Genomic DNA, 72,089 nt, shown 5'->3' with positions numbered 1-72,089 from the left:
TAGAGTTGAACCAGTGCTTTGACCTTGAGGAGCTAAAATTGGAAGTGACCAAATAAAGACTACGGAAGGCCTCACTGGTTGTGGTCCCCATAACGACCCGTGGTGGTGATCGTTAAGATGATCTAGTGAACAGATTCAAAAAAATGAAAATGGAAGCGGCCAAGTGAAGACCACAGGCACCTATACGGACCGTGGTAACTGTTACCTGTCGTGGTGGTGTCCGTGATTATGATCCAGTGTGCAGGCCTTGAAGAACCTATTTTTGATGAGTTCAAGTGAAGACCACGAAGGGCTTCACGGACCGTGAAGCCCTTGACGAACCGTGAAGCCCTTGACGGACCGTGGTAGAGGTCGTGAAGTTGCACAACAGATTTGTCCTACTTCGAGTATGACTCTTTTTAAACATTCTATTTGAATTAATTAGGTCAATTTTAGTGTTTATCTTGGAATATCTAGAACGAGCGACTTTGTTTCAAATATTATTAGCTTTTGTTTTGGACGAATAACATTGAATCAAGTTTCGAAGTTGGGTTTTTCAGTTTTGAATTATCATTCGTCCTATGAATTTGTGGATATACATAAGTACTTTTTCTTAATGTTTTTATCGTTACTTACGTGAAATCATGAGTGGCTAAATATTACAACTGGGATTGTGGGATCTATTGCGTAAATCTAAGTGTAATTTTGTAAAACGAGTAAAAGGGAAATTTATATTTGCAAATCATAGTTCAGTTTTTGTTATTCATATAGTCTAATGAGTGCACGCATTAGACCTAGCCTATATCTGTCATTTGTTCAAGAGAAAAGTGATGGTTGGGAAAAAGATGAATTAACTTGATGAAATAGAGTCAAAGTTCGAGTTTGAGAGAAAAGAACTTTAACACTATTGTAAGCGAGTGTAAAACTTGTTAACACTCTAGGACCGAGAGGGCTTGAGTGAAAGTTATCTAATTAGACTGAGAAGTGTTAGATATATCTAACTTGCCTGTATTTTGCAGATATGAATTACCTAAAACTCAATTACAGAAGAACATTAGATGCAACGTTATAGGGAACACAATCCTAGTTTCATTCAATTATAAATACAACTTTAAAATCAAGACTCCAGAATTGGCTTAACAGCTTTAGTTACTAGAATTTTACAACTAAACCCACTTTACTTTCCACAATCTTTCTCTTCAGGAAATAATAACAACATTTGGGTAAACGCAACAGTGAAATAATTTTTGTAAAGAAATTCTCTGTGGGATCGACCTCAACTCACGTTGAGTTCTATAAATTGACTTCGACCGTTTATACTTCTTAACTGAAGTGTAAGTTTGGACGTATCAAATTTTGGCTCCGCTGCCGGGGAATTTCAATTCAGAAGTGTTTTACTATCTTTTATTCAAAGCGTAGTTATATTTCCTAATTTTACGTCTTGTTCTTCGTCTGTGTTTCTTACAGGTGAGTTTGATTGTGTATGCCAAACACTAGAAGTAAGGGAGCCCATTGATTCCATACGACCCAGAACTTCAGAAAACAATCCGCAAAATGGTGAATGCATAAGAATTTGAGGCGCAGAGGCAAAGACTGGGACCTGAGGCTGAGATCGCTACAAGAGGTTCTCAGCAAAATGTTGTGAACAACCAGCCTAGAGTGGTGGAGGAAAATGTAAGAGTGGATAAGATAGTCCCTCCCCACTGCCAACCACTAGCTCCAACGGGTAGAGCACAATATCCAGCTCACATGATGTACGAAGACAATGACTTGGACTTGGATGGAGCTGGAGCCACATGAGGGATAGTGTTACCTGCACTATCTCCAGGTGTGAAATTCACAATCACCAGCACTATGATTCAATTGCTAAATTTGAAAGGTATGTTCAGAGGTGCATCTAGTGATGACACAAATCAACATTTGATGTACTTTGTGGCGATATGCAAATCGCAAGAAACTCCTGGAGTGAGCCAAACAACAATGAGATTGAGGCTGTTTCCATTGTCTCTTACTGGGGAGGCAACCAATTGGTTGAATGAGATGCTAGATGACTCAATCAGAACTTGGACTGAGTTGAAAAAGGCTTTCCTGAAACGATTCTTTCCTGACTCAAAAGAGTTGCAGATGAAGGATGAGATAAGTGCCCATAAGCAGTTACCAGGAGAAGCGATGCATGACACATGGTGGAGATTCAACCCAAAGCTGAAGAAGTGTCCAAACCATGGTTTCACTGAGAGACATCTGAAACATGCTTTCTACAGATCTTTAAATTATGTTACTAAACATGTTGTTGATACAGTGTGTGGAGGATCATTCATGAGGAAGCCATACGCAGAAAGCATGCATCGGCTGGATGAAGTGTCTAAGAACAACAGAGCATGGTATACCAGGGATGCTTATGTAGGAGATCTTGGATTTACCTTCGAACTTTCAGCTGAACAAAAGAAAAGAGAAGAAGAAAGGGATCCAGGACATGACACACATGAGGACCCACAAAACATATTGTTTCAAGCTCAGAAAAAGTATGAAGATCAGGACTTTGATCTAGATGATGAGGCTAAATACTTGGGAAACCAAGGAGGTTTTCGGAATTATAACTCGGGAAACCAAGGTTACAATTATGGAAACGCAGGTCGGAACTACCCTAGAGAAGGACAGTATGATAGGCCAACAAATAGAGAGCAGGGAAACTGGAAAAATAGAGTTAGGTATAGAAATGATTAAAGTGGTGTGTATATGCCCCCAGGTAATAGAGACCGTGATAATGGTGGTTCCAACGGGTCTAAGCTAGAAGACATGTTGGCTAAGGTAATCCAAAAGGTTGAGTCAACTGATGTAGGGGTGAAGGATATGAAAGGTGACTTCTCCAGTATGAGTCAACTGGTAGACTCTCACACTACCTCTATTAAGCAAATAGAGCAATAGTTGGGGAAACTTTCAGCATCATTGAACCAAATGAAGAATGGGTCACTAACAAGGGATACTATTCAGAATCCCAAGAAGGACGGGCATTGCATGGGTATCGCTACCAGGAGTGGTAAAATTCTTAATGACCCAATTTCTGTAGATACTGAGCATGAACAAGTGTTGGAGCGAACTGGAAGAGAGGAGGCCGAAGCTGAACAGGTAGATAACTTGGAGGACGCTCAACCAATAGCGAAACCAGCAGGAGCAAAGGAAAATAAGGTTGAGGGGACTATGCCTCTATAGCAGATACCAAGACCACTTCCTTTGTTCCCTCAAGGGCTTAAAAAGAAAGTAGAAGATGGGAAATTTTCTAAGTTCATCACCATGCTGAGACAACTATCAGTGAACATACCATTGGTGGAAGCCCTACAACAGATGCCAGGATATGCTAAGTTCATGAAGGACTTAATCACAAAGAAAAGAGATGTAAGTATTGATTTTACTGAGAATGTTCATCACTTGTAACACCCCGTAATTTAGTGAGTTGAACTAGTGAGTTCTAGAGCTTTTCGTAGGAGTTTGAAGTGTTGTTTGAGGGTTAAAACTGGTAAAAATAGTTCCCGTACTTAGAATAGGGGTTTTAGGGGTTAAAGGTCCAGGTACAACTCCCCAAGGACCACCCAAGGGGTCCTTGAGGAGGATCCCAAAACAGTCCCCAAAAGCTGTCAAAAATGGTGAACCATGGTTGACCATTCACGGCCAGTAGATCAACCTACGCCCCGTAGGTCATGGGCGTAGGTCATGCCTGAGTTGGCCTGCAACATATGAGCCTCAAGTCCAAACCACAGACCCAAACCCAGTCAACCCATCCACGGTCAGTGGATGGGGATTCGTGAATGCTGCCAATTTTTGGTAATTTAGTTTTAAGTGAGGAGTTGAGGGTTAGTTTAGTAATTAGTATAGGGGTTAGGAGGGGCGATTAGTTAGTTAATTAACCTCCTATAAATAGTTAATAGATCTAAACTAATAACTTTAACTCATTCTTCTAAAGACCCCAAAACTCTCTCAAAAAATCATCTCTCTAGAATATAAGAAGAAGAAGAAGAAGAAGAAGAGAAGAAGAAGAACAACAACAAGAAGAAGAAGAACAAGAAGAAGAAGAAGAAGAAGAAGAAGAAGAACAAGAACAAGAAGAAGAAGAAGAGAAGAGAAGAGAAGAGGGCAACAACTTAGGGCGATTTTCCCCATTGATTCAAGCTTTGTTTAGGGCTTTTATCGAAGGTATGTGAAGCTTATTCATCCATGGGTTATTCCACCCATGGATCCTCCATAGTTCCATGGACTTCTATGGACACGCCGGATTAGGCGATGTGTTTCAGAAGCCGACATGTTGCACATTTTGGAGGCCTATCACTCATCTCCAGTTGGTGGTCATCATGGTGGTGCTCGAACAACCCACAAGATACTTCAGTGTGGGTACTACTGGCCCATAATTCATCAAGATGCAGTGGACATAGTAAGGAGTTGTGATGTGTGCCAGCGGCAAGGAGCCATCTCTCGGCGCCATGAGTTACTCATGACACATATTCTGGAGGTGGAATTGTTTGATGTGTGGGGTATTGACTTCATGGGACCCTTTGTGAGTTCATATAGGAAGAAATATATACTGGTGGCTGTGGACTATGTGTCCAAATGGGTTGAAGCTGTTACGTTACCTGAGAATGATGGAAAGAGTGTTGCTGGATTCTTGAAAAAGAACATCTTCTCAAGGTTTGGAACACCCAGAGCCATTATCAATGATGGTGGTTCTCACTTCTGCAACAAGGTTTTTAGTGCACTTCTGACCAAGTATGGGGTAAAACAGCACAAGGTGGCAACACCATATCACCCACAGACTAGTGGTCAAGTGGAGGTCTCTAACAGGGAAATTAAAGCAATCTTGGCCAAGACAGTGAATGCCAACAAGATAGATTGGGCACAGAAGCTAGATGATGCTCTATGGGAATATCAGACAGCTTTCAAGACACCTATTGGTATGTCTCCATATCAATTGGTGTTTGGAAAGGCATGTCATTTGCCAGTTGAGCTTGAGCATAGAGCACTCTGGGAGTTGAAGAAGCTGAACCTAAATTGGAGCGAAACCGCAAACTTAAGGCTAGATCAAATCAATGAGATGGATAAGTTCCGTCTGAGGACCTATGAGAGGGCTATACTATATAAGGAGAGGATGAAGCTATATCATGACAAGCATTTTGAGAAAAGACGCTTCATTCTTGGTGACTTGGTGTTACTCTTGAACTCCAGACTGTGTCTGTTTCCAGGAAAACTGAGGTCTATAAATCCGGATCACCCAAAGATCCATTACTATAGCACATGAAAATTGGCAAAACGGGGGGTTTACCCGCTCCAGGGCCTGTTTGAACTTGAAAATAGGCCGGTTTTCCCATCGAGACCAATCGGCTCTATAGCTAAGGTCTTGACGGACGTCCACAAAAATATTTGGCAAAAATGACATCAGAAATATGGATCACCAAAAGATCCATTGACTATAACACACGAAAATCGACAAATTGGGGGGTTTACCCGATCTGTGTATCGTTTGCCATTGAAAATGGATGGTTTTCCCATCGGGACCAACTGGCTCCATAGCTAAGGTCTTGACGGACAACCATGAAAAATTTTGACAAAAAAGAAATCGGAAATCTGGATCACCAAAAGATCCATATACTATATAGCACATGAAAATCAACAAAATGGGGGGCTTACCCTCTTCGGGGTTCATTTGACCATGAAAATGGGAGGGTTTGCCTGTCTTGACCAACCGGCTCCATAGATAACTTCTTGACGAACGTGCATGAAATTTTTTGGCAAAAATGACGTCAGAAATCTGGATCATCAAAAGATCCATGGACTATAGCACACGAAAATCGGTAAAACGGGGTGTTAATCCGCTCCGGGGATCGTTTGACCTTGAAAATAGGTCGGCTTTCCCATCGGGACCAACCAGCTCCATCGCTAAGGTCTGATGGATGTCTACGAAAATCTTCGACAAAAATGACGTCAAAAATCTGGATGACCAAAAGATCCATGGACTAGCACACGAAAATTGACAAAATGGGGGGTTTTCCCGTCCGGGATTCGTATGACCTTGAAAATGGGCCGGTGTACCCGTTGGGACCAACTGTCTCAATATATAAGGATTTGGCTGATGTCCACGAAAAATTTCAGAAAAAATGAAGTCAAAAATCTGGATTACCAAAATATGCATGGACTATAGCACACGAAAATCGGCAAAACAGGTGGTTTACCCACTCCGTAACTCGTTTGACCTTGACAATGTGCCGGTTTTGTCGTCCGGACCAACCGGCTCCATAGCTAAGGTCTTGACGGACGTCCACAATTTTTTTTAGCAAAATGGACGTTAGAAATCCAGATCACCCAAAGATCCATGGACTATAACAAATGAAAATCGGCAAAATGGGGGGTCTACCCGCTTCGACACTTTTTTGAACTTGAAAATGGGACGGTTTTCCTGTTGGGACCAACCGGCTCTATAGCTAAGGTCTTGACAGACGTCCACAAAAATATTTGGCTAAAATGACGACAGAAATCCAGATCATCAAAAGATCCATACACTATAGCACACAAAAATCGGCAAAACGGGAGGTTTACCCGACCTGGAGATCGTTTGACATTGAAAATAGATGGTTTCCCCGTCGGGACAAACCGACTCCATAGCTAAGATCTTGACGGATGACCATGAAAATTTCCCGCAAAAAAGACGTTAGAAATCTGGATCACCAAAAGATCCATGTACTATAGCACATGAAAATCAACAAAACGGGGGGTTTACGCTCTCCGGGGTTCATTTGACATGAAAATGGGTTTGCCTATCTGGACCAACCGACTCCATTGCTAAATTCTTGACGGACGACCAAGAAAATCTTTGGCAAAAATGACGTCAGAAATCTGGATCACCAAGAGATCCATAGACTATAGCTCACGAAAATCGGTAAAATGGGGTGTTCATCCACTCCGGGGATCGTTTGACCTTGAAAATTGGTCGGTTTTCCCATCGGGACCAACTAGATCCATACATAAGGTCTTGACGGACGTCCACGAAATTTTTTGATAAAAATGACGTCGAAAATTTGGATCACCAAAAGATCCATGGAAACGAAAATCGGCAAAACGGCAGGTTTACCCGCTCCGGGGATTGTTTGACCTTAAAAATGGGGCAGTTTTCCCATTTGGACCAACCTACTCCATAGCTAAGGTCAGGATGGACGTGCACGAAAATATTTGGCAAAAATGACGTTGGAAATTCGAATCACTAAAAGATCCATGGACTTATAGCAAAAGAAAATGGGCAAAACGGCAGGTTTACCCGATTCGAGGACGGTTTAACATTGAAAATGGCTGGTTTACCAGTCGGGACCAACCGGGTCCATAGCTATGGACCTGTCGGACGTTCCTGAACAATTTTGGCAAAAAATACGTTGGAAATCCAGATCACCAAAAGATCCATGTTCGCACATGAAAATTAACAAAATGGGGGGTTTACGCTCTCCGGGGTTCATTTGACATGAAAATGGGAGGGTTTGCCTATCTGGACCAACCGACTCCATTGCTAAAGTCTTGACGGATGACCATGAAATTTTTTGGCAAAAATGACATCAGAAATCTGGATCACCAAAAGATCCAGGGACTATAGCACACGAAAATCGGTAAAACGGGTGGTATACCCTCTCCGAGTGACCTTGAAAATGGGACGGTTTGCCCATTGAGATCAATCTGCTCCATAGCTAAGGTCTTGACAGACGTCCGCAAAAACTTTTGGCAAAAATGACATCGAAAATCAAGACTACCAAAAGATCCATGGACTATAGCACACGAAAATCAGTAAAATGGGGGGGTTTACCCACTCCGGGGTATATTTGACTTTGAAAATGGGACGGTTTTCTCGTCGGGACCAACCGGCTCCATAGCTTAGGCCTTGAAGGATGTCCATGAAATTTTTTGGCAAAAATGACATGGGCAATATGGATCACCAAAAGATCCATGGACTATAGCACACGAAAATCAGTAAAATGGGGGGGTTTACCCACTCCGGGGTTCCTTTGACCTTGCCAATGGGACGGTTTGCCTATCGTGACATCTCGACTCAATAGCTAAGGTCGTGATGGATGTCCATGAAAAACTTCGGCAAAAATGACGTCGAAAATCTGGATGACCAAATGATCCGTGGAATAGCACACAAAAATTGGCAAAACGGGGGGTTTACCCTCTTCGGGGATCGTTTGACCTTGAAAATGGGCCGGTTTACCCGTCGGGACCAACCGTCTCCAAAGCTAAGGTCTTGACGAATGTCCATGAAACATTTCAGCAAAAATAACTTCTGAAATCTGGATCACCAAAAGATCCATTGACTAAAGAACACGAAAATCGACAAAATGAGGGGTTTACCAGCTCCGGGGATCGTTTGACCTTGAAAATGGACCGATTTGTCCGTCGGGACCAACCAGCTTCAAAGCTAAGGTCTTGACGGATGTCCACGAAAAACTTCGCCAAAAATGACATCGGAAATGTGGATGACCAAATGATCCATTGACTATACCAAACAAAAATCAGTAAAACAGGTTGTTTACCTGCTCCGGGGTTTGTTTGACCTTGAAAATGGTCTGGTTTGCCTATCGGGACCAACCGTCTCTATAGATAAGGTCTTGATGGACGTCCACAAAAAAATTCATCAAAAATGACGTCGAAAATCCAGATCACTATAGTACACGAAAATCGGTAAAATGGGGGGTTTACCTACTCCGTTAATCTTTTTACCTTTAAAATGGGCTGGTATGCCCATCGAGACCAACCGGCTCCATAGCTAAGGTCTTGATGGACGTCCACAAAAAAATTCATCAAAAATGACGTCGAAAATCCAGATCACTATAGTACACGAAAATCGGTAAAATGCGGGGTTTACCTGCTCCAGGGGTCTTTTGACCTTCAAAATGGGTTGGTTTGTCTGTCGGGACCAACCGGCTTTATAGATAAGATCTTGAAGGATGTCCACGAAAAATTTCAGCCAAAATGACGTCTGAAATCCGGATCACCAAAAGATCCATAGACTATATAGCTCACGAAAATTGGCAAAATTAGTGGTTTACCCGCTCTGGGATTAGTTTGACCTTGAAAATGGGCCAATTTTCCCATCAGGACCAACCAGATCCATTGCTAAGATCTTGACGGACGTCCACGAAAAAGTTTAACAAAAATGAAGTAAAAATTCTGGATCACCAAAAGATCCATGGACTATAGCACACGAAAATCGGTAAAATGGGGGCTTTACCCGCTTCGTGACTCGTTTGACTTTGACAATAGGCCGGTTTGACCCTCCGGACCAACCTGCTTCAAAGCTAAGGTCTTAACGGACGTCCACAAATTTCTTTAGAAAAACTGACGTTGGAAATACGGATCACCAACAGATCCATTGACTATAGCACACGAAAATTGGTAAAACAGGGTTTTACCAGCTCCGGGGTTTGTTTGGACATTAAAATGGGCCGGTTTTCCCATTGGGACCAGCTAGCTCCATTGCAAAGGTCTTGACGGACGTCCACAATTTTTTTTGGCAAAAACAACATCAAAAATCCGGATCACCAAAAGATCCAAGGACAATAACACACGAAGATTGGAAAAACGGGGGGTTTACCCGATCCGGGGATCGTTTGACATTGAAAATAGCTAGTTTTCCCGTCGGGACCAACCCGCTCCATAGCTAAGGTCTTGATGGATGTCCATTAAAAATTTCGGCAAATAAGACGTCGAAAATCTGGATCACCTAAAGATCCATTGACTATAGAACATGAAATTCAGCAAAATAGTGGGTTTACTCGCTCCGAGGTTCATTTGACATTGAAAATATGCCGGTTTTCCCGTCAGGACCAATCTGCTCCAAAGCTAAGGTCTTAACGGATGACCATGAAATTTTTTGGCAAAAATGACGTCGGAAATCCAGATCACTAAAAGATCCATGGACTACACAGCACACGAAAAATGGAAAAACGGGGGTTCACCCGCTCCGGGGATCGTTTGACTTTGAAAATGGGCCGGTTTGCCCGTCGGGACCAACCAGCTCCATAGCTAAGGTCTTGATGGACGGCCATGAATTTCTTTTGAAAAAATGACATCGGAATTTTGGATCTGCAAATGATCAATGGACTGTAGCACACAAAAATCAGCAAAACGGGGGGTTTACGCGCTCTGGATCCCATTTGACCAGGAAAATGGGATGGTTTTCCCGTTTGGACCAATCGGCACCATAGCTAAGGTCTTGACGGACGTCCACAATTTTTTTTGGCAAATATGACGTTAGAAATTTGGATCACTAAAAGATCCATGGACTATATAGCACACGAAAATTGGCAAAACGCGGGGTTTACCCGCTTAGGGATTTGTTTGAACTTGAAAATGGCTAGTTCACCTGTCGGAATCAATCGGCTCCATAACTGACGTCTTGATAGACGTTCACAAAAGTTTTAGGCATAAATGACGTTGAAAATCTGGATCACCAAAAGATCCATGGACTATAGCACGCGAAAATCGGCAAAAAGGGAGTTTACCCGCTCCGGGGCTCATTTGACCATAAAAATGGGCCGGTTTTCCCATCTGGACCAATTGGCTCCATAGCTAATGTCTTGACGGACGTTCAGGAAAATTTTTGTCAAAAATGACATCGAAAATCTGAATCACTAAAATATCCATGGATTATAGCACAGAAAATCACAAACACGGTGGGTTTACCTGCTTTGTTGGTCGTTTGACCATGACAATGGGCCGATTTGCTCGTCGGGACCATCCGACTCCATATCTAAGGTTTTGACGGACTTCCACGAAAATATTTGGCAAAAATGACGTCGGAAATCCGGATCACCAAAATATTCGTGGAATATAGCACACCAAAATTGGCAAATAGGGGATTTTCCCCGATCCGGATTTCATTTGACATTGAAAATGTCTAGTTTACCTGTCGGGACCAATCGGCTCTATAGGTAAGGGTATAACGGACGTCCTAAAAAATATTCAGCAAAAAAGAAGTTGAAAATCCAGATCACCAAAAGATCCATGGACTATAGCATACGAAAATCGGCAAAACAGGGTGTTTACCTGATACGGGGAACATTTGACTTTGAAAATGGGCTGGTTTTCCCGTCGTGACCAACCGGCTCAGTATCTAAGGTCTTGACGGACGTCCATGAAAAATTTCAGCAAAAATGACATCGGGAATCCGGTTCACCAAAATATCCATGAACCATAGCACCAAAAATTGGCAAAACGGGGGGTTTACCCACTCTGGGCTCCTTTGACCTTTAAATTGGGCTGGTTTTCTTTTCGAGACTAACCGGCTCCCTAGCTAAGGTATTGACGGACGCCCATGAAAATCTTCGGCAAAAATGACGTTGAAAATCTGGATGACAAAAGATCCATGGTAGCACACAAAAATTGGTAAAATGGGGGGTTTACCCGCTCCAGGGATCGATTGACCTTGAAAATGGGATGGTTTCCCAATCGAGACAAATCGGTTCCAACTCTAAGGTCTTGACGGACGTCTAAGAAATTTTTTGGCAAACTGACGTCGAAAATCTTGATCACCAAAAGATGCAAGGACTATAGCAAACGAAAATCAACAAAACGGGGGGTTTATCTGCTCCGTAGCTTATTTGACCACGAAAATGAACGGGTTTGCCCATCTGGACTTACCAGCTCCATAGCTAAGGTCATGACGAACGTCCATGAAATTTTTTGGCAAAAATGACGTCAGATATCCTGATCACCAAAAGATCCATGGACTATAGTACACGAAAATCGGCAAAACGGGTGGTTTACCTGCTCCGTGACTCGTTTGAACTTGATGATAGGCCGGTTTGCTCGTCCGGACCAACCGGCTCCATATCTAAGTTCTTCTCGGACGTCCATGAATTTTTTTACCAAAACTAACGTCAGAAATCCGGATCACCAAAAGATCCATGAACTAGAGCACACAAATATTGGCAAAATTGGGGGAGGGGGTTTACCGACTCCGGGGGTATTTTGACCATGACAATGGGCCAGTTTGCTTGTCGAGACCAACCAGCTCCATATATATGGTCTTGATGGACGTCCACCAAAATCTTCAACAAAAATGATGTCGAATATCAGGATGACCAAAAGATCCATGGACTAGCACACAAAAATCAGCAAAACGGAGGGTTTTCCCTCTGCGGGATTCGTATGACCTTGAAAATGGGCCGATTTACCCGTTGGGACCAACTGGCTCAATAGCTAAGGACTTAACTGACGTCCACGAAAATTTTCGGCACAAATGAAGTCAAAAATCTGGATTACCAAAAGATCCATGGACTATAGCACACGAAATTAGGCAAAAAAGGTGATTTATCCGCTCCGTGACTCGTTTCACCGTGACATTGGGACGGTTTGCACATCCGGACCAACCGGCTCCATAGCTAAGGTCTTGACAGACGTCCATGAAATTTTTTAGCAAAACTGACGTCGGAAATCCGGATCACCCAAAGATCCATGTACTATAGCACATGAAAATTGGCAAAACGGGGGGTTTACCCGCTCCAGGGCCTGTTTGAACTTGAAAATGGGCCGGTTTTCCCATCCGGGGCTCTATAGCTAAGATCTTGACGGACGTTCACAAATATATTTGGCAAAAATGACGTCAGAAATATGGATCACCAAAAGATCCATGGACTAACACACAAAAATCGACAAATTGGGGGGTTTACCCGATCTGGGGATCGTTTGCCATTGAAAATGGATGGTTTTCCCATCGGTACCAACTGGCTCCATAGCTATGGTCTTGACGGACGACCATGAAAAATTCGACAAAAAAGAAATCGGAAATCTGGATCACCAAAAGATCCATGTATTATATAGCACACGAAAATCAACAAAATGGGGGGTTTACCCTCTCCGGGGTTTATTTGACCATGAAAATGGGAGGGTTTGCCTGTCTTGACCAACCGGCTCCATAGCTAACGTCTTGACGAACGTGCATGAAAATTTTTGGCAAAAATGACGTTAGAAATCTGGATCACCAAAAGATCCATGGACTATAGCACACGGAAATCGGTAAAACGAGGTGTTAATCCGCTTCGGGGATCGTTTGACCTTGAAAATAGGTCGGTTTTCCCATCGGGACCAACCAGCTCCATAGCTAAGGTATTGATGGACGTCCACGAAGATCTTCGAGAAAAATGACGTCAAAAATTTGGATGACCAAAAGATCTATGTACTAGCACACGAAAATCGGCAAACTAGAGGGTTTTCCCGTCCGGGATTCGTATGACCTTGAAAATGGGCCGGTGTACCTGTTGGGACCAACTATCTCAATAGCTAAAGACTTGGCTGACGTCATCGAAAAATTTAGGCAAAAATGAAGTCAAAAATCTAGATTACCAAAAGATACATGGACTATAGCACACGAAAATCGGTAAAACTGGTGGTTTACCCGCTCCGTAACTCGTTTGACCTTGACTATGTGCCGGTTTGGTCATCTGGACCAACCGACTCCATAGCTAAGGCCTTGACGGACGTCCACAATTTTTTTTAGCAAAATTGACGTTGGAAATTCAGATCATCCAAAGATCCATGGACTATAACAAATGAAAATCGGCAAAACGGGGGGTTTACCCGCTTCGGGACTTTTTTGAACTTGAAAATAGGATGGTTTTCCTGTTGGGACTGACCGGCTCTATAGCTAATGTCTTGACGGACGTCCATAAAAATATTTGGCAAAAATGACGTCAAAAATCAAGATCATCAAAAGATCCATAGACTATAGCACACGAAAATTGGCAAAACGGGAGGTTTACCCGATCTAGAGATCGTTTGACATTGAAAATGGATGATTTCCCTGTCGGGACCAACCGACTCCATAGCTAAGATCTTGACGGACGTGCATGAAAATTTTCCGCAAAAAAGACGTCAGAAATCTGGATCACCAAAAGATCCATGTACTATAGCACATGAAAATCAACAAAATGGGGGTTTTACGCTCTCCGGGGTTCATTTGACATTAAAATGGGAGGGTTTGCCTATCTGGACCAACCGACTCCATTACTAAATTCTTGACGGATGACCAAGAAAATTTTTGCCAAAAATGACGTCAGAAATCTGGATCATCAAAAGATCCATGGACTATAGCACACGAAAATCGGTAAAACGGGATGTTCATCCGCTCCGGGGATCGTTTGAGCTTGAAAATTGGTCGGTTTGCCCATGGGGACCAACCAGATCCATACATAAGGTCTTGAAGGACATCCACGAAATTTTTTGGCAAAAATGATGTCGAAAATCCGGATCACCAAAAGATTCATGGACACGAAAATCGGCAAAACGAGGGGTTTACCTGCTCTGGGGATTGTTTGACCTTAAAAATGGGCCAGTTTTCCCATTTGGACCAACCTACTCCATAGCTAAGGTCAGGATGGACGTCCACGAAAATATTTGGCAAAAATGACGTTGAAAATTCGGATCACTAAAAGATCCATGGATTTATAGCACAAGAAAATGGGCAAAAAGGCAGGTTTAGCCGATCCAGGGACCGTTTGACGTTGAAAATGGTCGGTTTACCACTCGGGACCAATCGGGTCCATATCTAAGGACCTGTCAGACGTTCCCGCACAATTTTGGCAAAAAATACGTTGGAAATCCAGATCACCAAAAGATCCATGTTCGCACACAAAAATCATAAAATGGGGGGTTTACCCGCTCTATGGCTCATTTGACCATGAAAATGGGGCGGTTTGCCCATCTGGACCAAAAATGACATCGGAAATGCGGATCACCAAAAGATCCATGGACTATAGCACAAAAAAATTGGCAAAACGGGTGGTATACCCTCTCCGAGGATCATTTGACCTTGAAAATGGGACGGTTTACCCATTGAGACCAACCAGTTCCATAGCTAAGGTCTTGACAGACGTCCACGAAAACCTTCGGGAAAAATGATATCGGAAATCAAGACCACCAAAGAATCCATGGACTATAGCACACGAAAATCGGCAAACTGGGGGTTTACCCACTCCGGGGTATATTTGACTTTGAAAATGGGCCGATTTTCCCGTCGGGATCAACCGACTACATAACTTAGGCCTTGAAGGATGTCCATGAAATTTTTGCCAACAATGACGTCGGTAATCTGGATCACCAAATGATCCATGGATTGCACACAAAAATTGGCAAAAACGGGGGGTTTCCCACTCCAGGTATCCTTTGACCTTGCCAATGGGACGGTTTGCCTATCGTGACAACCCGACTCAATGGCTAAGGTCGTGACGGACGTCCACGAAAAACTTTGACAAAAATGACGTCGAAAATATGGAAGGCCAAACAATCCATGGAATAGCACACAAAAATCGGTAAAGCGGGGGGTTTACCCCCTCCGTGGCTCGTTTGACCTTGACAATGGGCCGGTTTATTCTTCGGGACCAACCGACTCCATAGCTAAGGTCTTAATGGATGTCCATGAAAATTTTGCAAAAATGACGTCGGAAATCCGTATCACCTAATGATCCATGGACTATAACACACAAAAATCGGCAAAACAGGGAGTTTACCCGCTCCGGTGCTTGTTTGACCATGGAAATGGACCGGTTATCCCATCGGGACCAACCTTCTCCATAGCTAAGGTCTATATGGACGTCAACAAAACCTTTTGGGAAAAATGAAGTCGAAAATCTGGATCACCAAAATATCAATGGAATAGACTACACGAAAATTGGCAAATAGGGGGTTTACCCGATCCGGGATTTGTTTAACCTTGAAAATGGCCCGTTTGCCTGTCGGGACCAATCGACTCCATATCTAAGGTCTTGACGGACGACCACAATAATCTTCGGCATAAATGAGGTCGAAAATCTGGATGACCAATAGATCCATGGACTAGCACACAAAAATCTACAAAACGGGGGGTTTACCCTCTCCAGGGATCGTTTGACCTTGAAAATGGGCTGGTTTTCCCATTGAGACAAACCGACTCTAAATTTAACGTCACGATAAACGTCCGTGAAAAAATTTGACAATAATAACTTCTGAAATTTGGATCACCAAAAGATCCTTCGACGATAGCATACAAAAATCAGCAAAACGGGTGGTCTACCCGCTCCGTGACTCATTTTACCTTGACAATAAGCCGGTTGCTCATCCAGACCACCGGCTCCATATCTAAGGACTTGCCGGACGTCCACGAAATTTTTTAGCAAAACTAACGTCGGAAATCCGGATCACCAAAAGATCCATGAACTATAGCTCACAAAAATTGGCAAAACGGGGGGTTTACTAACTCCGGGGGTCTTTTGACCATGACAATGGGCTGGTTTGCCTGTCGAGAACAACCAGCTACATAGCTAAGGTCTTAATGGACGTCCACGAAAATCTTCGACAAAAATAACGTCAAAAATCTGGATGACCAAAAGATCCATGGACTAGCACACGAAAATCGGCAAAACGGGGGGTTTTCCCGTTCTGGGATTCGTATGACCTTGAAAATTGGCTGATGTACCCTTTGGGACCAACTGGCTCAATAGCTAAGGACTTGGCTGACGTCCATAAAAAAATTCGGCAAAAATGAAGTCAAAATCTAGATTACCAAAAGATCGATGGACTACAGCACACGAAAATCGGCAAAACAGGTGGTTTACCCGCTCCGTAACTTCTTTGACCTTGACAATGTGCCGGTTTGGTCGTCCGCAAAATATTTTAGCAAAATTTACGTTAGAAATCCAGATCACCAAAAGATCCATAGACTATACACACGAAAATCAGCAAAACGGGGGGTTTACCCGATCTGGGAATCGTTTGACATTGAATATGGATGGTTTTCCCGTCGGGACCAACCGACTCCTTAGCTAAGATCTTGATGGATGTCCATGAAAATTTTCGACAAAAAAAATGTCGGAAATATGGATAACCAAAAGATCCATGTACTATAGCACATGAAAATCAACAAAACAGGGGCTTACGCTCTCCGGGGTTCATTTGACCATGAAAATGGGAGGATTTGCCTATATGGACCAACCGACTCCATTACTAAAGTCTTGACAGACGACCATGAATTTTTTTGATAAAAATGACGTCAAAAATCTGGATGACCAAAAGATCCATGGACTATAGCACACGAAAATCGGTAAAACAGGGTGTTCATCCGCTACGTGGATTGTTTGACCTTGAAAATAGGTCGGTTTTCCCATCGGGACCAACCAGATCCATACATAAGGTCTTGACGGACGTCGACAAATTTTTTTGGCAAAAATGACGTCGGATATCCGGATCACCAAAGATCCATGGACACGAAAATCGACAAAACGGGGGGTTTACCCGCTTCGGGGATTGTTTGACCTTGAAAATGGGCCAGTTTTCCCATTTGGACCAACCTGCTCCATAGCTAAGGTCATAATGGACGTCCACGAAAATATTTGGCAAAAATGACGTCGGAAATTCGTATCACAAAAAGATCCATGGACTTATAGCATAAGAAAATGGGTAAAACGGCAGGTTTACCAGATCCGGGGACCGTTTGACATTGAAATGGCCGGTTTACCCGTCGGGACCAATCGGCTCCATAGCTAAGGTCTTGTCGGATGTCCCCGCACAATTTGGCAAAAAATACGTTGGAAATCCGAATCACCAAAAGATCAATGTTCGCACACGAAAATCAACAAAATGGGGGTATACCCGCTCCGAAAGTCATTTGACCTTAAACATGGGGCGGTTTACCCGTTTAGACCAGGCAGCTCCATAGCTAAGGTGTTGACAGACGTCCACGAAAACTTTCGGCAAAAATGACATCGGAAATCAAGACCACCAAAAGATACATGAACTATAGCACACGAAAATTGGCAAAATGGGGGGTTTACCCACTTCGGGGAATATTTGACTTTGAAAATGGGTCGGTTTTCCCGTCGGGACCAACCGGCTCCATAGCTTAGGCCTTGAAGGATGTCCATGAAAAGGGTTGGCAAAAATGACGTCGTCAATCTAGATCACCAAAAGATCTATCGACTATAGCACACAAAAATTGTCAAAACGGGGGGTTTACCCACTCCGGGGTTCCTTTGACCTTGCCAATGGGACGGTTTGCCTATCGTGACAACCCAACTCAATAGCTAAGGTCGTGACGGACGTCCACGAAAAACTTTGGCAAAAATGATGTCGAAAATCTGGATGACCAAATGATCCATGAAATGGCACACAAAAATCGGCAAAACGGGGTTTACCCGCTTCGGAGATCGTTTGACTTTGAAAATGGGACGGTTTGCCCATCGGGACCAATCAGATCCAAAGCTAAGGTCTTGACAAATGTCCATGAAACATTTCGGCAAAAATAATTTCTGAAATCCGGATCACCAATAGATCCATTGACTATCGAACAAGAAAATCGGCAAAATGAGGGGTTTACCTGCTCCGGGGATCGTTTGACCTTGAAAATGGACCGATTTATCCGTCGGGACCATCCGGCTTCATAGCTAATGTCTTGATGGATGTCAACGAAAAATTTCAGCAAAAATGACGTCGTAAATGTGGATGACCAAAATATCCAATAACTATACCAAACAAAAATTAGTAAAACAGAGGGTTTACCTGCTCCAGGGTTTGTTTGACCTTGAAAATGGTCAGGTATGCCCATCAGAACCAACCGTCTCTATATATAAGGTCTTGACGGACGTCCACAAAAAATTCATCAAAAATGACGTCGAAAATCCATATCACTATAGTACACAAAAATTGGTAAAATGGGGGGTTTACCTACTCCGGTGAACTTTTGACCTTTAAAATGGGCCGGTTTGCCCATCGAGACCAACCGGCTCCATAGCTAAGGTCTTGATGGACTTCCACAAAAAATTTCAGTAAAAACGACGTGGGAAATCCAGATCACTATAGCACACGAAAATCGGTAATATGCGGGGTTTACCTGCTCCGGGGGTCTTTTGACCTTCAAAATGGGTCGGTTTGTCCGTCGGGACCAACCAGCTCTATAGATAAGATCTTAAAAGATGTCCACGAAAAATTTTGGCCAAAATAACGTCTGAAATCCGGATCACCAAAAGATCCATGAACTATATAGCTTACGAAAATTGGCAAAATGGGTGGTTTACCCGCTCTGAGATAGGTTTGACCTTGAAAATGGGCCGATTTGCCCGTCAGGACCAACCAGATCCATAGCGAAGATCTTGACGGACGTCCACGAAATTTTTTGGCAAAAATGAAGTAAAAAATCTGGATCACCAAAATATCCATGGACTTATAGCACATGAAAATCGACAAAATAGGGGGTTTAGCCGCTTCGCGACTCGTTTGACCTTGACAATGGGTCGGCTTGACACTCCGGACCAACCTACTCTATAGCTAAGGTCTTGACGGACGTTTACAATTTTTTTTTGCAAAACTGACGTTGGAAATATGGATCACCAACAGATCCATTGACTATAGCACACGAAAATTGGTAAAACAAGGTTTTACCCGCTTCGGGGCTTGTTTGAACTCTAAAATGGGTCGGTTTTCCCGTTGGGACCAACCGGCTCCATAGCTAAGGTCTTGATGGACGTCCACAATTTTTTTTGGCAAAAACGACATCGAAAATCCGGATCACCAAAAGATCCATGGACTATAACACACGAAGATTGGCAAAACAGGGGGTTTACCCGATCCGGGGATCGTTTGACATTGAAAATGGCTGGTTTTCCCGTCGGGACCAACCGGCTCCATAGCTAAGGTCTTGATGGACGTCCATTAAAAATTTTGGCAAAAAAGACGTCGGAAATCTGGATCACCTAAAGAACCATTGACTATAGAACACGAAAATCAGCAAAATAGGGGGTTTACTCGCTCCAAAGTTCATTTGACCTTGAAAATATGCCGATTTTCCCATCAGGACCAATCTGCTCCAAAGCTTAGGTCTTGACGGACGACCAGGAAATTTTTTGGCAAAAAATGACGCCGGAAATCTGAATCACTAAAAGATCCATGGATTATAGCACACAAAAAATGGCAAAACGGGGGGTTCACCCGCTCCGGGGATCGTTTGACTTTGAAAATGGGCCGGTTTGCTCGTTATAAACAACCAACTCCATAGCTAAGGTCTTGATGGACGGCCATGAATTTTTTTTGAAAAAATGCCATCGGAATTCTGGATCTCCAAATGATCAATGGACTGTACCACATGAAAATCAGCAAAACGGGGGGTTTACCCACTCTGGGGCCCATTTGTCCATGAAAATGGGATGGTTTTCCCGTCTGGACCAATCAGCTCCATAGGTAAGGTCTTGACGGACGACCACAAATTTTTTGGTAAAGATGACATTAGAAATCCGAATCACTAAAAGATCCATGGACTATAGCACACGAAAATTGGCAAAACGCGGGGTTTACCCGCTCATGGATTTGTTTGAACTTGAAAATGGCTAGTTTACCTGTCGGAACCAATCGACTCCATAACTAACGTCTTGATAGACGTTCACAAAATTTTTTGGCATAAATGACGTCGGAAATCTGGATCACCAAAAGATCCATGGACTATAGCACACGAAAATTGAAAAAACAGGGGGTTTACCCGATTCGAGGCTCATTTGAAATTGAAAATGGCATGTTTCCTCGTCGAGACCAACCGGTTCCATAGCTAAGGTCTTGACGGACGTCCATGAATAATTTTGGCACAAAAGACGTCGGAAATCTGGATTACCGAAAGATCAATAGACTATAGCACGCGAAAATCGACAAAAAAAGGGTTTACCAGATCCGGGGCTCATTTGACCATGAAAATGGGCCGGTTTTCCCATCAAGACCAACCGACTCTGTAGCTAAATTCTTGACGAACGTTCAGGAAATTTTTTGTCAGAAATGAAATCGGAAATCCGAATCACACCAAAAGATCCATGGACTATAGCACAGAAAATCACAAAAATGGTGGGTTTACCTGCTTTGTGGATCGTTTGACCTTAACAATGGGCCGGTTTGCTCGTCGGAACCAACCGACTCCATATCTAAGGTTTTAACGGACGTCCATGAAATTTTTTGGCAAAAATGATGTTGGAAATCTGGATCACCAAAATATCCATGGAATATAGCACACCAAAATTGGCAAATAGGGGATTTTGCCCGATCCGAATTTCATTTGACCTTGAAAATGTCTAGTTTACCTGTCAGGACCAACCGACTCTATAGCTAAGGTCATAACGGACGTCCACAAAAATTTTCAGCAAAAAAGAAGTCGGAAATCCATATCACCAAAAGATCTATGGACTATAGCATACGAAAATCGGCAAAATTGGGGGTTTACCTGATACGGGGAACATTTCACTTTGAAAATGGGCTGGTTTGCCCGTCGTGACCAACCGGCTCCATATCTAAGGTCTTGACGGACGTCCATGAAATTTTTTAGCAAAAATGATGTCTAGAATCCGGTTCACCAAAATATCCATGAACCATAGCACCAAAAATTGGCAAAACGGGGTATTTACCCACTCTAGGGCTCCTTTAATCTTGAAATTGGGCCGGTTTTCTTGTCGAGACTAACCGGCTCCATAACCAAGGTATCGACGGACGTCCACGAAAATCTTCGGCAAAAATGACATCGAAAATCTGGATGACAAAAGATCCACGGTAGCACACAAAAAAAGTTAAAATGGGGGGTTTACCCGCTCCAGGGATCGTTTGACCTTGAAAATGGGACGGTTTCCCCGTCCAGACAAACCGGCTCCAAATCTAAGGTCTTGACGGACGTCCATGAAAATTTTCGGTAAACTGACGTCGAAAATCTAGATCACCAAAAGATGCAAGGACTATAGAAAACGAAAATCAGCAAAACGGGGGGTTTATCTGCTCCGGAGCTCATTTGACCATGAAAATGGACGGGTTTACCCATCTAGACTAACCGTCTCCATAGGTAAGGTCATGACGAACGTCCATGAATTTTTTTGGCAAAAATGACGTTAGAAATCTGAATCACCAAAAGATCCATGGAATATAGCACATGAAAATCGGCAAAACGGGTGGTTTACCTGCTCCGTGACTCGTTTGACCGTGATAATAGGCCGGTTTGCTCGTCTGGGCCAACCAGCTCAATATCTAAGTTCTTGTCGAACGTCTATGAATTTTTTTAGCAAAACTAACGTCAGAAATTCGGATCACCAAAATATCCATGAACTATAGCACACAAATATTGGCAAAATGGGGGGGGGGGTTAACCGACTCCGGGGGTCTTTTGACCATGACAATGGGCCGGTTTGCTTGTCGAGACCAACCAGCTCCATATATAAGGTCTTGATGGACGTCCACGAAAATCTTCAACAAAAATGATGTCGAAAATCAGGATGACAAAAAGATCCATGGACTAGCACACAAAAATCGGCAAAACAGGGGTTTTTCCCTTTGCGGGATTCGTATGACCTTGAAAATGGGCTGATTTACCTGATGGGACCAACTGGCTCAATAGCTAAGGACTTGACTGACGTCCACGTAATTTTTCGGCAAAAATGAAGTCAAAAATCTAGATTACCAAGAGATACATGAATTATAGCACACGAAAATTGGCAAAAAAGTTAGTTTACCCACTCCGTGAGTCGTTTCACCTTGACAATGCGATGTTTTGCTCATCCGGACCAATCGGCTCCATAGCTAAGGTCTTGACAGACATCCATGAAATTTTTTAGCAAAACTGACGTCGGAAATTCGGATCACCCAAAGATCCATGGACTGTAGCACATTAAAATTGGCAAACCGGGGGGTTAATCCGCTCCAGGGCTTGTTTGAAATTGAAAATGGGCCGGTTTTCCCATCGAGACCAACCGGCTCTGTAGCTAAGGTCTGGACGGATGTCCACAAAAATATTTGGCAAAAATGACGTCAAAAATATGGATCACCAAAAGATCCATGGACTATAGCACAGGAAAATCGACAATTTGGGGGTTTACCCGATCTGGGGATCGTTTGCCATTGAAAATGGATGGTTTAACCGTCAGGACGAATTTGCTCCATAGCTAAGGTCTTGATGGAAGTCCATGAAAAACATTTGGCAAAAATGACGTCGGAAATCTTTATCCCCAAAAGATCCATGGACTATAGCACTCGAAAATCAGAAAATGGGAGATTTACCAGCTCCGGGGATCGTTTGACCATGAAAATGGGCCGGTTTACCCATCTGGACCATTCGGCTACATATCTAAGGTTTTGACGGACGTCTACGAAAAATTTTGGCAAAAATGACCTCGGAAATCCGGATCACCAAAAGATCCATGGAATATAGCACCCCCAAAATTGGCAAATAGGGGATTTTGCCCGATCCGGATTTCATTTGACCTTGAAAATGTCTAGTTTACCTGTCGGGACCAACCGGGTTTACCTGATACGGGGAACATTTGAATTTGAAAATGGGCTGGTTTGCCCGTCGTGAGCAACCGGCTCCATATCTAAGGTCTTGACGGACGTCTATGAAATTTTTTAGCAAAAATGATATCTAGAATCCGGTTCACCAAAATATCCATGAACCATAGCACCAAAAATTAGCAAAACGGGGGGTTTACCCACTCTGGGGTCCTTTGACCTTGAAATTGGGCCGATTTTCTTGTTGAGAATAACCGGCTCCATAACTAAGGTATTGACGGACGTCCACGAAAATCTTCGGCAAATATGACGTCAAAAATCTGGATGACAAAAGATCCACGGTAGCACACAAAAAAAGTTAAAATGGGGGGTTTACCAGCTCCAGGGATCGTTTGACCTTGAAAATGGGACAGTTTCCCCGTCGAGACAAACCGGCTCCAAATCTAAGGTCTTGACGGACGTCCATGAATTTTTTTGGCAAAGTTACATCGAAAATCTAGATCACCAAAAGATGCAAGGACTATAGAAAACGAAAATCAGCAAAACGAGTGGTTTATCTGCTCCGGAGCTCATTTGACCATGAAAATGGACGGGTTTACCTATCTAGACTAACTGGGGATCGTTTGACCATGAAAATGGGCCGGTTTACCCATCTATACCAATCGTCTACATAGCTAAGGTTTTGACGGACGTCCACGAAAATTTTTGGCAAAAATGACGTCGGAAATCTGGATCACCAAAAGATCCATGGAATATAGCACACCAAAATTGGTAAATAGGGGATTTTTGCCCGATCCGGATTTCATTTGACCTTGAAAATGTCTAGTTTACATGTCGGGATCAACCGACTCTATAAGTAAGGTCATAACAGACGTCCACAAAAATTGTCAGCAAAAAAGAAGTCGAAAATCCGGATCACCAAAAGATACAAGGATTATAGCAAACGAAAATCAACAAAACAGGGGGTTTATCCGCTCCGGAGATTATTTGACCATGAAAATGGACGGGTTTGCCCATCTGGACTAATCGGCTCCAAAGCTAAGGTCATGACGAACGTCCATGAAAATTTTTGGCAAAAATGACGTCAGATATCCGGATCACCAAAAGATCCATGGACTATAGCACACGAAAATCGGCAAAATGGGTGGTTTACCCGCTTCGTGACTCGTTTCACCTTGATAATAGGCCGGTTTGCTCGTCCGGACCAACTTGCTCCATATCTAAGTTCTTGTCGGACGTCCATGAAACTTATTAGCAAAACTAATGTCAGAAATCCGGATCACCAAAAGATCCATGAACTATAGCACACAAATATTGGCAAAATGGAGGGCTTTACCGACTCCGGGGGTCTTTTGACTATGACAATGGGCCGGTTTGCCTGTCGAGACTAACCAGCTCCGTATATAAGGTCTTGATGGACGTCCACAAAAATCTTCAACAAAAATGATGTCGAAAATCAGGATGACCAAAAGATCCATGGACTAGCACACAAAAATCGGCAAAACGGGGTGTTTTGCCTCTGCGGGATTCGTAAGACCTTGAAAATGGGCCGATTTACCCGTTGGGACCAACTGGCTCAATAGCTAAGGACTTGACTAACGTCCACGAAAATTTTCAGCAAAAATGAAGTCAAAAATCTGGATTATCAAAAGATCCATGGACTATAGCACACGAAAATTGGCAAAAAAGGTGGTTTACCCGCTTTGGGACTTTTTTGAACTTGAAAATGGGACAGTTTTCCTGTAGTGACCAACCGGCTCTATAGCTAAGGTGTTGACGGACGTCCACAAAAATATTTGATAAAAATGACGTCAGAAATCCATTTCATCAAAAGATGCATAGATTATAGCACACGAAAATTGGCAAAATGGGAGGTTCACCCGATCTGGAGATCGTTTGACATTGAAAATGGATGGTTTGCCCGTTCGGATCAACCGACTCCGTAGCTAAGATCTTGACGTACATCCATGAATATTTTCCGCAAAAAAGACGTCAGAAATCTGGATCATCAAAAGATCCATGTACTATAGCACATGAAAATCAACAAAACGGGTGGTTTACGCTCTCCGGGGTTCATTTGACCATGAAAATGGGAAGGTTTGCCTATCTGGACCAACCGACTCCATTGCTAAATTCTTGATGGACGACTATGAAAATTTTTGGCAAAAATGTCGTCAGGAATCTGGATTACCAAAAGATCCATGGACTATAGCACACGAAAATCGGTAAAATGGGATGTTCATCCCTCCGGGAATCGTTTGAGCTTGAAAATAGGTCGGTTTACCCATGGGGACCAACCATATCCATACATCAGGTCTTTACGGACGTCCACGAAAATTTTTGGCAAAAATAACATCGAAAATTTGGATCACCCAAAGATCCATGGACACGAAAATCGGCAAAACGAGGGGTTTACCCGCTTCGGGGATTGTTTGACCTTAAAAATGGGCCAGTTTTCCCATTTGGACCAACCTACTCCATAGCTAAGGTCAGGATGGACGTCCAAGAAAATATTTGGCAAAAATGACATCGGAAATTCGGATCACTAAAAGATCCATGGACTTATAGCACAAGAAAATGGGAAAAACGGCAGGTTTACCCGATCCGGGGACCGTTTGACATTGAAAATGGCCGATTTACCAGTCGGGACCAATCGTGTTCATATCTAAGGACCTGTCGGATGTCCCCGAACAATTTTGGCAAAAAATACGTTGGAAATCCAAATCACCAAAAGATCCATGTTCGCACATGAAAATCAGCAAAAGGGGGGGTTTACCCGCTCTGTGACTCATTTGACCATGAAAATGGGGTGGTTTGCCCATCTGGACCAACCGACTCCATAACTAATGTCTTCACGGACGTCCATGAATTTTTTTAGCAAAAATGACATCGGAAATGCGGATCACCAAAAGATCCATGTACTATAGCACACGAAAATCGGCAAAACTGGTGGAATACCCTCTCCGAGGCTCATTTGACCTTGAAAATGGGATGATTTGCTCATTGAGACTAACCGGCTCCATAGCTAAGGTCTTGACAGACGTCCACGAAAACTTTCGGCAAAAATGACATCAGAAATCAAGACCACCAAAAGATCCATGGACTATAGCACACGAAAATCGGCATAATGGGGGGTTTACCCGCTCCGGGGTATATTTTTCTTTGAAAATGGGCTGGTTTTCCCGTTGGGACCAACCGGCTCCATAGCTTAGGCCTTGAAGGATGTCCATGAAAATTTTGGCAAAAATGACGTTGGCAATCTGGATCACCAAAAGATCCATGGACAGCACACACAAATTGGCAAAACGGGGAGTTGCCCACTCCGGGGATCCTTTGACCTTGCCAATGGGACGGTTTGCCTATCGTGATAACCCGACTCAATAGCTAAGGTCGTGACGGACATCCACGAAAAACTTCGGGAAAAATGACGTCGAAAATCTGGATGTCCAAACGATCCATGGAATAGCACACAAAAATCTACAAAACAGGGGTTTACCCGCTCCAGGGATCGTTTGACCTTGAAAATGGGCCGGTTTTCCCGTCGAGACAAACCGACTCTAAATCTAAGGTCATGATGAATGTCCATGAAAAAATTAGACAATAATAACTTATGAAATCTAGATCACCAAAAGATCCTTGGACAATAGCACACGAAAATCAGTAAAACGGGTGGTTTACCCGCTCCGTGAGTCATTTTACTTTGACAATAGGCTGGTTTGCTCGTCCAGACCAACCAGCTGCATATCTAAGGTCTTGCTGAACGTCCACGAAATTTTTTAGCAAAACTAACGTGGGAAATCCAGATCACCAGAAGATCCATGAACTATAGTACAAAAAAATTGGCAAAACGGGGGGTTTACCGACTCCGGGGGTCTTTTGACCATGACAATGGGATGGTTTGCCTATCGAGAACAACCAGCTCCATAGCTAAGGTCTTGATGGACGTCCATGAAAATTTTCGACAAAAATAACGTCAAAAATCTGTATGACCAAAAGATCCATGGACTAGCACACGAAAATTGGCAAAACGGGGGGTTTTCCCATTCTGGGATTCGTATGACCTTGAAAATGGGCCGGTGTACCCTTTGGGACCAACTGGCTGAATAACTAAGGACTTGGCTGAAATCCACGAAAAATTTCGGCAAAAATGAAGTCAAAATTCTGGATTACCAAAAGATCCATGGACAACAGCATACGAAAATCGGCAAAACAGGTGGTTTATCCGCTCCGTAATTCCTTCGACATTGACAATGTGCCGGTTTGGTCGTCCGGACGAACCGGCTCCATAGCTAAGGTCTTCGAAGGTCCGTCCACAAATATTTTAGTAAAATTTACGTTGGAAATCCAGATCACCCAAAGATCCATGGACTATAGCACATGAAAATTGGCAAAACAGGGGGTTTATCCGCTTTGGGTCTTTTTTGTACTTGAAATGGGTCGGTTTTCCCATCGGGACCAACCGACTCTATAGCTTTGGTCTTGACGGACGTCCACAAAATTTTTGGCAAAAAATGACGTTAGAAATCTAGATAATCAAAACATCCATAGACTATAGCACACGAAAATCAGCAAACCGGGGGCTTACCCGATCTGGGGATCGTTTGACATTGAAAATGGATGATTTGCCCGTCGGGACCAATCGACTCCTTAGCTAAGATCTTGATAGATGTCCATGAAAATTTCTGGCAAAAAAAACGTCGGAAATATGGATCACCAAAAGATCCATGTACTATAGCACATGAAAATCAACAAAACGGGGGTTTACGCTCTCCGGGGTTCATTTGACCATGAAAATGGGAGGATTTGCCTATCTGGACCAACCAACTCCATTACTAAATTCTTGACAGACGACCATGAAATTTTTTGGCAAAAATGACGTCATAAATATGGATCACCAAAAGATCCATGGACTATAGCACACGAAAATCGGTAAAATGGGGTGTTCATTCGCTTCGCGGATCGTTTGACCTTGAAAAAAGGTCGGTTTGCCCATTGGGACCAACCAGATCCATAAATAAGGTCTTGACGGACGTCCATGAAAATTTTTGGCAAAAATGACCACGAAAATCTAGATCACCAAAAGATCCATGGACACGAAAATCGACAAAACAGGGGGTTTACCCGCTCCGGGGATTGTTTGACCTTGAAAATGGGCCAGTTTTCCCATTTGGACCAACCTGCTCCATAGCTAAGGTCATGATGGACATCAACGAATATATTTGGCAAAAATGACGTCGGAAATTCGTATCACAAAAAGATCCATGGACTTATAGCAAAAGAAAACGGGCAAAACGGCAGGTTTACCCAATCCGGGGACCGTTTTACATTGTAAATGGTCGGTTTACCCGTCGGGACCAATCGGCTCCATAGCTAAGGTCTTGTCGGATGTCCCCGCACAATTTTGTCAAAAAATACGTTGGAAATCCGGATGACCAAAAGATCCATGTTCGCACATGAAAATCAGCAAAATGGGGGTTTACCCGCTCTGTGGCTCATTTGACCATGAAAATGGGGTGGTTTGCCCATCTGGACCAACGACTCCATAACTAAGGTCTTGATTGACGTCCATGAAAATTTTCAGCAAAAATGACATCGGATATCCGGATCACCAAAAGATCCATGGATTATAGCACACGAAAATCGGCAAAATGGGTGGTATACCCGGTCCGAGGGTCATTTGACCTTGAAAATGGGCCCGTTTGACCGTTTAGACCAGGCGGCTCCATAGCTAAGGTCTTCACAGACGTCCACGAAAACTTTCGACAAAAATGACATCGCAAAATCAAGACCACCAAAAGATACATAGACTATAGCACACGAAAATCAGCAAACCTTTTAAAATGCAGGACATATTTGACTTTGAAAATGGGCCGGTTTTCCCGTTGGGACCAACCGGCTCCATAGCTTAGGCCTTGAAGGGAGTCCATGAAATTTTTGGCAATACTGACGTCGGCAATCTGGATCACCAAAAGATCCATGGACTGCACACAAAAATTGGCAAAACGGGGGGTTTACCCACTCCGGGGATCCTTTGACCTTGCCAATGGGCGGTTTTGCCTATCGTGACAACCCGACTCAATATTTAAGGTGGTGATGGACGTCCACAAAAAACTTCGGTAAAAATGACGTTGAAAATCTGGATGTCCAAACGATCCATGGAAAAGCACACAAAAATCGGCAAAACGGAGGGTTTACCCGCTTCGTGGCTCGTTTGACCTTGACAATGGGCCGATTTACTCGTCGGGACCAACCGAGTCCATAGTTAAGGTCTTGATGGATATCCACAAAAATTTTGCAAAAATGACTTCGGAAATCCATATCACCAAAAGATCCATGGACTATAGCACACAAAAATCGGCAAAACAGGGAGTTTACCCGCTTCGGTGCTTGTTTGACCATGGAAATGGACCGGTTATCCCATCGGGACCAACCTTATCCATAACTAAGGTCTATATGGACGTCAACAAAAACTTTTGGGAAAATGACGTCGGAAATCTGGATCACCAAAATATCAAGGGAATAGAGTACACGAAAATTGGCAAATAGGGGGGTTTACCCGATCCGAGGTTTGTTTAACCTTGAAAATGGCCGGTTTGCCTGTCGGGACCAACCGGCTCCATATCTAAGGTCTTGACGGACGTCTACAATAATCTTCGGCATAAATGACGTCGAAAATCTGGATGACCAAAAGATCCATGGACTAGCACACAAAAATCTACAAAATGGGGGGTTTACCGGCTCCAGGGATCGTTTGACCTTGAAAATGGGCCGGTTTGCCCATCGAGACAAACCGGCTCTAAATCTAAGGTCATGATGAACGTTTATGAAAAAATTCGACAATAATAAGTTCTAAAATCTGGTTCACCAAAAGATCCTTGGACAATAGCACACCAAAAATCATCAAAACGGGTGGTTTACCCGCTCCGTGAGTCATTTTAACTTGACAATAGGCCGGTTTGCTTGTCCAGACCAACCGTCTCCATATCTAAGGTCTTGCCGGACGTCCACGAAATTTTTTAGCCAAACTAACTTCGAAAATCCGGATCACCAAAAGATCCATGAACTATAGCACACAAAAATTGGCAAAACGGGGGGTTAACCGACTCCGGGGATCTTTTGACCATCACAATTGGCTGGTTTGCCTATCGAGAAAAACCAGCTCCATAACTAAGGTTTTGATAGACGTCTACGAAAATCTTCGATAAAAATAACGTCAAAAATCTGGATGACCAAAAGATTCATGGACTAGCACACGAAAATCGGCAAAACGGGGGGTTTTCCCGTTCTAGGATTCGTATGATCTTGAAAATGGGCCGGTGTACCCTTTGGACCAACTGGCTCAATAGCTAAGGACTTGGCTGATGTCCACGAAATTTTTTGGCTAAATTGAAGTAAAAAATCTGGATTACCAAAAGATCCATGGACTATAGCACACGAAAATCAGCAAAACAGGTGGTTTACCCGCTCCGTAACTCCTTTGACCTTGACAATGTGCCGGTTTGGTCGTCCGGACCAACCAGCTTCATAGCTAAGGTCTTGGCGGACGTCCACAAAATTTTTTAGCAAAATTTACGTTGGAAATCTAGATCACCCAAGGATCCATGGACTATAGCACATGAAAATCGGCAAAACGGGGGGGTTTATTCGCTTCGGGACTTTTTGTAATTGAAAATGGGTCGGTTTTCCCGTTGGGACCAACCGGCTCTATAGCTAAGGTCTTGACGGACTTCCACAAAATTTTTTGGCAAAAATGACGTCAGAAATCCAGATCATCAAAAGATCCATAGACTATAGCACACGAAAATCAGCAAAACGGGGGTTTACCCGATCTGGAAATCGTTTGACATTCAAAATGGATGGTTTGCCCATCAGGACCAACCGACTCCATAGCTAAGATCTTGACGGATGTCCATGAAAATTTTTGGCAAAAAAAACGTCGGAAATCTGGATCACCAAAATATCCATGTACTATCAGCACATGAAAATCAACAAAATGGGGGTTTACGCTCTCCGGGGTTCATTTGACCATGAAAATGGGAGGATTGGCCTATCTGGACCAACCGACTTCATATCTTAGGACTTGAAGGATGTCCATGAAAATTTTTGGCAAAAATGACGTCGGTAATCTGGATCACCAAAAGATCCATGGACTATAGCACACAAAAATTTGCAAAACGGGGGGTTTACCCACTCCGGGGTTCCTTTGACCTTGCCAATGGGACGGTTTGCCTATCGTGACATCCCGACTCAATAGTTAAGGTCGTGACGGACGTCCACGAAAAACTTTGGCAAAAATGACGTCGAAAATCTGGATGACCAAACGATCTGTGGAATAGCACACAAAAATTGGCAAAACAGGGGGTTTACCCTCTTAGGGGATCGTTTGACCTTGAAAATGGGCCGGTTTTGCCCGTCGGGACCAACCGTCTCCAAAGCTAAGGTCTTGACGAATGTCCATGAAACATTTCGGCAAAAATAACTTCTGAAATCTGGATCACTAAAAGATCTATTGACTAAAGAACATGAAAATCGGCAAAATGAGGGGATTACCTGCTCCGGGGATTGTTTGACCTTGAAAATGGACCGATTTATCCGTCGGGACAAACCAGTTTCAAAGTTAAGGTCTTGACGGATGTCTACGTAAAACTTCGGCAAAAATGACGTCGGAAATGTGGATGACCAAATGATCCATTGACTATACCAAACAAAAATCAGTAAAACAGGATGTTTACCTGCTTCGGGGTTTGTTTGACCTCGAAAATGGTCAGGTTTGCCAATCGGCACCAACCGTCTCTATAGATAAGGTCTTGACAAACGTCCACAAAAAAAGTCATCAAAAATGACGTCGAAAATCCAGATCACTATAGTACACGAAAATCGGTAAAATGGGGGGTTTAACTACTCCGGTAATCTTTTTACCTTTAAAATGGGGTGGTTTGCCCATCGAGACCAACTGGCTCCATAGCTAAGGTCTTGATGGACGTCAACGAAAAATTTCAGTAAAAATGATGTGGGAAATCAAGATCACTATAGCACACGAAATCGGTAAAATACGGGGTTTACCTGCTCCGGGGGTCTTTTGACCTTCTAAATGGGTCGGTTTGTCCGTCGGGACCAACTGGCTCTATAGATAAGATCTTGACGGATGTCCACGAAAAATTTCGGCCAAAATGACGTCTGAAATCCGGATCACCATAAGATCCATAGACTATATAGCACACAAAAATTGGCAAAATGAGTGGTTTACCCGCTCTGGGATTAGTTTAACCTTGAAAATGGGCCGATTTTCCCATCAGGACCAACCAGATCCATATCTAAGATCTTGACGGACATCCACGAAAAAGTTTGGCAAAAATGAAGTAAAAATTTTGGATCACCAAAAGATCCATGGACTATATCACACGAAAATTGGCAAAATGGGGGATTTACCCGCTTCGTGACTTGTTTGACCTTGACAATGGGCCGGTTTGACCCTCCGAACCAACATGCTCGAAAGCTAAGGTCTTGACGGACGTCCACAATTTTTTTTAGCAAAACTGACGTTGGAAATAATCACCAACAGATCCATTGACTATAGCACACGAGAATTGGTAAAAAAGGGTTTTACCCGCTCCGGGGTTTGTTTGAAATTTAAAATGGTCCGGTTTTCCCGTTGGGACCAACTGGCTCCATTGCTAAGGTCTTGACGGACGTCTACAATTTTTTTTGGCAAAAACGACATCGGAAATCCGGATCACCAAAAGATCCATGGACTATAACACACGAAGATTGGAAAAACGGGGGGTTTACCCTATCCGGGGATCGTTTGACATTGAAAATGGCTGGTTTTCCCGTTGGGACCAACCGGCTCCATAGCTAAGGTCTTGATGGATGTCCGTTAAAAATTTCGGCAAATAAGACGTCGGAAATCTGGATCACCTAAAGATCCATTGACTATAGAACATGAAAATCAGCAAAATAGAGGATTTACTCGCTCCGAGGTTCATTTGACCTTGAAAATATGCCGGTTTTCCCGTCAGGACCAATCTGTTCCAAAGCTAAGGTCTTGACGGATGACCATGAAAATTTTTGGCAAAAAATGACGTCGGAAATCCGTATCACTAAAAGATCCATGGACTATAGCACACGAAAAATGGCAAAACGGGGGGTTCACCCGCTCCGGGGATCGTTTGACTTTGAAAATGGGCCGATTTGTCTGTCGGGACCAACCAGCTCCATAGCTAAGGTCTTGATGGACGGCCATGAATTTTTTTTGAAAAAAAGACATCGGAATTCTGGATCTGCAAATGATCAATGGACTGTAGCACACGAAAATCAGCAAAACGGGTGGTTTACCCGCTCTGGGGCCCATTTGACTATGAAAATGGGATGGTTTTCCCGTCTGGACCAATTGGCACCATAGCTAAAGTCTTGACGGACGTCCACAAATTTTTTTGGCAAAGATGACGTCAGATATCCGTATCACCAAAAGATCCATGGACTATAGCACACGAAAATCGGCAAAGCAGGTGGTTTACCCTCTCCGTGACTCGTTTGACCTTGATAATAGGCCGATTTGCTCGTCCGGACCAACCGACTCCATATCTAAGTTCTTCTCGGACGTCCATGAAATTATTTACCAAAACTAACGTCAAAAATACGGATCACCAAAAGATCCATGAACTATAGCACACAAATATTGGCAAAATGTGGGGGGGGTTTATCGACTCCGGGGGTATTTTGACAATGACAATGGGCCGGTCTGCCTATCGATACCAACCAGCTCCATATATATGGTCTTGATGGACGTCCACAAAAATCTTCAACAAAAATGATGTCGAAAATCAGGATGACCAACAGATCCATGGACTAGCACACAAAAATCGGCAAAACAGAGGGTTTTCCCTCTGCGGCATTCGTATGACCTTGAAAATGGACCGGTTTACCCGTTGGGACCAACTGGCTCAATAGCTAAAGACTTGACTGACGTCCACAAAATATTTTGGCAAAACTGAAGTCAAAAATCTGGATTACCAAAAGATCCATGGACTATAGCACACAAAATTTGGCAAAAAAGGTGGTTTATCCGCTCCGTGACTCGTTTCACCTTTACAATGGGACGGTTTGCTCATCCGGACCAACCGGCTCCATAGCTAAGGTCTTGACAGACGTCCAAGAAATTTTTTGATAAAAATAACGTTGGAAATCTGGATGAACAAGAGATACATGGACTATAGCACACGAAAATTGGCAAAATAAGGGGTTTACCTACTCCGGGGTTCGCTTGACCTTGAAAATGGGCCGGTTTACCCGTCCAGACCAACCAGCTCCATGGCTAAGGTCTTGACAAACGTCCACGAAATTTTTTGGCAAAAAAGACATCGGAATTTTGGTTTACCAAAAGATCAATGAACTATTAACACACAAAAATTGGTAAAATTGGGGGTTTACCTTCTCCGAGGCTCGTTTGACCTTGAAAATGGGATGGTTTTCCCATTGGGACCAACCGGCTCCATAGATAAGGTTTGGTCCACGAAAATTTCAGCTAAAATGATGTCAAAAATCTGGATCACTATAGCACACGAAAATCGGTAAAACGTGGGTTTGCCTACTCCGGGGGTCTTTTGACTTTCAAAATGGGGCAGTTTGCCAGTCGAGACCAACCGGCTCCATAGCTAAGGTCTTGATTGACGTCCACAAAAAATTTCAGCCAAAATGACTTCAGAAATCCAGATCACTATAGCACACGAAAATTAGTAAAATTGGGGGTTTACCTGCTCCGGTGGAAAAACCTTCAAAATGTGCCGATTTGTCCATAGGGACCAATAGGCTCCATAGATATGGTCTTGAAGGATATCCATGAAAAATCTCGGCCATAATGACGTCGGAAATCCGGATCACCAAAAGATCCATGCACTATAGCACACGAAAGCTCGTTTGACCTTGCAAATGGGCCGGTTTGCCCGTCGGGACCAACCGTCTCCACAGCTAAGGTCTTGACGGATGTCCACGAAAAAATTATGCAAAAATGACGTCTGAAATCGGGATCACCAAAATATCCATGGACTATAGCACATGAAAATCGGCAAAACGAGGGGTTACCTGATTCGGGGATCGTTTGATATTGAAAAAGGCCAGTTTGCCTGTCGGGACCAACCGACTCCATAGCTAGGGTCTTGATTGACGTCCATGAAAAAATTTGGCAAAAAAGACATCGGAAATATGGATCACCAAAAGATCCATGGACTATAGCACACGAAAATCAGCAAATCGGGGGGTTTACCCGTTTCGGGGCTCATTTGACCATGAAAATGGGCGGGTTTGCACGTATGGACCAACCAGCTCCATAGGTAAGGTCTTGACAGACGTCCATGATAATTTGTGGTAAAAATGACGTCGAAAATCCGAATCACCAAAAGATCCATGGACTATTACACACTAAAATTGGCAAAATAGGGGTTTACTCGCTTCGGGATTCATTTGTCCTTAAAAATGGGATTGTTTACCCATCAGGAGCAACCGATTCCATAGCTAAGGTCTTGATGGACGTCCACGAAAAATTTCGGTGAAAAAGACGTTGGAAATTTGGATCACCAAAAGATCTGCGGACATAATACACACGGAAATAAGAATAATGGCGGGTTTACCCGCTCCGGTGTTAATTCGACAATGAAAATGGGGAGGTTTGACCATATGGACCAACTGGTTCCATAGCTAAGGTCTTGATGGACAGCCAAAAAAAAATTCGGCAAAAATAAGGTCGAAAATGCGGATCACCAAAAGATCCATAGACTATAGCACACAAAAATTGGCAAAACGGGGGATTTACCCGCTCTGAGGCTCACTTGACCTTGAAAATGGGCCGGTTTACCCGTCAGGACCAATCTACTCCATAGCTAAGGTCTTGATGGAAGTCCATGAAAAACATTCGGCAAAATTGACGTTGGAAATCTGTATCACCAGAAGATCCATTGACTATAGCACACGAATATCAATAAAATGGGGGGTTTACCTGCTCCGGGTATCGTTTGACTATGAAAATGGGCCGGTATAACCATCTGGACCAACCGGCTACATAACTAAGGTCTTGATGGGCGTCTACGAAAAATTTGGCAAAAATGACGTCGCAAATCCGGATTACCAAAAGATCCATGGATTATAGCACACGAAAATCAGCAAAATGGTGGGTTTACCTACGTCGTGGCTCGTTTGGCCTTGATAATCGGCCGGTTTGCTCGTCTGGGCCAACCGAATCCATAGCTAAGGTATTGATGGATATCCACGAAAATTTTGCAAAAATGACGTCGCAAATCCGTATCACCAAAAATTCATGGACAATAGCACACGAAAATTGGCAAAACAGGGGGTTTACCCGCTCCGGTGCTTGTTGGACCATGGAAATGGACCGGTTATCCCATCGGGACCAACCGTATTCATAGCTAAGGTCTATATGGACGTCAACAAAAACTTTTGAGAAAAATGACGTCGAAAATCCGGATCACCAAAATATCAATGAACCATAGCACACAAAAATTTGCAAAACAGGGGGTTTACCCGATTCGAGGTTTGTTTAACCTTGAAAACGGCCGGTTTGCTTGTCGGGACCAACCGGCTCCATAACTAAGGTCTTGACAGACGTCCATGATAATATTCGGCATAAATGACGTCGAAAATTTGGATGACCAAAAGATCCAAGGACTAGCACACAAAAATCTACAAAACGGGGGGTTTACCCGCCCCAGGGATCGTTTGACCTTGACAGTGGGCCGGTTTGCCCGTCGAGACAAACCGGCTCTAAATCTAAGGTCATGACGAATGTCCATGAAAAATTTCGGCAATAATAACTTCTGAAACTTGGATCACCAAAATATCCATCGACAATAGTACACAAAAATCAGCAAAACGGGTGGATTACCCGCTCCGTGACTTGTTTTACCTGGACAATAGGCTGGTTTGCTCGTCCAGACCAACCGGCTCCATATCTAAGTTCTTGCCAGACATTCACAATTTTTTTTAGCAAAACTAACATCGGAAATTCCGATCACCAAATGATCCATGAACTATAGCACACAAAAATTGGCAAAAAATGGGGTTTACCGACTCCGGGGGTCTTTTGACCATGACAATGTGCCGGTTTGCCTATCGAGAAATACCAGCTCCATAGCTAAGGTCTTGATGGACGTCCACGAAAATCTTCGACAAAAATAACGTCAAAAATCTGGATGACCAAAAGATCCATGGACTAGCACACGAAAATCAGCAAAACGGGGGGTTTTCCCGTTCTGGGATTCAAATGACCTTGAAAATGGGCCGGTGTACCCGTTGGGACCAACTGTCTCAATAGAAAAGGACTTGGCTGACGTCCACGAAAAATTTCGGCAAAAATGAAGTCAAAAATCTGGATTACCAAAAGATACATGGACTATAGCACATGAAAATCGGCAAAACAGGTGGTTTACCCGCTCATTTACTCGTTTGACCTTGACAATATGCCGGTTTGGTCGTCCGTACCAACCGACTCCATAGCTAAGGTCTTCACGGACGTCCATAAATTTTTTTAGCAACATTGACGTTGGAAATCCAGATCACCCAAAGATCCATGGACTATAACAAATGAAAATCGGCAAAACGAGAAGTTTACCCGCTTCGAGACTTTTTTGACCTTAAAAATGTGTCGATTTTCCCGTCAGGACTAATCTGCTCCAAATCTAAGGTCTTGACGGACGACAATGAAAATTTTTGGCAAAAAATGACGTCGGAAATTTGGATCACTAAAAGATCCATGGACTATAGCACACGAAAAATGGCAAAAAGGGGGGTTCACCCTCTCCGAGGATCGTTTGACTTTTAAAATGGGCCGGTTTACCCGTCGGGACCAACAGGCTCTATATCTAATGTCTTGATGGACGGCCATGAATTTTTATTGAAAAAATGACATCGGAATTCTGGATGTCCAAATGATCAATGGACTGTAGCACACAAAAATCAGTAAAACGAGGGGTTTACCCGCTCTGGGTCCCATTTGACTATGAAAATGGGATGGTTTTCCCGTTTCGACCAATCGACTCCATAGCTAAGGTCTTGACGGACGTCCACAATTTTTTTTGGCAAAGATGACGTTAGAAATTTGGATCACTAAAAGATCCATGGACTATAGCACACGAAAATTGGCAAAACGCGGGGTTTACCCGCTCAGGGATTTGATTGAACTTGAAAATGGCTGGTTTACCTATCGGAACCAACCGGCTCCATAGCTAACGTCTTGATAGACGTCCACAAAAGTTTTTGGCATAAATGACGTCGGAAATCTGGATCACCAAAATATCCATGGACTATAGCACACGAAAATCGGAAAAAATAGGGGGTTTACCCGATTCGAGGCTCGCTTGAAATTGAAAATGGTCTATTTTCCTGTCGGGACCAACCGGTTCCATAGCTAAGGTCTTGACGGACGTCCATGAATAATTTTGGCACAAAAGACGTCGAAAATCTGGATGACCAAAAGATCTATGGACTATAGCACGCGAAAATTTGCAAAAAAGGGGTTTACCCGCTCCGAGGCTCATTTGACCATGAAATAGGGCCGGTTTTCCCATCTGGACCAATCGGCTCCATAGCTAAAGTCTTGAAAAACGTTCAGGAATTTTTTTGTCAAAAATGACATCGGAAATCCGAATCACCAAAAGATCCATGGACTATAGCACAGAAAATCACAAAAATGGTGGGTCTACCTGCTTTGTGGCTCGTTTGACCTTGACAATGGGCCGGTTTGCTCGTCGGGACCAACCGTCTCCATAGCTAAGGTTTTGACGGACGTCCTCGAAAAATTTTGGCAAAAATTACGTCAGAAATTCGGATCACCAAAAGATCCATGGAATATAGCACACCAAAATTGGCAAATAGGGGATTTTGCCTTATCCAGATTTTATTTGACCTTGAAAATGTCTAGTTTACCTGTTGGGACCAACTGGCTCTATAACTTAGGTCATAACGGACGTCCACAAAAAATTTCAGCAAACAAGAAGTCGAAAATCCAGATCACCAAAAGATCCATTGACTATACCATACGAAAATCGGCAAAACGGGGGGGTTTACCTTGAAATTAGGCCGGTTTTCTTATCGAGACTAACCGGCTCCATAGCTAACGTATTGATGGACGTCCATGAAAATCTTCGGCAAAAATGACGTCAAAAATCTGGATGACAAAAGATCCATGGTAGCACACAAAAATTGGTAAAATGAGGGGTTTACCCGCTCCAGGGATCGTTTGACCTTGAAAATGGGACGGTTTCACTGTCGAGACAAACCGGCTCCAAATCTAAGGTCTTGACGAATGTCCATGAAATTTTTTGCCAAACTGACGTCGAAAATCTCGATCACCAAAAGATGCAAGGACTATAGCAAACGAAAATCAGCAAAACGGGGGATTTATCCGCTCCGGAGCTTATTTGACCATGAAAATGGATGGGTTTACCCATCTGGACTAACCGGCTCCATAGCTAAGGTCATGACGAACGTCCATGAAATTTTTTGGCAAAAATGACGTCAGATATCCGAATCACCAAAAGATCCATGGAATATAGCACACAAAAATCAGCAAAACTGGTGGTTTACCCGCTCCGTGACTCGTTTGACCTTGATAATAGGCCTGTTTGCTCGTCTAGGCCAACCGACTCCATATCTAAGTTCTTGTCGGACGTCCATAAATTTTTTTAGCAAAACTAACGTCAGAAATCCGGATCACCAAAAGATCCATGAACTATGCGCACAAATATTGGCAAAATGGGCCTCTTTGCCTGTCGAGACCAACCAGCTCCATATATAACGACTTGATGGACGTCCATGAAAATATTCACCAAAAATGATGTCAAAAATCAGGATGACTAAAAGATCCATGGACTAGCACACAAAAATCGGCAAAACGGGGGGTTTTCCCTCTACGGGATTCGTATGACCTTGAAAATAGGCCTGTTTACCCGTTGGGACCAACTGGCTCTATAGCTAAGGAATTGATTGACGTCCACGAAAATTTTCGGCAAAAATGAAGCCAAAAATCTGGATTACCAAAAGATCCATGGACTCTAGCAAACGAAAATTTGCAAAGTATGTGGTTTAACCACTTCGTGACTCGTTTCACCTTGACAATGGGACGGTTTGCTCATCCGGACCAACAGGCTCCATAGCTAAGGTCTTGAAAGATGTCCACGAATTTTTTTCGCAAAACTGACGTCGAAAATCCGGATCACCCAAAGATCCATGGACTATAGCACATGAATATTGGCTAAACGGGTGCTTTACCCGCTCCAGGGCTTGTTTGAACTTGAAAATGGGCCGGTTTTCCCGTTGAGAACAACCGGCTCTATATCTAAGGTCTTGACGGACGTCCAAAAATTTTGTTAGCAAAACTGACATTGGAAATACGGATCACCAACAAATCCATTGACTATAGCACACGAAAATTGGTAAAACAGGGTTTTACCCGCTCCGGGGCTTGTTTGAACTTTAAAATGGTCCGGTTTTCCTATTGGGACCAACCGGCTCCATAACTAAGGTCTTGACGGACGTCCACAAATTTTTTTGGACAAAATGACATCGTAAATCCGAATCACCAAAAGATCCATGGACTATAACACACGAAGATTGGCAAAACTGACATTGGAAATACGGATCAACAACAGATCCATTGACTATAGCACACGAAAATAGGTAAAACAGGGTTTCACCCGCTCCGGGGCTTGTTTGAACTTCAAAATGGTCCGGTTTTCCCGTTGGGACCAACCGGCTCCATAGCTAAGGTCTTGACGGACGTCTACAATTTTTTTTGGAAAAAATGACATCGTAAATCCGGATCACCAAAAGATCCATGGACTATAACACACGAAGATTGGTAAAACGGGGGGTTTACCCGATCCAGGGATCGTTTGACATTGAAAATGGCTGGTTTTCCCGTCGGGACCAACCGGCTCCATAGCTAAGGTCTTGATGGATGTCCATTAAAAATTTCGGCAAAAAAGACGTCGGAAATCTGGATCACTTAAAGATCCATTGACTATAGAACACGAATATCAGCAAAATAGGGGGTTTACTCGCTCCGAGGTTCATTTGACCTTGAAAATGTGCCCGTTTTCCCATCAGGACCAAGCTGCCCCAAAGTTAAGGTTTTGACGGACGACCATGAAATTTTTTCTCAAAACCTGATGTCGGAAATTTAGATCACTAAAAGACCCATGGACTATAGCACACGAAAAATGGCAAAATGGGGGGTTCACCCGCTCCGGGGATCGTTTGACTTTGAAAATAGGCCGGTTTGCCCGTCGGGACCAACCAACTCCATAGCTAAGGTCTAGCTGGACGGCCATGAATTTTTTTGAAAAAATGATATCAGAATTCTGGATCTCCAAATGATCAATGGACTGTACCACACGAAAATCAGCAAAACGGGGAATTTACCCACTCTGGTCCCATTTGACCATGAAAATGGGATGGTTTTCCCGTCTGGACCAATCAACTCCATAGATAAGGTCTTTCCAGATGTCCACAATTTTTTTTTCCAAAGATAAAGTTAGAAATCTGAATCACTAAAAGATCCATGGACTATAGCACACGAAAATTGGCAAAACGCGGGGTTTACCCGCTCAAGGATTTGTTTGAACTTGAAAATGGCTAGTTTACCTGTCGGAACCAACCGACTCCATAGCTAGTGTCTTGATAGACGTCTACAAAAGTTTTTGGCATAAATGACGTCGGAAATCTGGATCACCAAAAGATCCATGGACTATAACACACTAAAATCAGAAAAACAGGGGGTTTACCCGATTCGAGGCTCGTTTGAAATTTGAAAATGGCATGTTTCCCCATCGGGACCAACCAGTTCCAAAGCTAAGGTCTTGACGGACGTGCATGAATAATTTTGGCACAAAAGTCGTCGAATATCTGGATCACCAAAAGATCCATGGACTATAGCACGCGAAAATCGGCAAAAAGGGGGGTTAACCCGCTCCGAGGCTCATTTGACCATGAAAAAGGGCCGGTTTGCCCATCTGGACCAATCGGCTCCATAGCTAAACTCTTGACGGACGTTCAGGAAAATTTTTGTCAAAAATGACATCGGAAATCCGAATCACCAAAAGATCCATGGACTATAGCACAGAAAATCACAAAAATGGTGGGTTTACCTGCTATGTGGCTCGTTTGACCTCGACAATGGGCCGGTTTGCTCGTCGGGACCAATCGACTCAATAACTTAGATCTTGACGGAGATCCATGAAAATTTTCTGCAAAAAAGATGTCAGAAATCTGGATCACCAAAATATCCATGTACTATAGCACATGAAAATCAACAAACCGGGGGGTTTACACTCTCCGGGGTTCATTTGACATGAAAATGGGAGGGTTTGCCTATCTGGACCAACCGACTCCATTGCTAAAGTCTTGATGGACGACCATGAAATATTTTGGCAAAAATGACGTCAGAAATCTAGATCACCAAAAGATCCATGGACTATATAGCACACGAAAATTGGTAAAATGGGGTATTCATCCGCTCCGGGGATCGTTTGACCTTGAAAATAGGTCAGTTTGCCTATCGGGACCAACCAGATCCATAAATAAGGTCTTGACAGATGTCTACAATTTTTTTTTGCAAAAATGACGTCAAAAATCCGGATCAGCAAAAGATCCATGGACACAAAATTCGGCAAAATGGGGGGTTTACTCACTCCGGGGATTGTTTGACCTTAAAAATGGGCCAATTTTTCCAATTGGACCAACCTACTCCATAGCTAAGGTCAGGATGGACGTCCACGAAAATATTTGGCAAAAATGATGTCGGAAATTCGGATCACAAAAAGATCCATGGGCTTATAGCACAAGAAAATGGGTAAAACAGCAGGTTAACCCTATCCGGGGACCGTTTGACATTGAAAATGGCCGGTTTGCAAGTCTAGACCAACCGAGTCCATAGCTAAGGACTTGTCGGACGTCCCTGAACAATTTTGGCAAAAAATACGTTGGAAATTTGGATCACCAAAAGAACCATGTTCGCACACGAAAATCAGCAAAATGGGGCGTTTACCCACTCTATGGCTCATTTGAGCATGAAAATGGGGTGGTTTCCCCATATGGACCAATCGACTCCATAACTAAGGTCTTGACGGACATCCATGAAATTATTTTACGATAAGTGACATCAGAAATGCGGATCAGCAAAAGATCCATGGACTATAGCACACGAAAATCGGCAAAACGGGTGGTATACCCTCTCCGAGGCTCATTTGATCTTGAAAATGGGCCGGTTTTCCCATTGAGACCAACCGGCTCCATAGCTAAGGTCTTGACAGACGTCCACGAAAATTTTGGCAAAAATGACATCGGAAATCAAGACCACCAAAAGATCCATGGACTATAGCACTCGAAAATCGGCAAAATTGGGGGTTTACCCGCTCCGGGGGATATTTGACTTTGAAAATGGGCCGGTTTTCCCGTCGGGACCAACCGGATCCATAGCTTAGGCCTTGAAAGATGTCCATTAAAAATTTTGGCAAAAATGACGTCGGTAATCTGGATCACCAAAAGATCCATGGACTGCACATAAAAATTGGCAAAACGGGGGGTTTACCCACTCCGAGGATCCTTTGACCTTGCCAATGGGCCGGTTTGCCTATCGTGACAACCCGACTCAATTGCAAAGGTCGTGACGACGTCCATGAAAAACTTCAGCAAAAATGACGTCGAAAATCTGGATGTCAAAACGATCCATGGAATAGTACACAAAAAATCGGCAAAACGGGGGATTTCCTCGCTCCGTGGGTCGTTTGACCTTGACAATGGGCCGGATTACTCGTCGGGACCAACCCACTCCATAGCTAAGGTCTTTATAGATATCCACGAAAATTTACAAAAATGACATCGGAAAATTCGTATCACCAAAATATCCATGGACTATAGCACACAAAAATTGGCAAAACATGGAGTTTACCCACTCCGGTGCTATTTTGACCATGGAAATGGACCGGTTATCCCATCGGGACCAACCTTCTCCATAGCTAAGGTCTATATGGACGTCAACAAAAACCTTTGGGAAAAATGACGTCGGAAATCTGGATCACCAATATATCAATGGAATAGAGTACACGAAAATTGGCAAATAGGGGGGTTTATCCAATCCGGGGTTTGTTTAACCTTGAAAATGGACGGTTTGCCTGTCGGGACCAACCGGCTCCGTAGCTAAGGTCTTGACGGACGTCCACAATAATCTTCGGAATAAATGACGTCGATAATCTAGATGATCAAAAGATCCATGGACTAGCACACAAAAATCTACAAAACGGAGGGTATACCCGCTCCAAGGATCGTTTGACCTTGAAAATGGGCCGGTTTTCCCGTCGAGACAAACCGGCTCTAAATCTAAGGTCATGATGAACGTCCATGAAAAAATTCGACAATACTAACTTCTGAAATCTGGATCACCAAAAGATCCTTGAACTATAGCACACGAAAATTAGCAAAACGGGTGGTTTACCCGCTCCGTGACTCATTTTACCTTGAGAATAGGCCGATTTGCTCATCCAGACCAACCGACTCCATATCTAAGGTCTTGCCGGACGTCCACAATTTTTTTTATCAAAACTAACATCGGAAATCCGGATCACCAAAAGATCCATGAACTATAGCACAACAAAAATTGGCAAAACGGGGGGTTTACCGACTCCGGGGGTCTTTTGGCCATGACAATGGGCTGGTTTACCTATCGAGAACAACCAACTCCATAGCTAAGGTCTTGATAAACGTCCACGAAAATCTTCCACAAAAATAACGTCAAAAATCAGGATGACCAAAAGATCCATGGACTAGCACACGAAAATCAGCAAAACGGGGGTTTTCCCGTTCTGGGATTCGTATGACCTTGAAAATGGGCCGGTGTACCCTTTGGGACCAACTGGCTCAATAGCTAAGGACTTGGCTGTCGTCCACGAAAAATTTTGGCAAAAATGAAGTCAAAAATCTGGATTACGAAATGATACATGGACAGTAGCACACGAAATTCGGTAAAACAGGTGGTTTACCCGGTCCGTAACTCTTTTGACCTTGACAATGTGCCGGTTTGGTCGTCCGGACCAACCGGCTCCATAGTTAAGGTCTTGGCGGACGTCCACAATTTTTTTTAGCAAAATTTACGTTGGAAATCTAGATCACCCAAGGATCCATGGACTATAGCATATGAAAATCGGTAAAACGGGGGCTTTATCTGCTTCGGGACTTTTTTGTACTTGAAAATGGGTCGGTTTTCCCGTCGGGACCAACCGACTCTGTAGCTAAGGTCTTAACGGACGTCCCAAAATGTTTTGGCAAAAATGACGTCAGAAATCCAGATCATCAAAAGATCCATAGACTATAGCACACGAAAATCAGCCAAACGGGGGGTTTACCCGATCTGGGGATCGTTTGACATTGAAATTGGATGGTTTGCCCGTCGGGACCAACCGACTCCATATCTAAGATCTTGACGGATGTCCATGAAAAATTTTGGAAAAAAAAACGTCGTAAATCTGGATCACCAAAAGATCCATGTACTATAGCACATGAAAATCAACAAAACGGGGGTTTACGCTCTCCGGGGTTCATTTGACATGAAAATGGGTTTGCCTATCTGGACCAACCGACTCCATTGCTAAAGTCTTGACAGACGACCATGAAAATTTTTGGCAAAAATGGCATCAGAAATCTGGATCACCAAAAGATCCATGGACTATATAGCACACGAAAATCGGTAAAATGGGGTGTTCATCTGCTCCGGGGATCGTTTGACCTTGAAATAGATCGGATTACCCATCGGGACCAACCAGATCCATAAATAAGGTCTTGATGGACGTCGACAAATTTTTTTGGCAAAACTGACGTCGGTAATTTGTATCACCAAAGATCCATGGACACGAAAATTGACAAAACGAGAGGTTTACTAGCTCCGGGGATTGTTTGACCTTGAAAATGGACCTGTTTTCCCATTTGGATCAACCTTCTCCATAGCTAAGGTCATGATGGACGTCCACAAAAATATTTGGCAAAAATGACGTCGAAAATTCGGATCACTAAAAGATCCATGGACTATATAGCACACGAAAATCGGTAAAATGGGGTGTTCATCTGCTCCGGGGATCGTTTGACCTTGAAAATAGATCGGATTACCCATCGGGACCAACCAGATCCATAAATAAGGTCTTGATGGACGTCGACAAATTTTTTTGGCAAAACTGACGTCGGTAATTTGTATCACCAAAAGATCCATGGACACGAAAATTGACAAAACGAGAGGTTTACTAGCTCCGGGGATTGTTTGACCTTGAAAATGGACCTGTTTTCCCATTTGGATCAACCTTCTCCATAGCTAAGGTCATGATGGACGTCCACAAAAATATTTGGCAAAAATGACGTCGAAAATTCGGATCACTAAAAGATCCATGGACTTATAGCAAAAGAAAATGGGCAAAACGGCAGGTTTACCCGATCCGGGGATCTTTTGACATTGAAAATTGCTGGTTTACCCGTTGGATCAACAGGCTCCATAGCTAAGGTCTTGTCAGACGTCCCCGAACAATTTTGGCAAAAAATACGTTGGAAATCCGGATCACCTAAAGATCCATGTTCGCACATTAAAATCAGCAAAATGGGGGTTTACCCGCTCTATGGCTCATTTGACCATGAAAATGGGGCGGTTTGCCCATCTGGACCAACGACTCCATAACTAAGGTCTTGATTGACGTTCATGAAAATTTTCAACAAAAAATGACATCGGAAATGCGGATCACCGAAAGATCAATGGATTATATCACACGAAAATCAGCAAAATGGGTGGTATACCCGCTCCGAGGCTCATTTGACCTTGAAAATGGGCCGGTTTGCCCGTTTAAACCAGGCGGCTCCATAACTAAGGTTTTGACAGATGTCCACGAAAACTTTCGGCAAAAATGACATCGGAAATCAAGACTACCAAAAGATACATGGACTATAGCACACGAAAATTGGCAAAATTGGGGGTTTACCCGCTCCAGGGGATATTTGACTTTGAAAATGGGCCGGTTTTCCCGTCGGGACCAACCGGCCCAAGAGCTTAGGCGTTGAAGGATGTCCATGAAAATTTTTGGCAAAAATGACGTCGGCAATCTGGATCACCAAAAGATCCATGTACTATAGCACACAAATATTGGCAAAATGGGGGGTTTACCCACTTCGGGGTTCCTTTGACCTTGCCAATGGGCCAGTTTGCCTATCGTGACAACCCGACTCAATAGGTAAGGTCGTGATGGACGTCCACGAAAAACTTCGGCAAAAATGACGTCGAAAATCTGGATGACCAAACGATCCCTGGAATAGCACACAAAAATCGGCAAAATGGGGGGTTTACCCGCTTCAGGGATCGTTTGACCTTAAAAGTGGGCCAGTTTTCTCGTCGGGACCAATCGGCTCCAAAGCTAAGGTCTTGACGAATGTCCATGAAATATATCGGCAAGAATAACTTATGAAATCCGGATCACCAAAAGATCCATTGACTATATAGAACATGAAAATCAGCAAAATGAAGGGTTTACCTGCTCCGGGGATCGGTTGACCTTGAAAATGGACCGATTTGTCCATCGGGACAAACCGACTTCATAGCTAAGTCTTAACGGATGTCCACGAAAAACTTCGGCAAAAATAACGTCGAAAATGTGGATGACCAAAAGATCCATTGACTATACCAAACAAAAAATCAATAAAACAGGGGGTTTACCTGCTCTGGGGTTTGTTTGACCTTGAAAATGGTTAGGTTTGCCAATCGGGACCAACCGTCTCTATAGATGAGGTGCTGACATACGTCCACAAAAAAATTCATAAAAAATGACGTCGAAAATCCAGTTCACTATAGTACACGAATATCGGTAAAGTGGGGGGTTTACCTACTCCGGTGATCTTTTGACCTTTAAAATGGGCCGGTTTGCCCATCGAGACCAATCGGCTCCATAACTAAGGTCTTGATGGACGTCCATGAAATTTTTTAGTAAAAACGACGTGGGATATCCAGATCACTATAGCACACGAAAATTGGTAAAATGCTGGGTTTACCTGCTTCAGGGGTCTTTTGACCTACAAAATGGGTCAGTTTGTCCGTCGAGACCAACCGGCTCTACAGATAAGATCTTGAAGGATATCCACGAAAAAATTTCAGCCAAAATGACGTCTGAATCCGGATCACCAAAAGATCCATGGACTATATAGCTCACAAAAATTGGCAAAATGAGTGGTTTACCCGCTCTGGGATTGGTTTGACCTTGAAAATGGGCCGATTTGCCTGTCAGGACCAACCAGATCCATAGCTAAGATCTTGACGGACGTCCACGAAATTTTTTGGCAAAAATGAAGTAAAAAATCTGGATCACCAAAAGATCCATGGACTATTACACACAAATATTGGCAAAATGGGGGTTTACCCGTTCTGGGACTCATTTGACCATGAAAATGGGCTGGTTTGCCCATCTGGACCAACAGGCTCCATAACTAAGGTCTTGACAGATGTCTACGAAAAATTTCGTCAAAAATGACGTCGGAAATCCAGATGACCTAAAGATCCATGGACTATAGCACACGAAAATTGGCAAAATGGGGGGTTTCCCCGATTTGGGGATCGTTTGACATTGAAAATGGCTGGTTTGCCGATCGGGGCATACCGGCTCCATAGCTTAGGTCTTTACTGACGTCCACAAAAAATTTCGGCAAAAATGACATTAGAAATCTAGACCACCGAAAGATCCATTGCTTATAACACACGAAAATCGGTGAAATGGGGGTTTACCCGCTCCGGGGAACATTTGACTTTGAAAATGGGCCGGTTTTCCCGTAGGGACCAACCGGCTCCATATTCCAAGGTCTTGACGAACGTCCATGAAACTTTTTGGCAAAAATGACGTCAGAAATCCGAATCACCAAAATATCCATGAACCATAGCACACAAAAATTTGCAAAACAGGGGGTTTACCCACTCTAGGGCTTCTTTGACCTTGACATTGGGATGGTTTTCCTGTCGAGACCAATCGGCTCTATAGCTAAGGTCTTGACAGAGGTCCATGAAAATCTTCTGCAAAAATGACGTCGAAAATCTGGATGAACAAAAGATCCATGGAGCACATAAAAATTGGCAAAATGGGGGGTTTACCCGATCTAGGGATCGTTTGTCCTTGAAAATAGGTCGATTTCCTTGTCGAGACAAACCAGCTATAAATCTAAGGTCTTGATGGACGTCCATGAAAAATATCGGTAAAATAACGTCGGAAATCTAGATCACCAAAAGATGCATGGACTATAGCAATCGACAATCAGCAAACCGAGGGGTTTATCGGCTCTGGGGCTTATTTGACCATGAAAATGCGCGGGTTTGCCCGTCTGGACTAACCGACTCCATAGCTAAGGTCATGATGAACGTCCATGAAAAATTTCAGCAAACATAACGTCGGAAATCCAGATCTCCAAAAGATCCATGGACTATAGGATATGAAAATCGGCAAAATGGGTGGTTTATCCGCTTCGTGAATAGTTTAACCTTGACAATAGGCCAGTTTGCTAATCCGGACCAATCAGCTCCAAAACTAAGGTCTTGATGCACGTCCATGAAAAATTTCGGCAAAACTGACGTCGGAAATCTGGATCACCAAAAGATGCATGGACTATAGTACACGAAAATCATCAAAACGGGGGGTTTATCTGCTCCGGGGATCATTTCACCATGAAAATGGACGGGTTTTCCCATCTCGACTAACAAACTCCATATCTAAGGTCTAGATGGACATCCACGAAAATTTTTGGCAAAAATGGCATTGGAAATTCGGATCACCAAAAGATCTATGGCGCACACGAAAATGAGCAAAAACGATGGGTTTACCCGATCTGGGGATCAATTGACATTGAAAATGGTCAGTTTACCTATCGGGACAAATCGGCTCCATATCTAATTTCTTGACGGACTTCCACAAAATTTTTTGGTAAAATAGCGTTGGATATCCGGATCACCAAAAGATCTATGGACTATAGCACACGAAAATCAGCAAAATGGGGGTTTACTCGCCCCGGGGTTCATTTGACCATGAAAATGGGGTTGTTTGCCCATCTGGACCAACCGGCTCCATAGCTAAGGTCTTGACGGATGTCCAAGAATAAGTTCGGCAAAAATAACGTCAGAAATGCGGATCACCAAAAGATCCATGGACTATCGCACGCGAAAATCGGCAAAATGGGGGTTTACCCACATCGGAGATCGTTTGACCTTGATTATGGGCCGGTTTTCCCGTTGGGACCAACCAGCTCCATGGCTAAGGTCTTGACAGATATCCACAAAAAAGTTTGGCAAAAATGACGTCAGAAATCCGGATCACCAAAAGATCCATGGACTATAGCACACGAATATCGGCAAAACAAGGGTTTACCCACTCTGAGGATCATTTGACCTTGAAAATGTGCCGTTTTTCCCGTCAGGACTAACCAGTTTCATAGCTAAGGTCTTGACGGACATCCATTAAAAGTTTGCGCAAAAAAAGACGTCGGAAATTTGGATCACCAAAAGATCCATAGACTATATAGCACACGAAAATCAACAAAACAGGGGGTTTATCCGCTCCGAGGATCATTTGACCTTAAAAATGTGCCGGTTTTCCCGTCAAGACCAATTGGCTCCAAAGCTAAGGACTTGACAGATGACCATGAAATTTTATGGCAAAAATGACATCGAAAATTTGGATCACCAAAAGATCCATGGACTATGCACACGAAAATCGGCAAAATGGGGGTTTACCCACTCCGGGGATCGTTTGATTTTGAAAATTGGCTTGTTTGCCATTCGGGACAAACCGGCGCCGTAGCTGAGGTCTTAACGGACAACCACGACTTTTTTTAGCAAAACTGACGTTGGATATCCGGATAACCAGAAGATCCATGGACTATAGCACATGAAAATCAACAAAATGGGGGTTTACCTGCTCAGGATTTGTTTGAACTTGAAAATGGTCCGGTTTTCCCATCGGGACCAACCGGCTCCATAGCTAACGTCTTGATAGACGTCCACAAATTTTTTTGGCAGAAATGACGTCGGAAATCCGGATAACCAAAAGATCCATGGACTATAGCACATGAAAATTGGAAAAATGGGGGGTTTACCCTATTCGAGGCTCGGTTGAAATTGAAAATGAACTGTTTCCTCGTTGGGACTAACCGGCTCCATGGCTATGACGGACGTCCATGAATAGTTTCGGCAAAAAAGACGTGTAATCTGGATCACCAAAAGATCTATGGACTATAGCACACGAAAATCAGGAAAAAATGGGGACTACCCGCTCCGAGGCTCATTTGACCATGAAAATGGGCCGATTTGCCTATCTGGACCAATCGGCTCCATAGCTAAAGTCTTGAAATATATCCACAAAAATTTTGTCAAAAATGACGCCGGAAATACGAATCACCAAAAGATCAATGGACTATAGCACACGAAAATCACCAAAACGGCGGGTTTACCTGCTCCGCGGCTCGTTTGACCTTGACAATGGGCCGATTTTCTCGTCTGGATCAACCGGCTGTATAGCTAAGGTCTTGACGGATGTCAACAAAAAATTTTCGTAAAAATGACGTCGGAAATTCGGATCACCAAAAGATCCATGGAATATAGCACACGAAAATTGGCAAATAGGGGGGTTTACCCGATCCGGGGTTCAATTAACCTTGAAAATGGCCAGTTTACTTGTCGAGACCAACCAACTCCATAGCTAAGGCCTTAACGGATGTCTACGAACACTTTCGGCAAAATAGACGTCGGAAATCCAGATCATCAAAAGATGCATTGACTATAACACACAAAAATCGGTAAAACAGGGGGTTTTCCCGTTCCGAGGATCGTTTGACATTGAAAATGACCGGTTTTCCTGTCGGGACCAATCGGCTCCATAGCTAAGGTTTTTACTGACGTCCAAGAAAACTTTTGGCAGAAATGACATCGGAAATCCAGACCACCAAAAGATCCATGGACTATAACACATAAAAATCAGCAAAATGGGTGTTTACCCTCTTCGGGGAACATTTGACTTTGAAAGTTGGCCGGTATGCCCTTCGGGACCAATCAGCTCCATATCTAAGGTCTTGACGGATGTTCATGAAAAATTTTGGCAAAAATGACGTTGGAAATTCTGATCCCCATCCATGAATATAGCACACAAAAATTGGCAAAACGGGGGGTTTACCCACTCTGGGGATCTTTTGACCTTGACATTGGGCCGGTTTCCAATCGAGACCAACTGGTTCCATAGCTAAGGTCTTGATGGACGTCCACGAAAATCTTTGGCAAAAATGACGTCGAAAATCTAGATGACCAAAACATCCATGGTAGCACACAAAAATCGGCAAAACGAGGGGTTTATCCGCTCCACGGATCGTTTGACCTTGAAAATGAGACTTTTTCCTCGTCAAAACAAACCGTCTCCAAACCTAAGGTCTTGACGGACGTCCATTAAAATTTTTGGCAAGTAGACGTTAGAAATCTGGATCACCAAAAGATGCTTGGACTATAGCACACAAAAATCAGCATAACGAGGGGTTTTTTCCGCTCCGGGGGTCATTTGATCATGAAAATGGGCGGGTTTACCCATCTGGACTAACCGGCTCCATAGCTAATGTCATGACGAACGTCCATGAAATTTTTTGGCAAAAATAACGTCGGAAATCCGGATCACCAAAAGATCTATGGACTATAGCACACAAAAATTGGCAAACGGGTGGTTTACCCGCTCCGTGACTCATTTTACCTTGACAATGGGCCGGTTTGGTCTTCCGGACCAATCAACTCCAAAGCTAAGGTCTTGACGGACGTCCATGAAAAATTTCGGCAAAACTGACGTCTGAAATCTGGATCATCAAAAGATGCATGGACTACGAAAATTAGCAAAACGGGGGGCTTATTCGTTCCGGGGCTCATTTGACCATGAGAATGGGCGTGTTTGCCCGTCTATGAAAAAGATTTGCAAAAATGATGTCGGAAATCCGGATCACCAAAAGATATATGGACTATAGCACATGAAAATTGGTGAAATGGGGGGTTCACCTGCTCCGGGGATCGTTTTACCATTATAATGTGCCGGTTTGCCTGTCGTGACAAACCAGCTCAATAGATAAGGTCTTGACCGACGTCCACGAATATTTTTGGCAAAAATGCCATTGGAAATCCGGATCACCAAAAGATCTATGGACTATAGCACATGAAAATCGGCAAAATAGGGGGTTTACCTGCTTCGGGGATTGTTCAACCCTGAAAATGGTCTAGTTTTCCCATTGGGAACAATCTACTCCATATCTAAGGTCTTGACAGACATCCACAAAATATTTTGGCAAAAATGACGTCAGAAATCCGAATCACTAAAAGATCCACAGACTATAGCACACAAAAATCGGCAAAATTGCGGGTTTACCAGATCCGTGGATCGTTTGACATTGAAAATGGCCGGTTTAACCGTCAGGATAAACCGGCTCCATAACTAAGGTCTTGACGGACGTTCACAAATAAGTTCGGCAAAAAAGACGTCGGAAATTTGGATCACCAAAAGATCCATGGACTAAAGCACACGAAAACCAGCAAAACGGGGGGGTTTGCCCGCTCCGGGGCTCATTTGACCATGAAAATGGGCCGGTTTGCACATCTGGACCAACTGGCTCCATAGCTAAAGTCTTGACGGACGTCCATAAATAATTTCAGCAAAAATGACGTCGGAAATACGGATCACCAAAAGATCCATTGACTATATATAGCACACGAAAATTGGCAAAAACAGGGGGTTTACCCGCTCCGAGGCTAATTTGACCTTTAAAATGGGCCGGTTTACCCATTGAGACCAACCTACTCCATAGCTAAGGTCTAGACGGATGTTCATGAAAATTTTTGACAAAAATGACGTCGGAAATCTGGATCACCAAAATATCCATGGACTATAGCACACGAAAATCAGCAAAACGGGGGTTTACCCACTCCGGGGATCGTTTGACCTTGAAAATGGGCCGGTTTTCCCATTGGGACCAACCAACTCCATACCTAAGGTCTTGACGGACGTCGACAAAATATTTTGGCACAAATGACGTCGGAAATCCAAATCACCAAAAGATCCATGGACTATAACACACGAAAATCGGCAAAACGGGGTTTACCCGCTCCGTGGATCGTTTGAACTTGAAAATTGGCCTGTTTGCCATTCGGGACCAACCGATTCCATAGCTAAGGTATTGATGGACGTCCACGATATTTTTTGGCAAAAATTACGTCAGAAATCCGGATCACCAAAAGATCCATGGGCTAGCACACGAAAATTGGAAAAACAAGGTGGTTACCCGCTTCGAGGCTCATTTGACATTGAAAATGAGTCGGTTTTCCCATAGGGACCAACCGGTTCCATAGCTAAGGTCTTGACGGAAGTCCACATTAAAATTTCGGCAAAATGACGTCGGAAATCTTGATCACTAAAAGATTCATGGTTTACCCGCTCTGTGGCTCGTTTGACCTTTACAATGGGCCGATTTGCTCGTGGGGACCAACCGACTCTATATCTAAGGTCTTGATGGACATCTACAAAAAAATTTGGCAAAAATAACGTCGAAAATTCGGATCACCAAAATTTTCATGAACTATAGCAGGCGAAAATTGGCAAAACGGGGGGCTTACCCGCTTAATGGCTCGTTTGACCTTAAAAATGGGCCGTTTTTTCCATCGGGATGAATCGGCTCCATAGCTAAGATTATGATGGATGTCCACAAAAATTTTTGGCAAAAATGACGTCTGAAATCTGGATCACCAAAAGAACCATGGACTATGCAAACGAAAATTAGCAAAACGGGGGGTTTACCCGCTCCAGGGTTCGTTTGACCTTGAAAATGGGCGGTTTGCCAGTCGGGACCAACAGGCTCCATAGCTAAGGTCTTGATAGATGTCCATGAAAAAATTTGGCAAAAATGTCGTTGGAAGTCCGGATCACCACTAGATCCATTGACTATAGCATAGTAAAATCGACAAAATGGGGTGCTTACCCCCTCCGGGGTTCATTTGACTATGATAATGGGACGGTTTTCCCGTTTGGACCAACTGGCTACGTACTCTTGACGGACGTCCACAAATAATTTAGGCAACAAAAATGTTGGAAATCCGGATCACCAAAAGATTCATTGACTATAGCACACGAAAATTGGCAAAATGGGGGGTTTACCCTCTCCGGGATCATTTGACCTTGAAAATGGGCAGGTTTGGCCGTCTGGACCAACCTGCTCCATAGCTAATGTCCTGACAGACGTCAATGAAAAATTTCGGCAAAAGTGACGTCGAAAATCGGGATCACCAAAAGATCCATGGACTATAACACATGAAAATTGGCAAAATGAGGGGTTTACCCGCTCCGGGGATCGTTTGACCTTGAAAATGGACCGATTTACCCGTCGAGACCAGCCAACTCCATAACTAAGGTCTTGACGGACGTCCAAGAAAATTTTTGACAAAAATAACGTCGGAAATTTGGATGACCAAAAGGTCCATGGACTATATAGCACACGAAAATCAGCAAAATAAGGGGTTTACCTACTCCGGGGTTCGTTTGACCTTGAAAATGGGCCGATTTTCCCGTCCAGACCAACCAGCTCCATGGCTAAGGTCTTGACGAATGTCCACAAAAAATTTTGGCAAAAAAGAGGTCGAAAATCTGGTTCACCAAAAGATCCATGAATAATAGCTCACAAAAATTGGCAAAATTGGGGGTTTACCCTCTCTGAGGCTCGTTTGACCTTGAAAATAGGATGGTTTGTCCATCGGGACCAACTTGCTCCACAGATAAGGTCTGGTCGGATGTCCACGAAAAATTTCTGATAGCATCCAAGGAAGCTCTACTCCATTGAAGGACAGATATGAAGCTTTAGAAACTCAAAGGAGGCCCATAACAAGATCTCAAACCAAGGAGTTTAATGATAAGCTCAATGGCCTTCAATCGCTGATCCATAGGTGTCTTATTGGGGAAGAAGAGTTCAAGCCCAAGGGAGAGGAATTGTCCAAATGCTACAATTATTTGGTGGCCCAAATTCAAGCCCAAGATGAGGAATTTTAAGGTCCAATTTCGTGCAAATAAGGTCAAGAAGAGTCCAAGAATCAGCCACAACAAGAGTTGCTTTCTGCCCAAGTTTTGAGAGAAGACTAGTCAAACTTTCCAAGATTGTCAAGATTCTTTTCCTAGTTGGGATTTTCCTTTGTTTATTTATTTATTTATATATAGGTTATTAATATTTTTCTTAGTCTATTTATGGTCTCCTAAGTACCATTTAATGCTTTCCTAGAAGTACTAAATTTGTTCCTAGTTAGGTTACTTTATTTCCTTTCTAGAGTAGGATTCCTTGTAGTTGTCTTTCTAGGGTTCCTTGGACGTTTTTTCCCTTCTCCTATATATAGGAGTCCTTTTCATTCATTAAAGACAATTTAGATTGATATTAATAATATTTGAGAGAGTTCTTTGAACCTTTGTGACTTGTTCTTTGAGAATTTATCTTTAAACCTTTACTAGTTTCATAGTTTAAGGTATAAAGTAATTTCTTCTTGTGATATCTTTGGTTTCTTTTTGGTATTCTTTAGAAGGTGATTAGTTTCTACATACTGATTATTGTCTTTAGTTACTCATAAAGCGGTCAAGATCCGAATCTATCGTTTTGATTCGTTTTCTCAAGTAAAGGCGTTAGATTTCTTCCATAAATCTATACGTTGTTACTTGGATCTTTTCAAGGCCTTAGAACATCTAATCCTTGGAAATTCGTGGATCTTTCCTTCGAATTTCCCATATCTTTAGTTAGTTTTTTTTTGTTTCTTTTCTTTGTGCATCCACATTCTAGTATGTAATTCTCTATTTGTGATCTCCTTTAACCTTACTATTATCAAGTGGTATCAGAGCGGTTCTATCAAGATTCCGTTCTTGATAAATCTTGGGATTTCTTACTTATATTAAGAGACAAAAAAAAAACAGTAGCGTGAACAAAAGAAAAAAAAAGTTATAACTTGCTCTCTAAGAAATCTGATTAGTTGTCCTCCAAGAAATTTGATTACTTGATACCCAAGTAAGCTTATTACTTGCTATTCAAGAAATCTTATTACTTGCTCTCCAAGTTTTGCATTAATTTGTTTCCAAGCAAGAAGGTAGCAAGAAGAGGGGATTCTAGATTTAATTCTAAAATAAGTTCCTTTTTATTTATGTTTTGTTTCAACTAAATCCTACTTGTTCTAGGACTAATTCTTTACCTTCTTTTTGTACCCCAAGATTCCATACTTTATTACTACGAACTTGATACACGTTTTGGTTTAATTATAAATGTACAAAGTATTCTCGTTCAAAGGTTATTTTGAGTGGAAAAAGGCAAGTGTGGGTGAGTTTAAAAGAGGGCAAAAGCCATATTAAAAGTGCTATACTTGATCATTTATTCTTTTTTTTAGATGTCTAATTCAGGTGGTGATGAGGAAAGGGCTCGTTTAGAAGCCGAGGTCAAAGGAAGGAACGACTTCACCCTTCAAGCTATGCACCAACAATTTGAGAGATGGAACCTTCAATTTCAAGAGATGAGGGATATGATTATCGAGCAGAATGACACCATAGCTGCAATTAGGAAGGAGAATGATGTTGTACCCCTAAATAATGTTAGACCCCAAGTTAGAAGGAATGTACCCCATATCCCTTTTGTAAATCCTAAATATGATAATGATGATTTTGATGTTGAATTTAATCTAGAAAGAAGAGATAAGAGGGGACAAAAAGGTAGAGTAGAAGATGATAATATAATTAGTATAAAGATGAAGATGCCATCTTTCAAGGGGACAAGGGATCCAGACTTGTACCTTGATTGGGAGAGACGAGTTGAAGCCATCTTTGATTGCCATAACTACTCTGAGGGTAAGAAAGTTAAACTTGCTGTTGTTGAGTTTTCTGATTATGCTGCTTCTTGGTGGAAAAAGCTTGCTAGGGACAGATTGCAAGAGGAGCTACCACCTATTGCTACGTGGGCAGAGATGAAGAGGGTAATGAGAAAGCGATTTATTCCATCATACTTCCAAAGAGATCTACAATCTCGCCTTCAACGCTTGAAGCAAGGCTCCATGTCGGTGGATGAGTACTTCAAAAGCATGGATATGGCTATGATCCAAGCTAACTGCATGGAGGAAGAAGAGGCTACAATAGCTAGATTTTTAAATGGTTTAAATACAGAAATAGCTAATGTAGTAGAGATACAACAATATGTAACTTTAGATGAGTTAGTTGATTTGTCTGTAAAAGTTGAAAAACAAATTCAGAAAAAGTAGCAAAATAACTCATGGAGAAGTCGACCAAACACTATCTCTAAGAAGCCATGGTCAACTCAAGAGGGGAAAGCTCCTTCCAAACCTCAAGATGATAGAGGTAAAGGTAAAGTTGAGGAGGGAGGTAAAACCTTTAATCCTAAATCTTCTAAACCTTCAAGTTCTATTCAATGTCACAAATGTCATGGAAGGGGGCATATGATGCATGAATGTCCAAGTAGAAGAAACATCCTACTTAGAGAGAATGGAGAATATGAGAGTGAAAAAAGTGAGGGGGAAGAAGAAGAGGGAGAAGGTGTAAGTGAGGAAGATGATTTGGAATTGCCTAATGATGGTATAATTGGGGTGGTTAGGAGAATTATGACTATCAATTTGGGTAGTGTTGATGAAGGGCAGAGAGAGAATTTGTTTCATACTAGGTGTGGGATAAAAGGGAAGACTTATTCTTTGATTATTGATGGGGGAAGTTGTGCAAATGTGGTGAGTTCATACTTGGTGGATAAACTAGGAATTGCATGCATGAAGCGCTCTACCCCATATAGGCTCCAATGGTTGAATGATTGTGGAGAAGTAAAAGTAAACAAACAATGCATGATTTCATTCAATGTTGGTAGGTATGAAGATGAAATTCTTTGTGATGTAGTTCCAATGCAAGCATGTCATGTTTTACTTGGCCGACCTTGGCAGTATGATAGGGATACTACTCATCATGGGAGAAAGAATAGGTATAGTCTTCTGCATAATGGTAAGAAGTATACTCTTGCACCATTATCTCCTTCTCAAGTGTTTGAAGATCAAAAATGATTGAGGGAAACAATGGGAAAACAAAAGGGAGAGGTAAAAAGTGAGCTTGAGGGAAAAGAAAAAGGCCAAGAGATAAAAAAAAAGGAGAGATGGCCGAGAGAAAGAGAGAGAGGGCAGCGATCTAAGTAAAGAGGTAAAAGAGGGTGTGAGTAAAAAAATAAAATGTTTTGGTGAGAGGAAAGAGTCTAAGGAAAAGAAAAATGAGAGCCTTTATATAAAAGCCAAAGAGTGTTTGAATGCTAGGAGAGAGGGGCTACCCATAATAGTACTTACTTACAAAGAAGTATTGATTAATTTTGAACAACTAACTCCTTCTTTGCCAAATAGTGTTTCTTCTCTTTTACAGAATTTTGAAAATGTTTTTCCTAATGACACTCCAAAGGGATTGCCACCTTTGAGAGGGATTGAGCACCAAATAGACTTTGTGCCTGGGTGTTAACTTCCTAATAGGCCTGCCTATAAGAGCAATCCTGAAGAGACCAAAGAATTACAAAGGCAAGTTGAAGAATTGCTTGAAAAGGGATTTGTTCGAGAGAGTATAAGCCCATGCTCTGTTCCAGTCCTATTGGTCCCCAAAAAGAATGGAACATGGATGATGTGCGTAGATTGTCGAGGCATCAACAAGATAACGGTAAAGCATCGCCATCCTATCCCTCGTCTTGATGATATGTTGGACCAACTGTATAGTTCCAAAATCTTTTCTAAAATTGATCTAAAGAGTGGTTACCATCAGATTTGTATGAATCATGGAGATGAATGGAAAATTGCTTTTAAGACCAAATATGGACTTTATGAGTGGTTAGTTATGCCCTTTGGCTTGACTAATGCACCAAGCACTTTTATGAGACTAATGAATCATGTTTTTAAAGTATTTCCATGAAATTATTGTGGTGTATTTGTATGACATCTTGATCTTTTCTCAAAATCTGGATGAACACCTAGAGCACTTTAAAACAAGTTTTTTGAAGTTCTTAGAAATCAACGCTTATTTGCTAATCTCAAAAAGTGTACTTTCTGTGTGGATCGTGTGGTTTTCTTAGGTTTTGTGGTCAGTTCTAAGGGAGTTGAAGTAGATGATGAGAAAATCAAGGCAATAAAAGAATGGCCTAAACCTTATAGTGTAACTGAAGTTAGAAGTTTTCATGGACTTGCTAATTTTTATAGGAGGTTTGTGCGAGACTTTAGCACCATTGTTGCTCCTTTAACTGAAGTTATTAAAAATGATAAGGTTTTTACATGGGGAAAGAAACAAGAGGATGCATTTAACTTGCCGAAGGATAAATTGTGTTCTGCTCCTCTTTTGCAATTGCTTGATTTTTCTAAGTCTTTTGAAGTTGAGTGTGATGCCTCTGGTAAGGGCATAGGTGCAGTTTTGATGCAAGACTCCAAGCCAATTGTCTACTTTAGTGAAAATCTAAGTGGAGCAACATTGAACTACTCAACTTATGATAAGGAGCTATATGCCTTGGTAAGGGCGTTAGCTACATGGCAGAACTACTTGTGGCCTCGAGAATTCGTGGTCAAGACTGATCATGAGTCATTAAAATACTTGAAGAGCCAAGGTAAACTTAGTCGTAGGCATGCTAAATAGGTAGAGTTTATTGAAACCTTTCCTTATGTAATTGCTTACAAACAAGGAAAGGAGAATGTGGTTGCTGATGCACTCTCAAGAAGGTATGTTTTGATCTCTACTCTTACTTCAAAGTTGTTGGGTTTTGACCAAATCAAGTTCCTCTATGCTAATGATTCTGATTTTGGTGAGATTTTTGTTGAATGTAAGTTAGGTCCTTTTGAGAAATTTAATCTTCAAGATGAATTTCTATTCAAGGAAATAAATTATGTGTTCCTAACTGCTCGTTACGTGAACTATTTGTTAGGGAAGCACATTGTGGAGGGCTAATGGGACATTTTGGCGTACCCAAAACACTGGAAATACTTTCTTAACATCTTTATTGGCCTGGCATGAGAAAGGATGTTGAAAAAGTGTGTTCTTATTGTCTTGAATGTAAACAGGCTAAGTCTAGAACATTGCCGCATGGTCTTTTTACTCATTTACCTGTTTATAATTCCCCTTGGATTCTATGGATTTCATATTGGGGCTGCCAAGGACTAAGTATGGTAAGGATAGTATATTTGTGGTAGTAGATAGATTTTCTAAAATGGATCGTTTTATCCCATGTAAAAAGACTAATGATGCATCTCATGTGGCTAACTTGTTTGTAAAGGAAGTGGTTAAGTTGCATGGAATACCTAGAACTATTGTTAGTGATAGGGATGCCAAGTTATTAAGTCACTTCTGGAGAATTCTTTGGGGAAAGTTGGGAACTAAATTGCTATTTTCTACATCTTGTCACCCACAAACGGATGAGTAAACGGAAGTGGTTAATAGAACTTTAGGGAACATCTTGAGGGCTGTTTTGAAAGGACAATTGACTTCTTGGGAAGATTACTTACCTATTGTAGAATTTGCTTATAATAGGACCTTCCATTCTTCTACTGCTAAGACTCCTTCTGAAGTTGTATATGGATTCAACCCCCTTACCCCCCTTGATTTATTGCCTTTGCCTACTAATGATTTTGCTAATCTTGATGGTAAGAAGAAGGCTGATATGATGAAGAAAATTCATGAACAAACAAGGCTTGCAATTGAAAAGAAGAACAAGGAAGTTGCATTGCGAAGGAATAAGGGCAGAAAATATGTCCAAGGAAGCTCTACTCCATTGAAGGACAGGGATGAAGCTTCAGAAACTCCAAGGAGGCCCATACAAGATCTCATACCAAGGAGTTAAATGATAAGCTCAATGGGCTTTAATTAGGCCCATAACAAGATCTCAAACTAAGGAGTTCAATGATAAGCTCAATGGGCTTCAATCGCTTATCCAAAGGTGTCTTATTGGGGAAGAAGAGCTCAAGCCCAAGGGAGAGGAATTGTCCAAATGCTACAATTATTTGGTGGCCCAAATTCAAGCCCAAGATGAGGAATTTTAAGGTCCAATTTCGTGCAAATAAGGTCAAGAAGAGTCCAAGAATCAGCCACAACAAGAGTTGCTTTCTGCCCAAGTTTTGAGAGAAGACTAGTCAAACTTTCCAAGATTGTCAAGATTCTTTTCCTAGTTGGGATTTACCTTATTTATTTATTTATATATAGGTTATTAATATTTTCCTTAGTCTATTTATGGTCTCCTAAGTACCATTTAATGCTTTCCTAGAAGTACTAAATTTGTTCCTAGTTAGGTTACTTTATTTCCTTTCTAGAGTAGGATTCCTTGTAATTGTCTTTCTAGAGTTTAGCTGACCTTTTAGCTTCTTATAAGGGTTCTTGGACGTGCTTCCCCCTTATCCTATATATAGGAGTCCTTTTCATTCATTAAAGACAATGTAGATTGATATTAATAATATTTGAGAGAGTTCTTTGAACTTTTGTGACTTGTTCTTTAAGAATTTATCTTTAAACCTTTACTAGTTTCATAGTTTAAGGTATAAAGTAACTTCTTCTTGTGATATCTTTGGTTTCTTTTTGGTATTCTTTAGAAAGTGATTAGTTTCTACATTCTAATTATTGTTTTTAGTTACTCATAAAGTGGTCAAGATCTGAATCTATCGTTTTGATTCGTTTTCTCAAGTAAAGGCGTTAGATTTCTTCCATAAATCTATATGTTATTACTTGGATCTTTTCAAGGCCTTAGAACATCTAATCCTTGGAAATTCGTGGATCTTTCCTTCGAATTTCCAATATCTTTAGTTAGTTTTTTTTTTGTTTCTTTTCTTTGTGCTTCCGCTTTCTAATATTCAATTCTCTATTTGTGATCTCCTTTAACCTTACTGTTATCAATTTCAGCAAAAATGAAGTCAAAAATCCGGATCACTATAGCACACAAAAATTGGTAAAACGGGGGTTTGCCTGCTTTGGGGGGTCTTTTGACTTTCAAAATTGGGCGGTTTGCCAATCGGGACCAACCGACTCCATAGCTAAGGTATTGACTGACGTCCACAAAAAATTTCAGCCAAAATGACGTCAGAAATCCAAATCACTATAGCACACGAAAATCGGTAAAATGGGGGTTTACCTGCTCCGGTGGAAAAACCTTCAAAATGTGCCGGTTTGTCTGTAGTGACCAACCAGGCTCCATAGATATGCTTTTGAAGGATATCCATGAAAAATTTTGACCAAAATGACGTCGGAAATCCGGATCACGAAAAGATCCATGCACTATAGCACACGAAAGTCGGCTAAACGGGGGTTTACCTGTTTCGGAGCTCGTTTGACCTTGAAAATGTGCCGGTTTGCCCGTCGGGACCAACCGGCTCCATAGCTACGGTCTTGACGAACGTCCAGGAAAAAATTCAGCAAAAATGACGTCTGAAATCGGGATCACCAAAAGATCCATGGACTATGCACACGAAAATTGGCAAAACTAGGGGTTCACCCGCTCTGGGAATCGTTTGACCTTGAAAATGAGCCGGTTTTCCCATTGGGACCAACCATCTCAATTGCTAAAGACTTGACGAATGTCCACGACATTTTTTGGCAAAAATTACGTCGGAAATTTGGATCGCCAAAAGATCCATGGACTATAGCACACAAAAAATGGAAAAACACAGGGTTTACCCTCTCTAGGGATTGTTTGACCTTGAAAATGGGCCGGTTTTGTATCACCAAAAGATCGATTGACTATAGCACTTGAAAATTGGCAAAACGGGGGGCAAACCCGCTCCGGGACTCATTTAATCTTGAAATTGAGCAGGTTTACCCATAGGGATCAACCGGCTCCATATCTAAGGTCTTGACGAAAGACCACAAAAACTTTCCTTAAAAAATAATGTCGGAAATCTGGATCACCAAAAGATCCATGGACTAGCACACGAAAATCGGCAAAACAGGGGGTTTACCCGCTCCTTGACTCGTTTGACCTTGAAATGGACCAGTTTCCTCGATCGAACCAACCGGCTCCATAGCTAAGTTCTTCACGGACGTCCACGAAAAATTTAGACAAAAATGACGTCAGAAATCTGGATCACCAAAAGATCTATGGACTATCGCACATGAAAATTGGCAAAACGGGGGGTTTACCCGCTCCAGGGATCGTATGACCTTAAAAATGGCCGGTTTACCCGTCGGGACCAACAAACTCCATAGATAAGGTATTGACGGACGTCCATGAAAAATTTAGTCAAAAATGACGTCGAAAATCCGGATCACCACTAGATCCATGGACTATAGCACACGCAAATCGGCAAGACGGGGTCTACCTGCTCCGGTGCTCATTTGACAATGAAAATAGGCCGGTTTGCCCGTATGGACCAATTGACTCCATAGCCAAGGTCTTGACGGGCGTCTAAGAAAAATTTCGGGAACAAAAATGTCGGAAATCACCAAAAGATCCATGTACTATAGCAAACGAAAATCGGCTAAACGGGTGGTTTATCCTCTCCAGGATCATTTGACCTTGAAAATGGGACGATTTTTACATCGGGACCAACCTGCTCCATAGCTACGGTCTTGACGTACGTCAATGAAAAATTTCGACAAAAATGACATCGGAAATTGTGATCACCTAAAGTTCCATGGACTATAGCACCTGAAAATTGGCAAAACGGGGGGTTTACCCGCTCTTTGGCTAGTTTGACCTTGACAATGGACCAGTTTGCTCGATCAAAACAACCAGCTCCATCGCTAAGATCTTCACGGACGTCCACGAAAAATTTAGACAAAAATGACGTCAGAAATCTGGATCACCAAAAGATCTATGGACTATCGCACATGAAAATTGGCAAAACGGGGGGTTTACCGCTCCAGGGATCGTATGACCTTAAAAGTGGCCGGTTTACCCGTCGGGACCAACAAGCTCCATAGATAAGGTCTTGACGGACGTCTATGAAAAATTTAGTCAAAAATGACGTCGGAAATCCGGATCACCACTAGATCCACGGGTGGTTTACCCTCTCCGGGATCATTTGACCTTGAAAATGCGCCGGTTTTCCCGTCGGGACCAACCTGCTGCATAGCTACGGTCTTGACGGACGTCAATGAAAAATTTCGGCAAAAATGACGTCAGAAATTGTGATCACCAAAAGTTCCATGGACTATAGCACTCGAAAATTGGCAAAATGGGGGGTTTACCCACTCTGGGGATAGTTTGACCTTGAAAATGGGTCGGTATTCCCGTCGGGACCAACCAGATCCATAGCTAAGGTCTTGACAAATGTCCACAAAAAATTTCGGCAAAAATGACGTCGGAAATCTGTATCACTAAAAGATACATGGACTATAGCACACGAAAATCGGCAAAATGGGGGGTTTACCCAATCCAGGGATCGTTTGTTATTGAAAATGGCCAGTTTGCCCGTCGGGACCAACCTGATCCATAGCTAAGGTCTTGATGGACGTTTATGAAAAAATTTGGAAAAAAAGACGTCGAAAATCTGGATCACAAAAAAATCCATGGACTATAGCACACGAAAATCAGCAAAACGGGTGGTTTACCCGCTCTGGGGCTCATTTGACCTTGAAAATGGGCGGGTTTGCCTGTCTGGACCAACCGTCTCCATAGCTAAGGTCTTGATAGATGTCCATGAAAAGTTTTGATAAAATTGACATCGGAAATCCGAATCACCAAAAGATACATGGAATATAGCGCACGAAAATCAAAAAAATGGAGGTTTACCCACTCCGGGATTCATTTGTCCTTGAAAATAGGCCTGTTTTCCCATCAGGACCAATCGATTCCATAGCTAAGGTCTTGACGGACGTCCAAGAAAAAGTTTGGTAAAAAAGACGTCGGAAATTTGGATCACCAAAATATCCAGGGACTATAACACACGAAATTCAGAAAAACGGCGGGTTTACCCGCTCTGGTGTTCATTTCACAATCAAAATGGGAGGGTTTGCTCATCTGGACCAACCTGTTCCATAGCTAAGGTCTTTACAGATGGCCACAAAAATTTTTGGCAAAAATGAAGTCGAAAATGCTAATCACCAAAAGATCCATGGACTATAGCACACGAAAATTGGCAAAACGGGGGGGTTTACCCACTCCGAGGCTCATTTGACCTTGAAAATGGGCCGTTTTCCCCATCAGGACCAATCAGCTCCATAGCTAAGGTCTTGATGGAAGTCCACGAAAAAAATTTGGCAAAAATGACGTCAGATATCCGGATCACCAAAAGATTCATGAACTATAGCACACGAAAATCAGCAAAAATGGGGGGTTTACCTGATTCGGGGATCGTTTGACCATGAAAATGGGCCGGTTTACCCATCTGGACTAATCGGTTACATAGCTAAGGTCTTGACGGGTGTCCACAAAAAATTCAGAAAAAATGACGTCGTAAATCTAGATCACCAAAAGATCCATTGATTATAGTACACGAAAATCAGCAAAATAGTGGGTTTACCTATGCCGTGGCTCATTTGACCTTGAAAATGGGCCGGTTTGCTCGTCGGGACCAACCGACTCCATAACTAAGGTCTTGATGGATATCCACAAAAATTTTGCAAAAATGGCGTCAGAAATCCGTATCACCAAAAGATCCAGGGACTATAACATATGCAAATCGGCAAAACGGGGAGTTTACCGGCATCGATGCTTTTTTGACCTTTGAAATGGGCCGGTTATCCTATCGGGACCAACCATCTTCATAACTAAGGTCTATATGGATTTGGACAAAAACTTTTGGCAAAAATGACGTCGGAAATCCGGATCACCAAATGATCAATGGAATAGAGTACACAAAAATCGGCATATAGGGGATTTACCCGATCCGGGGTTCATTTGACCTTGAAAATGGCCGGTTTGCCTGTCGGGACCAATCGACTCCATAGCTAAGGTCTTGACGGACATCCACAATAATCTTCGGCATAAATCACGTCGAACATCTGGATGACCAAATGATCCATGGACTAACACACAAAAATCTACCAAACGGGGGGTTTACCCGCTCCAGGAATCGTTTGACCTAGAAAATGGGCCGGTTTACCCGTCAAGACAAACCGACTCTAAATCTAAGGTCATGACGAACATCCATGAAAATACTCGGCAATAATAACTTCTTAAATACGGATCACTAAAAGATCTAAGTGCAATAGCACACGAAAATCGGTAAAACTGGTGATTTACCCGCTCCGTGACTCGTTTGACCTTAACAATAGGCCGGTTTGCTCGTCCAGACCAACCGGCTCTATATCTAGGGTCTTGCCGGACGTCCACAAAACTTTTTAGCAAAACTAATGTCGGAAATCCAGATCACCAAAAGATCCATAAACTATACCACACAAAAATTGGCAAAACGGGGGGTTTACCAACTCCGGGGGTCTTTTGACCATGACAATGGGCCGAATTGCCTGTTGAGAAGAACCAGCTCCATAGCTAAGGTCTTGATAGACGTCCACCAAAATCTTCGACAAAAATGACGTCAAAAATCTGGATGACTAAAAGATCCATGGACTAGCACACGAAAATCGGCAAAATGGGAAGTTTTCTCGATCCGGAATTCGTATGACCTTGAAAATGGGCTGGTTTACCCGTTGGGACCAACTGGCTCCATAGCTAAGGTCCATGGACTATAGCACACGAAAAATGGCAAAACAGGTGGTTTACCCACTCCGTGACTCGTTTGACCTTGACAATGGGCCGATTTGGTCGTCTGGACCAACCGGCTCCATAGCTAAGGTCTTGACGGACGTCCACGAAATATTTTAGCAAAATTGACGTTGGAAATCCAGATCACCCAAAGATCCATGGACTATAACACATGAAAATTGGTAAAACGGGGGGTTTACCAACTCCGAGACTTTTTTGAACTTAAAAATGGGCCGGTTTTCCCGTCGGGACCAATCGGCTCTATAGCTAAGGTCTTGACGGATGTCCACAATTTTTTTTGGCAAAAATGACGTCAGAAATTCGGATCACCAAAAGATTCATAGACTATAGCACACGAAAATCGGCAAAATAGGGGGTTTAACCGATCTGGGGATCGTTTGACATTGAAAATGGATGGTTTAACCGTCGGGACCAACCGACTCCGTAGCTAAGCTCTTGACGGACGTCCATGAAAATTTTCGGCTAAAAAGACGTCGGAAATATGGATCACCAAAAGATCCATGTACTATATCACATGAAAATCAACAAAATGGGAAGTTTACCCACTCCGGGGTTCATTTAATCATGAAAATTGGAGGGTTTGCCTGTCTGGACCAACCGACTCCATAGCTAAAGTCTTGACGGACGACCATGAAAATTTTTGACAAAAAATGACGTCGAAAATCTGGATCACCAATTGATCCATGGACTATAGCACACGAAAATCGGTAAAATGGGGTGTTCACACGCTCTAGGGATTGTTTGACCTTGAAAATAAGTTGGTTTGCTCTTTGGGACCAACCAGATCCATACATAAGGTCATGACGGATGTCTACAAAATTTTTTGGCAAAAATGACGTCTGATATCCGGATCACTAAAAGATCCATGGACACGAAAATTGGCAAAACGGGGGGTTTACCCGTTCCGGGGCTTGTATGACCTTGAAAATGGGCTAGTTTTCCCATTTGGGCCAACCTGCTCCATAGCTAAGGTCATGATGGCCATCCACGAAAATATTTGGCAAAAATGACGTCGGAAATTCGGATCACTAAAAGATCCATGGACTTATAGCAAAAGAAAATGGGCAAAACGACAGGTTTACCCAATTCGGGGACCGTTTGACATTGAAAACGGCCGGTATAACCGTCGGGACCAACCGACTCCATAGCTAAGGTCTTGGCGGACGTCCACAAAATATTTTAGCAAAATTGACGTTGGAAATCAAGATCACCCAAGGATCCATGGACTATAACACATGAAAATAGGCAAAACGGGGGGTTTATCTGCTTCGGGACTTTTTTGTACATGAAAATGGGCCGGTTTTCCCGTCAAGACCAACCGACTCTATAGATAAGGTCTTGACGGACGTCCACAAAATTTAATGGCAAAAATGACGTCAGAAATACAGATCATCAAAAGATCCATAGACTATAGCACACGAAAATCAGCAAAACGGGGGATTTACCCGATCTGGGAATCGTTTCACATTGAAAATGGATGGATTGCCCGTCGGGACAAACCGACTCCATAGCTAAGATCTTGACGGACGTCCATTAAAATTTTCGGCAAAAAAGACGTCGGAAATTTGGATCACCAAAAGATCCTTTACTATAGCATATGAAAATCAACGAAATGGGAGGATTTGCCTATCTGGACCAACCGACTCCATTGCTAAAGTCTTGACAGGCGACCATGAAAATTTTTGGCAAAAATAACGTAAGAAATCTGGATCACCAAAAGATCCATGGACTATAACACACGAAAATCGGTAAAACGGGGTGTTCATTCGCTCCGAGGGTCGTTTGACCTTGAAAATAGGTCAGTTTACCCATCGGGACCAACCAGATCCATAAATAAGGTCTTGACGGACGTCCACAAAAAAAATTGACAAAAATGACGTCGGAAATCCAGATCACCAAAAGATCCATGGACACGAAAATCGACAAAACAGAGGGTTTACCCGCTCCGGGGATTGTTTAACCTTGAAAATGGGCCAGTTTTCCCATTTGGACCTACCTGCTCCATAGCTAAAGTCATGATGGACATCCACGAAAATATTTGGCAAAAATAACGGCGGAAATTTGTATCACTAAAAGATCCATAGACTTATAGCACACGAAAATTAGCAAAATGGGGGTTTACCCACTCTGTGGCTCATTTGACCATAAAAATGGGGCGGTTTGCCCATCTGGACCAACGACTCCATAACTAAGGTCTTGACGGACGTCCATGAAAATTTTCAGCAAATTTGACATCGGAAATGCGGATCACCAAAAGATCCATGGACTATAGCACACAAAAATCAGCAAAATGGGTGGTATACCCACTCCGAGGCTTTTTCGACCTTGAAAATGGGCCAATTTACCCGTTTAGACCAATCGGCTCCATAGCTATGGTCTTGACAGACGTCCACAAAAACTTTCGGTAAAAATGACATCGGAAATCAAGACCACCAAAAGATCCATGGACATATAGCACACGAAAATCGGCAAAATGGGGGGTTTACCCGCTCCGGGGCATATTTGCCTTAGAAAATGGGCTGGTTTTCCCGTCGGAACCAACAGGCTCCATAGCTTTGGCCTTGAAGGATATCCATGAAAATTTTTGGCAAAAATGACGTCGGCAATCTGGATCACCAATAGATCCATGGACTATAGCACACAAAAAATTGGCAAAAACGGGGGGTTTACCCACTTCGGGGTTCCTTTAACCTTGCCAATGGGTCGGTTTGCCTATCATGACAACCCGACTCAATAATTAAGGTCGTGATGGACGTCCACGAAAAACTTTGGCAAAAATGACGTCGAAAATCTGGATGACCAAACGATCCATGGAATAGCACACAAAAATCGGCAAAACGGGAGGTTTACCCGCTTCGGGGATCGTTTGACCTTGAAAATGGGCCGGTTTGCCCGTCGGGACCAACCAGCTCCAAAGCTAAGGTCTTAACGAATGTCCATGAAACATTTCGGCAAAAATAACTTCTGAAATCTGTATCACCAAAAGATCCATGGACTATAGAACACGAAAATCGGCAAAATGAGGGGTTTACCCGCTCCGATGATCGTTTGACCTTGAAAATGGACCGATTTGTCCGTTGGGACCAACCGGTTTCTTAGCTAAGGTCTTGAAGGATGTCCACGAAAAACTTCGGCAAAAATGACGTCCGAAATGTGGATGACCAAAAGATTCATTGACTATACCAAATGAAAATCAGTAAAACAGGGGGTTTACCTACTCCGGGGTTTGTTTGATCTTGAAAATGGTCAGGTTTTCCCATCGGAACCAACTATCTCTATAGATAAAGCCTTGACAGATGTCCACAAAAAAATTCATCCAAAATGACGTCGGAAATCCAGAACACTATAGTACACGAAAATCGATAAAATGGGGGGTTTACCTACTCCAGTGATCTTTTGACCTTTAAAATGGGACGATTTACCCATCGAGACCAACCGGCTCTATAGCTAAGGTCTTGATGGACGTCCATGAAAAATTTCAGCAAAAACGACGTGGGAAATCTGGATCGCTATAGCACATGAAAATCGGTAAAATGCGGGGTTTACCTGCTCCGGGTGTCTTTTAACTTTCAAAATGGGTCGGTTTTGTCCATCAGGACCAACCAATTCTATAGATAAGAACTTGAAGGAAGTCCACGAAAAATTTTGGCCAAAATGACATCTGAAATCCAGATCACCAAAAGATCTATGGACTATATAGCTCACGAAAATTGGCAAAATGAGTGGTTTACCCTCTCTGGGATTGGTTTAACCTTGAAAATGGGCAGATTTGCCCGTCAGGCCCAACCAGATCCATAGCTAAGATCTTGACAGACGTCCACAAAATTTTTTGGTAAAAATGAAGTAAAAAATCTGGATCACCAAAAGATGTATGGACTATAGCACACGAAAATCGGAAAAATGGGAGGTTTACCCGCTTCGTGACTCGTTGGACCTTGACAATGGACCGGTTTGCCCTTCCGAACCAACCTGCTCCATAGCTAAGGTCTTGACGGACGTCCACAATTTTTTTTAGCAAAACTGACGTTGGAAATACCGATCACCAACAGATCTATTGACTATAGCACACGAATATTGGT

At 42.7% G+C, this 72,089-nt stretch overlaps 1 pseudogene; it reads left to right on the top strand.

The window, feature by feature from the left end:
• Positions 1-55,483: 55,483 nt before the first annotated feature.
• Positions 55,484-62,199, top strand: LOC102579956 (uncharacterized; annotated as a pseudogene).
• Positions 62,200-72,089: the final 9,890 nt, after the last annotated feature.

This window comes from Solanum tuberosum, unplaced genomic scaffold, assembly GCF_000226075.1.
Source record: "Solanum tuberosum cultivar DM 1-3 516 R44 unplaced genomic scaffold, SolTub_3.0 scf00638, whole genome shotgun sequence".
NCBI lineage: Eukaryota > Viridiplantae > Streptophyta > Magnoliopsida > Solanales > Solanaceae > Solanum > Solanum tuberosum.
This window is presented reverse-complemented; position numbering and strand designations above follow the sequence as displayed.